Raw genomic sequence first — 72,089 nt, forward strand, 5'->3', positions numbered from 1 at the left:
ACAAACTCATTGACTATTTATACACAGACACTAGTTGCAATTTAAAAAGCGACAGGTATGGGGATTAACATTTAATTGCCATTTCAACCTGTGTGTGTGTCACCTTATCTGTCTGTAACAAGGCCAAGGTTATGTAAAGTTTTGATCAGGGCCATTTGGGTGATTTCTGTTATCACTAGAATTTAAAAAGGAGCCAAACAACTATGTCATGATAAATGGCTTCATATAATCATTATCCTTCAATAAAATAATTTTTTTTGCATGGTCAGTCATATTTTAAAAATCAATGCCAACATTTCGCAATTTCTGCCAGAGTATGCAAACTTTTACAATCAATTATATGATGTTGGCACTCTATACTGGGATTGGTGCAGGTATTGAGGTTATCCTCTCGTGCATAACCCCTAAACGTATAATCAAATAATAAAAAATATACTGCACTCAAGTAAATGCAATAAATGTGTATTTAGATTTTGTTCAAAGGAATATCAAAACTATTTATATAAAGCCCATAAATCACCTGATCCTATGCCTATATAGCAAGGTATACAAGAACCACTGTTCGTAAATAAGCCCATACATACACTCCCTGATATATGTAAGTAAAACTGTATGCACAAACACTCAAGGGATAACAGAAGAAGAAAAAAATAATAATTTTTTTAAAGTATCAATATTCAGTCCACTGATTAGAGTGTATATGTGTAATCCATGTAGAAAATTATGGCAAGAAAAAACTGTATACAGTAAAAAAAAATACAAAATAAATAAAAGACAATAATCAGCCAATAGTATATATAGCTGACAAGGTTGGATCTCACCCCTCTATATGATGAATCAGTCCTGATCTAAGGAGTGAGTTCATAGAAGATGGCCATTGTAGGTAGTAGTTGGTAAGTAGGTGATTGTTGTAATCCAGCAGCTGTACTGGGCTCAGGCCACAACCTACAGCCCGATGGTCACCTGTACCTGCATCCTTGCCTGAGCCCAGTACAGATGCTGGATGTCCACAGCCAATAGCCCGACTGTCATCTGTACCTGCATCCTTGCCTGAGCCCAGTACAGCTGTTGGATTACAACAATCACCTACTTACCAACTGACTTATTTTTGCCTTTTATTTTTTATTTTTCTACTGTATACATTTTTTTTCTTCTACTTTTTTTGCCATCATCTTCTACATGGATTACTCACATACACTCTAACTAGTGGACTGAATATTGGTACTTTTTTATTTATTCATTTTCATATTTTTTCTTCTGTTATCCTATGAGTGTTTGTGCATACATTGCTACTTACATATATCAGGGGGTGGATGCACTGGGATTATCTTTTGTCGGTATTTATATGTTGTATGTGTATAGGTTTATTTCCGCACAGCGGTTCTTGTATATAGGTGAAAGGATGCTCATATAGGGACTGTCTGTGTTTATTGCAAACAATTACAGATTGGAGTTATGAAGACAAACTAAGTACATATAAATAAAGGATGTTGACCAGAACATAACAGTCATATTCAAAATATTGTAACACCATATCAAAAATGTAATAAATAATTAGACAGAGTGAAAGTAAATTACCTCCAGTTATTTAATTGTGCATAGGGAGTTGGAATAGTGCACTAGTAACTTTTTATTTATTTATATATATAAATATTGGGGCTGATGTGTACTATAGTCATTGCTGCCGCCCAAGAGTAGTGGGAGTTTGAGGGCAGTGCTTAATTGTGCAGGTTTATACCAGAAGGCTGCTGAGCATTATGCTCACCTCCAGGCTGGCCGTAGTGGACAGGGTGTTTCATATTCCGAGTGCAAGCAAAGGTTTTCCACAGAGTGGCAAAATTATATCCATAAATCACACATAAGAATCGGACTCTGTGTGTTAGGCATTGGGACAGCCACCATATTCAGAACCGGATGCCCTTGTCCCGGGTCAGGAGGCTTCACACACCTGGGACATGTCAAAAATAATCAATTTTAGCCATCCAAAGCTCCCATAACAGACTTGGGCTACTCTTCAGCACTAGTCATCTCCTGTAGCTAAAAGCGAGTGGATCAAAATGTGTTAGGCACCTGAGGTCTGGGGGAGAACGCATAGAAACATGGCGGCAGAAATGTGTTTGCTTTTCTTTGAATTTCCCTATGATTGCAAGTTTTTGAGTTTTATTTATTTAATGTGGGGCACCCTAAAATACACAATCGCTTTAGGCTTTACTTCTCCTGGCAGTAGAGGGTCTTTAAATAACTAGGTCCTGGCTAAACATCCAAATTGAGGTTCTGTTAGACCCAATTCTAATGTTATCACTCTAAAATTGGCACCAAGCTATTTCTTGTGTAGACATACATGTTATTCACCATATGTCACTTTATGAAGAACGCAGGCTAAAGAGTGCCGCAGGGAGGGAGGTGTTTTAATACTGTGACCACTAGACAGGCCGCCCAATATGAGTCCGTAATACACATTCCTCCTTATAACCACAACCTACCTCCCCCACCCCCAGCTCTTGGTTATAGAGCACTTTAATCAGCATACTTATTAGCAGATGAGTTTAATACTCTCAGAAGTCCTGTATAGCATTTCAGTAAACTGACTTACTATTGCCATATAATTATAAATGTGTTTTATCGTATGTTTTTCTGTTTTTTTTCCCTCACATATAAAAGGGCACTATATCTCTATTACTCATGTAACAAGCATGCTTTGGCTATAGTGTTTGCAACTACATTACCACTGCTGCTTTAATTTTTATGCCCACAAAAAAAAAAAGAAAACATAACTTGTATAATATGCATCACATAACGTGTCAACAAATTCTGCAATACCTAACACTTAGGAGTTTGGAATTGGAAGGGGAAAATTTGATACAAATACACAAACTGATACAATGACTTGTGGTTGAGATAAGCCAGCGTGTTTTAGGCTCGCATCATCGATGCTCTCCTAACTGCCAAAATGGAGGTAATTCCATCTAATGCAAATGTTTTTTTTTTTTTTTTTTTTATCAGTGTCAGAATGTAACATGCATTGTGATTGTATCTGCAGACATAAATAAATATTTAAATGAAATCTATAACGCTGGATGTATCTAAATTAATTTGGCTCTATGTACCAGCTAATCATACTGCTGTACTTTCGTTTTGCAATAAAAGAAAAACAATTATGGAATATTATCTGTGGTTTTATAAATGCATTACTGCCGGAAAAGAAGAAAAGAAGCAAACCTTTAAAGAATATTAGACAGAGGACATGTACCATCTGGATCTGCACTCTTTGCTTTAGCATCAATTAGCCACAGCTATTTACCTGACAACTGCAGAGTCTGAAGGAGAGAGGACATCTTATCTATTGTTGGGCATGGGGGGGGGGGGGGGGGGAGTACATCCTCAGAAGGTCACAGACAGGGCCGGATTAATATAGGGGCTGATGGAGCTGCAGCTCCAGGCCCATGCCCATGGAATAGGCCAGTTGATTGAAAAACAAAACAAAAACAAAAAAAAGTATATATACTCAATTTCACATGCTGTTGTGCAAATGGGATAGACAACAGGTGGAAATTTCAGGCAATTAGCAAGACACCCCCAATAAAGAATTGGTTCTGCAGGTGGTGACCACAAACCACTGCTCAGTTCCTATGCTTCCTGGCTGATGTTTTGGTCATTTTTGAATGCTGGCGGTGCTTTCACTCTAGTGGTAGCATGAGATGGAGTCTACAACCCACACAAGTGGCTCAGGTAGTGCAGCTCATCCAGGATGGCACATTAATGCGAGCTGTGGCAAGAAGGTTTGCTGTGTCTGTCAGCATAGTGTCCAGAGCATGGAGGCGCTACCAGGAGACAGGCCAGTACATCAGCAGACGTGGAGGAGGCCGTAGGAGGGCAACAACCCAGCAGCAGGACCGCTACCTCCGCCTTTGTGCAAGGAGGAACAGGAGGAGCACTGTCAGAGCCCTGCAAAATGACCTCCAGCAGGCCACAAATGTGCATGTGTCTGCTCAAACGGTCAGAAACAGACTCTATGAGGGCCCAACGTCCACATGTGGGGGTTGTGCTTACAGCCCAACACCGTGCAGGACGTTTGGCATTTGAGAACACCAAGATTGGCAATTTCGCCACCGGCGCCCTGTGCTCTTCACAGATGAAAGCAGGTTCACACTGAGCACATGTGACAGACGTGACAGAGTCTGGAGACGCCGTGGAGAATGTTCTGCTGCCTGCAACATCCTCCAGCATGACCGGTTTTGCAGTGGGTCAGTAATGGTGTGGGGTGGCATTTCTTTGGGGGTCCGCACAGCCCTCCATGTGCTCGCCAGAAGTAGCCCGACTGCCATTAGGTACCGAGATGAGATCCTCAGACCCCTTGTGAGACCATATGCTGGTGCGGTTGGCCCTGGGTTCCTCCTAATGCAAGACAATGCTAGACCTCATGTGGCTGGAGTGTGTCAGCAGTTCCTGCAAGACGAAGGCATTGATGCTATGGACTGTCCCGCCCGTTCCCCAGACCTGAATCCAATTGAGCACATCTGGGACATCATGTCTCGCTCCATCCACCAACGTCACGTTGCACCACAGACTGTCCAGGAGTTGGCAGATGCTTTAGTCCAGGTCTGGGAGGAGATCCCTCAGGAGACCATACACCACCTCATCAGGAGCATGCACAGGCGTTGTAGGGAGGTCATACACACTACTGAGCCTCATTTTGATTTGTTTTAAGGACATTACATCAAAGTTATATCAACCTGTAGTGTGTTTTTCACTTTAATTTTGAGTGTGACTCCAAATCCAGACCTCCATGGGTTGAAAAATTTGATTTCAATTTTTACATTTTTGTGTGATTTTGTTGTCAGCACATTCAACTATGTAAAGAACAAAGTATTTCAGAAGAATATTTAATTCATTCAGATTTCGGATGTGTTATTTTTGTGTTCCCTTTATTTTTTTGAGCAGTGTATTTATAATAAATGCTTAACATTAGAATATTTATAATAAATGCTTCTTGCACATAAATACAATTCAGCTGACACAATTATAGCAAACATTATACAGAGAGGATGATAGATGTCATGTCACCGATATAATTTGCAAAAGGATCTCTTTGCCCAATAAATGGTGAGATATACATTAATGCTTCTTAAAAACAAAAAAAAAATTCTCTTGATATGATGTGATATGTCCACACCACACAGGAGAAACAAACAACCCAATTCAGCAGACACCAATGGCAAATATTATATGGAGAAATGTCACCCATAGATTTTTCAAAAGGAACTCTTTGCCCAATAAATAATGACATATATATTAATGCTTCCTAAACACACAGACGCACATTCTAAATGAGAGGCACACAATCTCACTGATTTGAAACACACACACACACACACACACACACTGACAGACACACACAAACTCACACACTCACTGACAGAAACATTCACTGACAGACACACTCTCAATGACAAACACACAATCTCACTGATTTGATACACACACTGACAGAAACACAGACACACACTCTAAATGACAGACACACAATCTCACGCTCACTGACAGACATACTCACACACAAACACACACACTCACACAGTAATTTTATTTCTAGTAATTTTATTTTTTAGGTACATCCAACCTCCCTACCTTGTGGGGATCTTCTCCCTGGGGTTCAGTAGGGATCTTCTCCCTGGGGTCCAGTTGGGTTTTTCTTCCTGGGGTCAGTGGGGGATGGGCCTTCCATTTCCTCTCTGTTTGCTTGCGTGCCCTCTGTAGTGATGCCAGGGCCAAAGTGACGGCATATTCCTGCTCCCGGCATCACCAAAGCCATCGCGCGAGGGAGCAGACAGGAACTGAAAACACGTCAGTACTCCTTGGCTGCCCCCACTGCTTGCTTCCTCTCCCCTGGCCTAGTGTCGGCAGAGTAGGTTCCTGCTATATGGGATAAGCAGGTGCCTACTCTGCCTTGCCAGGTCCTCATAGAAACATAAGAACCATTTGGCCCATCTAGATTGCCTAATTTTCTAAATACTTTCATTAGTCCCTGGCCTTATCTTCTAGCTAGGATAGCCTTATCCCTATCCCACGCATGCTTAAACTCCTTCACTGTCGTAACCTCTACCACTACAGCTGGAAGGCTATTCCATGCATCCCTCTCAGTAGAGTAATACTTCCTGATATTATTTTTAAATCTTTGCCCCTCTAATTTAAGATTATGTCCTCTTGTTGTGGTAGTTTTTCTTCTTTGAAATATAGTCTCCTCCTTTACTGTGTTGATTCCCTGTATATATTTAAATGTTTCTATCATATCCTCCCTGTCTTGTCTGTCCTCCAAGCTATACATGTTAAGTTCCTTTAACCTTTCCTGGTAAGTTTTATCCTGCAATCCATGAACCAGTTTAGTATCCCTTCGCTGAACTCTCTCTAAAGTATCAATATCCTACTGAAGATACGGTCTCCAGTACCGTGTACAATACTCCAACTGAGATCTCACCAGTGTTCTGTACAATGGCATGACCACTTCCCTCTATCTACTGCTAATACCTCTCCCTATACAACCAAGCATTCTGCTAGCATTTCCTGCTGCTCTATTACATTGTCTGCCTGCCTTTAAGTCATCAGAAATAATCACCCCTAAATCCCTTTCCTCAGATGTTGAGGTTAGGACTCTATCAAATATTCTGTACTCTGCCCTTGGGTTTTTACGTCCAAGATGCATTATCTTGCACTTATCCACATTAAATGTCAGTTGCCACAACTCTGACCATTTTTCTAGTTTACCTAAATAATTTGCCATTTTGCTTATTCCTACTGGAACATCAACCCTGTTACATATCTTCATATCATCAGCAAAAAGACACACCTTACCATCAATACCTTCTGCAATATCACTAATAAAAACATTAAAGAGAATGGGTCCAAGTACAGATCCCCGAGGTACCCCACTGGAGACAAGACCATGCCTTAAATATACTCCATTGATTACAACCCTCTGGTTTCTGTCACTCAGCCACTGCCTTACCCATTCAACAATATTGGAATAGCACTTCCCCCTAACTTGTGCTGGCGCTGCGAAGGGCTGTGCGCAAACCAAACCCTTGTGTGCTCTCCTTCCTTGAAAATGGATGTGCATGCACACAAGTGAACACCGTAGAGGGAACAGTGGCTATGACACCACTCCATAATTCACTATTTCAACTATTGCAAGGCTTATCTTTTCTACTTCTATTTGTGGAAAGAGTTTATCCACAAATTAGGTAAATTATAATTTTGCTTACAATAATAATTGCCATCTTAATGGCTATTGGTCAGTTATTAACAGTTGTGAAGTAATCACAGTCTGACTGTTCTGATACTTTTCAAGTTATCAAGTTTGTGTCACTTTACCCCGCTCCCTCTAGCATGTAAACTCATTGAGCAGGGCCTCTACCTCTCTGTTCCTGTGTGTCCAACTCGTCTGGTTACAAATACTTGTCTGTTAGTCTACCCATTGTACAGGTTACAGAACTTGATGGTGCTTGAAGAAATAAAAATAATAATCAATGCTTTACATTTCTAGACATTGCTTTTCTAGCATTATTCATATCTACTTGTTCACTCAGTTTATGTGTGTGGGGGGCAATGTGTGTATGGGGAGGGCAGTGTATGTGTGTGTGTGGCAATGTGTGTATGGGGGCAATCCGAAATTCGAGACTTCGGCAATCCAAAATTTGGGACTTCGACAATTCGGAACTTCGGGACTCCAGCACTTCGGTTCGGTTTGGCACTTCGGAACTTCGGCATTTCGACAGTTTCGAACTTCGGTACTTCGGAACTTTGGCATTTCGGGACTTTGGCACTTCAGGACTTCGGCACTTTGGGACTTTGGATGTTCTCTTGCAGCCGCTTAGTAGATAACTCCCTAATTCCCACGGTATCAGGGAGCTATCTACCAAAAGGCTGAAAGACCTAAATTGGTGTTTCAGCCAAACTTACTAATACTAAGTAAAATGTACTTAGTATTAGTCAATTATGCCCCTACTCGCTATACCGCGAGTAGGGGCATGTCTATTAAACCTCTGGCTGCTCACTGTAAAAAAACAAACAAACATCCCTTCCAAGCCCCCACAGGCTGCTCACTGTTTACTAAACTTGCCCCTACTCGCGGTATATCGAGTAACGGCAGAATTGACTAATACAAAGTAATCTTTAGGGGCGGGGCTTAGCAGCCGAGGCAGACGGTCGCACTATTCCGGAGCTCCGTGATCCAAACGAGAGAAAACGGACAAAAACCCGACAAATCGGCACCCGAACCACGGCAAAAGTCATAGACCTACACCCCAACGATATGGGTCGCAAAACCGGCAAGAAACTCCCGGGGAAAAACAACCCGGGACTGACTATAGGGGACATGTGGCGGCAGGCCCGAGGCGCAAACGAAGCAAACATGGCGGCGCTCCACGGAGGCTGCTCAGACTTCTCCGACGATCTCTCAGGTGAGGAATACCTACCAGCACACACAGCCGGACGGCCCTCACCACCGACCAATGCCTCTCCAGACCCCACTCCAGTGACTGTAGCGATCCTCAAACAAATGCTGGCTGACCACCACGATGACATACACAAGGAAATCAGTGCACTGAGGGGGGATCTAAAAGGGGTGTCTAGCCGCCTGACTACACTAGAGAACCGAACCGAAACGAACACCGAGGACATACGGGGGCTCAAACACGCGGTGCATGAACTGCGCTTGCAACAACGCTCTCACGACGACCGCATGGCCGACATCGAGGATGTCAGGCGCCGAAATAACCTTAAACTCAGGGGGCTCCCAGAGAACATCACAGACGCAGGCCTTCCACAGATAATCAAACGCCTGCTCGCCTTGATCCTGCCACCTGCGCTAGCTGAGCACATCCACCCAGAACACTGCTTCAGAATCCCCAAGTCACCAAAGGCCCCCACTGGGTCCACTAGAGACATCATAATAGTTCTCCGAAAATACTCCGACAAAATGGCGATACTTGATGCCCTGCGGGGCAAGACGCCTCCACAGTTTGAAGGCAGGACCCTAAACTTTTACGCAGACCTCTCCAGCGGCACCTTAGCTTGGAGAGGGTCCCTCCAGCCACTCACCACCCTACTCCGCCAAAAAGGCCTCAACTACCACTGGCGACCAGCTCACACACTCACGGTCCACCAGGGCCCTGACTCACACCAGATAAGGGACTTATGCGATGCAGCTCCACTTCTATTGTCCTTGGGCCTCACCCTGGACTCCATCCAATCAAAGGCCCAGAAGAGCCAAGCATCCCCGCAACACAGCTGGGACCCATCCAAGACCATCCCGTTCATCCCGCAGGGCCTCACGCCGGACCCATACGCCACCGTCACCACCTGAACAGCGATGGGCGACCACAGGGACTTTCGGTCCCGAGGACAAGCACACATAGGACACAGGACTTTTACCCTGGACTTTTCCTGGAAACCAACACCCACACATTAGGACCCTACCCAAGGTTGGCATCAATGGTGCCGGGACCTTTGGACAGAGCATCACCAAACCCGTGTCATGCTGGCTTGGTCACCAACCCTGCTGGACCCTAATCACATGGCCCCGGCACTGCATATCTTCACGCTGTCCCAAACGAACTCGTTTCTTTTCCCTTTTCTTTTGTTAAGCATGCCACACTTCGAAAACTGTGACCACCCATAGTCCTAAGACCCCAAGCCGGATTGTTGAAAGCTATATGTATAACCTATCTGTTAGCATTGCTTAGCCAGGCCTCACATAATGGGTTCCTAATTGTTATATTTTTGGTATTCTTTCGATCTTTCCCACTTATAGGCATACTTCTGAGGACATACCTGCCTATTTAAAAGGCATCCTCTCTACTGCATTAGATGTACCCAGCAATGATGGGCAAAATAGGTCAACCACTAGTTTATGCCCTGTTAGCCCCCCTTGCGCCCACACCTATCCCAAGACCCAGTGACTGCTCTGCCAAAATATTGCTCACAGTTCAGTGTGTTGCTTTGAATTATTATGTACCTCTATAACCGACTAGTAAAGGTCAAAGCATACAGAATGTCCTGGATATACGCATTGGCGAGGATTAATATGTTTTTATACTGTTTATTATGGGGAACCTGAAGCTACGCAAGTTTAAGTTTAAGCCAGTTTAACTCCTAACCTCCTCTCAAACTAATAACCAGTCCTAGTTAGTGGGACAATTTAAACATGACCAAGAATTAGCGATAACGCTGCGGATATATCTTTATAGTTAACAGCACGTACACCACACCTTAAACACAAAAGCGTTCATCTACATCCAGTGGCGTACATACCAGGGTCGCAGGGGTCGCGGCTGCGACCGGGCCCGGCCCACCAGGGGGCCCGGCCGCCCCTGCGACCCTGTATGTACCCACAGGGCCAGCCTCTTCTCCTGGGGGCCCCAGGAGCCGGCCACCTCAGGGCCCCCCGAGGCTGGCCCTGCTGTCACCCCACGGCCGGTCAGGCTGGCGCGCGAGCACTCTCCCCTAAGTGCTCCCTCTTCAGCTCCCTCGCGCACCGCACTGATACCAGAGCCGGAAGATGACGTCATCTTCCGGCGCCGGCATCCCTACGCGGCGCGCGAGGGAGCTGAAGAGGAAGCACTCAGGGGAGAGTGCTCCCTCGCGCGCCAGCCTGACCGGCCCCCCAGGAGCCCAGCAGCACCACTGGACCCCAGGGAATCCCCTCAGCACTCCAAAAGGTAAGGAGGCTGGGGGGATTCATAAAAAAAAACTATTGTGTGTGTAAGTGTGTGTGAGTGTTAGTGTGTGTGTGTGTGAGTGAGTGTTGGTGTGTGTGTGTGAGTGAGTTAGTGTGTGTGTGTGAGTGAGTTAGTGTGTGTGTGTGTGTGTGAGTGAGTGTTAGTGTGTGTGTGAGTGAGTTAGTGTGTGTGTGTGTGTGTGTGTGTGTGAGTGTTAGAGTGTGTGTGTGTGAGTGTTAGAGTGTGTGAGTGAGTGTTAGAGTGTGTGAGTGAGTGTTAGTGTGTGTGTTAGTGTGTGTGTGTGAGTGTTAGTGTATGTGTGTGTGAGTGTTAGTGTGTGTGTGAGTGAGTGTAAGTGTGTGTGTGAGTGAGTGTTAGTGTGTGTGTCTGAGTGTTAGTGTGTGTGTGTGTCTGCTAGTGAGTGTCAGTGAGTGTGTCTGTTGAGTGTGTGTCTGCTAGTGAGTGTCAGTGAGTGTGTTACTGTGTGTGTCTGTTACTGAGTGTGTTTGTGTGTGTGTGTTAGTAAGTCTGTTTGATGTCTGTTAGTGAATGTGTTTGTCAGTGAGAGTGTATGTTTTGTAAGTGAGTGTGTATGTATGTCTGCCGCTGAATGTGTCTCTGTACGTAAGTGTGTGTGTCTGTTAGCTAGTGTCTATGCGTTTGTTCGTGAGAGTGTGTGTGTGTGTGTCTTCAGCACTTACCTTTCTCCAGCGCCGGACTCCCATGGCGCTGGGGATCCCTCTGCCTCTCAGCTCTGAATGCGCGGCAAGAGCCGCGCACGCATTCAAACCGCCCATAGGAAAGCATTACTCAATGCTTTCCTATGGACGTTCAGTGTCTTAGAATCGCAGAAGCGCCTCTAGCGGCTGTCAGTGGGACAGCCACTAGAGGCTGGATTAACCCTCAGTGAAACATAGCAGTTTCTCTGAAACTGCTATGCTTTCAGCTGCAGGGTTAAAACTAGAGGGACCTGACACCCAGACCACTTCATTGAGCTGATGTGATCTGGGTGTCTGTAGTGGTCCTTTAAGTGTGTGTGCATCTGCATGCACTTGCGTACATACCGCGGTCGCAGGGGTCGCAGCCCTGCAACCCCTGCGACCAGGTGCCCGCCGCCATGTGTTGCTGCCCCGGCCCGCGGGAGGGGGGGGGGGGCACAGATAAATTTTTGCACCGGGGCCCCATGGGTCATGTGTACGCCACTGTCTACATCTATAACTACGCAACTCTATTCACCTATAATAGAATTCATGTGGTCAGACGTTATTATATAGCCTTTTGTTTTTATAGCCTGGAGACTATAGAAGCATGCTGCCGGACGCTATTGTATAACCACTTGTTTAGAATGCACCTACCATGTTAAGAATAATGCACAGACCAGCCATGTTTTAATCATGGGTGCCTCAATGGGACGGTGAAATACCACAGGCTGGCGCTGATGATATAAGCAATTATTATAGGCGACTGTTATATGCCTTGTCGTAAGGATAGGCTTCCTGAGTACACACATTACAGCTACTAAAGCGACTACAGCAACGAGCCAACTGGAATGTACCTACATGTTTGGATTTAATTACTTTTCATAACTAGTCTAGCAATAACAAGCGCAGACGGTTTTTCATTTGTTTTACATTTGTTTAATTAATTTAACTCCTGATGATTCAATCGCTTAGTGAAAACTACCTTTATAACTGTTAGTTTATGCGTGCTATTAACCTATTGAAAAGCTTGCTTAATATAAAATATAAAATGAGGCTGTCATTCGAAGGAGATGTACTACTGTGTTAAAGCGATCCTTCTCTGTACAAATATTGTGCATCCCCTCTTCTTTATTCTGTACCCCATTTAACTCCTGCCTCAATAAAAGAAAGATTGACAAAAAAAAAAGTAATCTTTACTTAGCAAATTTGTCCTTTAGGTCAATCTAGGTCTTTCAGACTTTTAGTAGATAACTCCCTAATATTGTGGGAATTAGGGAGTTATCCACCTATTCATTCCTGTCATTCCATTGACTGGCTAAGTAACTTACATCTCATATAAATGTGTTACTTGATTTTTGTAAGTGTTGCAAATAGAGATGAGCGGACACCTGGATGTTCGGGTTCGCCGGGTTCGTCCAAACTTCAGCAAAAAGTTCGAGTTTGGAATCGAACTTGACCCCGAACCCGAACCCCATTGAAGTCAATGGGGACCCGAACTTTTGGGCACTAAAATGGCTATTAAAAAGTCCTGGAAAGGTCTAGAGGGCTGCAAAAGGAAGTAAAATGGGGGTAAGAGTAGGACAAGTGCCCTGCAAACAATTGGGGTAGCCCCCAAAATATTGGGACATATAAAAAAAGAAAACAAAGAATAAGTGCACTTGAGTATAACAATGGCTGGGTGAAACCAGTATAAATGTCTATTCTGCACAAGGTACAGACAAGTCTGGTGGGATCCATGCCTGATTCATTTTAATAAACGTGAGCTTGTCCATGTTGGCTGTGGACAGGCAGCTGCGCTTGCCTGTGATAACGCCCCCTGCCGTGCTAAACACATGTTCAGGCAATACTGGCTGCAGGGCAGGCCAGCACCTCCAAGGCATAAAGGGCAAGCTCAGGCCATGTGCCCAATTTGGAGACCCAGAAGTTGAATGGGGCAGACCCATCAGTCAGTACGTGTAGGCGTGTGCACATGCACTGTTCCACCATGTTGCTGAAATGCTGCCTCCTGCTAAGACGTTCCATATCAGCTGGTCGGTGCCGGTTGTTGTGGCGTGCTGACAAAGCTTTTCCACATTTCGGCAATGCTAACCGTGCCTTCTGAGGTGCTGGCGACCTCTTCCTCCTCCTCTGCCTTCGCTTTGTGCTTCCACTGAGCCCCCGGTGTCAGTTGGGTATGCCCTCAGCAGCGCGTCTACCAGCGTGCGCTTGTAGTCAAGCATCTTCCGATCACGCTCCAGTGAGGAAATTAAGGACGGCACGTTGTCCTTGTAACGGGGATCCAGCAGGCTGTCCACCCAGCACAAGTTAGAATGTGGGCAACTCAGCAGTTGTTGCCCAGGCACTTTGGTGACTCTAGATAACCTCGGGACGATCGCACGTCCCTGTGATGGCGACGACGCATTTGGATGTCTGCCCTATCAACTTTCTATGGTACTTTCTGCGCCTACCATGGTGACCACGGGTAACGGGGAATCAGGGTTTGATTCCGGAGAGGTAGCCTGAGAATATGTTACCACATCCAAGGAAGGCAGCAGGGGCACAAATTACCCACTCCCGAAGCGGGGAGGTAGTGACGATAAATAACAATACAGGACTCTTTCGAGGCCCTGTAATTGGAATGAGTACACTTTAAATTCTTTAACGAGGATCTATTGGAGGGCAAGTCTGGTGCAGAGCGACTGACCAGTGCGTGCTACAGCTGAAACTCCACTATCGCCTGCTGCTGCTCGCACAGTCTCTCCAGCATGTGTAAGGTGGAGTTCCACCTTGTGGGCACGTCGCATATGAGGCGGTGAGCGGGAAGCCCGAAGTTACGCTGCAGCGCAGACAGGTGAGCAGCAGCAGGGTGAGAACGCTGAAAGCGCACACAGACGGCCCGCACTTTCTGCAGCAGCTCTGATATATCTGGGTAGTTTTTCAGGAATTTCTGCACCACCAAATTCAGCACATCCGCCAGGCAAGGGATGTGCGTCAAACCGGCTAAGCCCAGAGCTGCTACGAGATTTCGCCCATTATCGCACACCACCAGGCCGGGCTTGAGGCTCAGTGGCAACAACCACTCATCGATCTGTTGTTCCATGCCCGTCCACAGCTGCTGCGCAGTGTGTTTTTTTCCCCCCAAACATATGAGTTTTAAAACAGCCTGCTGTCGTTTCTCCCTGGCTGTGCTGAAGCTGGTGATGAAGGTGTTACGCTGACCGGATGAGGAGGTGGTAGAGGAGGAGTAAGCTGAGTATGAGGAGGAGGCAACAGGAGGCAAAGAGAAATGCCCTGCAATCCTTGGTGGCGGAAGGACATGCGCCAAACTGTTATTCGCCTCAGGCCCAGCCGCCACTACATTTGCCCAGTGTGCAGTTAGGGAGATATAGCGTCCCTGCCTGTGCTTACTGGTCCACGTATCAGTGGTTATGTGGACCTTACCACAGATGGCGTTGAGCAGTGCACACCTGATTTTGTCCGCCAATTGGTTGTGCAGGGAAGGGATGGCTCGCCTGGAAAAGTAGTGGCGGCTGGGAACTACGTACTGTGGGACAGCCACCGCCATCAGGTTTTTAAAACTGTCCGTCTCCCCCAGATGGAATGACAGCATTTCAAGGCCAGGAATTTTGGAATGCTGGCATTCAGGGCCAGGGATCGCGGGTGGGTAGGGGGGGGGTGCTTCCTCTTTCTCTCCAGTGATTATTTTTATTTTTATTGGACTGCAAGAAATGCACCGCAGACTGCAAATGTTCTATTTAGCACAAAAAAGTGTGATTTTTTTAAACCAACAATGTAACAGTAGTATTTAAGGGTTTTATTGGACTGCAAGAAATGCACCGCAGGCCGCAAATGTTCTATTTAGCACAAAAAAGTGTGATTTTTTTAAACCAACAATGTAACAGTAGTATTTAAGGGTTTTATTGGACTGCAAGAAATGCACCGCAACCTCTAATATTTTAGCATGTTACCAACCGGATCTTATGATCCATAGCCTGTATTTTCTAACTAAAGTTTTAACAACAAAAATTTAAAAAATGAGGCATCGCAATTCAGGAAATGTAATTTAATTTTGCTGTACCGACTCTATACTGTAATTCATTTGAACATTTCCCCCAATTTCTCTTCTGTACCCCATCTTATATGCCTCTAATAAAAGAAAGATTGACAAGAAATGCACCGCAAGCCGCAAATGTAGTATTTAGCACCCAAAAAATTTGAATTTTTCAAAATGCGATGTAACCACAGTATTTGACGGTTCTATTTGACTCTGATATGAAGTGCACCGCAGGCAACAAATGTACTATTTAGCACCAAAAAAAATAGCATTTTTCAAAGTGCGATGTAACCACAGTATTTGATGGTTCCATTTGACTCTCAGATATGAAGTGCACGCCACAAATGTACTTTTTAGCACCAAAAAAAATTGAATTTGTCAAACTGCAATGTCCAAGCAGTATTTAAAAATGCCTAGATGTTGCCCACTGAGCTACCAGAACATGATTAAAGTAATGTGCCTGGCACACATGCAGTTGCAAGTGCCCACCCAAAAAACAGACTGATTGCTTATTTCTCTGTGGCACTGGGCTCAGGGCAGGGTACAAAAATGTAGTATAGCACCAACAAAAATAATTTCTGTAGTTTGCAGATTCCACACCAAAATTCTTTCCTAATCTGTCCTTCACAGCTGCAGCATCCTCTCCCTACACTAATAAGAGCTCATGTGACTCCAGCTTATATAGAGGCTGGGTCACATGCTGCACTGACCAATCACAGCCATGCCATTAGTAGGCATGGCTGTGATGGCTTCAAAGAGCACACGAGTCAAACGCTTGTTGTTTGGCTGCCCTGCAGCTTTTCAAAACGCGCCATTAAATCGCCAAACACCAAACTCAAACCCGAACTGTCACTGAAATGTCCGAAATGTCCGGGCTCGGGGTCCAAAAAATGTAATGTTCGGTACGAACCTGAACTTTACAGTTCAGGTTCGCTCATCTCTAGTTGCAAATGCTTACAGCTGAATCCTGGCTATGTTTGTATACTTTTTTTTAAAACTGGTATACATTGTAACATTCATTCTTCCACTGGGTATATTAGTACTTCGGCAATTCTGTGCTTCGGATTTTCAGCACTTCGGAAATTCTGCAATTTCAGGAACTTCGGCAATTCAGCTATTCGGACAATCGGAATGAAGCTCCGAATTGCCCCGTTGCCCCCCTCCCCGGATCCGCCAGGTGCAGATGGGACATCATCTATTGCACACTCACTGCATTCATCTGCTGAGAAAAGTCAGATTCTTTCCCGAGGCCAGACCCACCAGCAGTGACTCTGAGAAGGTTAAACTATTTATGATTAATTTTCCACAAAAGAAAAGACTGTTTTTATTGCTACTGTTGGTAGTATTTTATTAATGTGACTTATGTATACACTCAGCCTACATACACGACCATGCAATACACGCAGGTACTGTTTTTTGGTGGTTCCATATCTGCTCCACACTCATTGACCTTAACACGTAACCTGCGCTCTCATTCTATTGACACTGTTCTTTAATATTACCTATACTCGTAAATCTAGAGTTACATCCGTAACTTGTCCCCAAACAGTCCTGTCCAAATTTACATGACATGATACATTATGTCTGTTTCTTCATTTTATTGTACCCACCACCCTTTTCCATGGTTACCATGAGGAACTTGATGAGTATGAAGGAAAGGGGAAGTAAAACTTATAAACCATTTGCCAATACCTATGTGTGATGTCCATCTTTCGTTAAGCTGGTCATTTTTTTACCGAGCCCCAGTTGTATTCTCAGGAGTATTCTTATTTTTATTTCTTACAAAACAAAAGATTCCCTGAGAAATAGCAAAACAAAAGAGAATAAAAAACAAAACTCTATAGTGCAGAGCAATTGTTTTATTAGACTGTTTTAGCTGGGGCAGCAAAGGCCACACATTGAAAGCAGGGATAGAAGCATAGCACCTAATAGTTGACAAAACTGTCCTTTACCTATTTCCTCTCCATGATTTATACCTTTGATGTACAGTGCCTCATATTCAGCCTTTTATCTTTTCCAAACATAAATGAATGTGAATTTTAAGTTCCCCACCTGATGTATTTCAACATTGACATTGTCTTCTTCACTAACTTATAGTAAAATATGAAAAGAATGGCTAAAATACAATGGAAATAATTATCTAATAATAAATATATCATTAGTATAACCAAACTTATAGATATTTCAATCAATCTGCCGGAGGGCATCATTTTCCCATGTGTATAATATAGGCCACCAGATTCAATGTTTATTAGATGACCTCAAAAGACAAGCAGAGGTGGTCCGGTGATGGAAAGGTCAAGTTCAATCATAAAGTCACAATTATTTTTGTTTATGTTATAAATAGGTACCTGATAAAAGTACTGTTATGGGCATGTTACATGTCTTATCATGTTAACAGTCCTAGTCCTTTTATGTGTTTTTATCACTAATCCAACAATACCCGTTAATGCTCTGTATTACATACATGTTTGAGATGATATCATTGAAATATTTGTTGTAGCATAAGAAAGCTTTGAATAGGCTATTTGTACAGAATGACAAATATATACATTGATTTTATCATGTATGAAGGAAGCACTAATCAGAGAGTAAACTCGATATACAAAAGGTGAAGAATCAGGTGAGGACCATGTGAAAGTCGAGATTATAGGTTTTCTGAACATTTGGCATCTCCGTAGATACAGCTAGGGTTCTGTTACAAATGCTCTAATTTCTCATTGCCTAATCAATCTCCCAATCTCATATCAGGCTGTAAGAAGCACTCGCCATAGACTGATTGGGCACATTCTATATGTGCATGATAGGAGCCTAGCAAGCTGATTATTCCATTTCCGGTGACAGTCCAGTAACGGATAGCTGTAAAAATAAATCTGGCTTGCACATTTATCTACCTTTGGATAAGTATAGGACATAAACATGGCACACACTGCTACCATGTTCTCAAGGGTTTGAAAAAACAAAAAGAGAGGAAAAAAAACAACATAGGGACAAACAGTAGAAGAAGGTGGAAAGATAATGTAGTGACTAGTGATGATGGTGGAAGGTTGTGTTTCTAAAGACGTATTGGGTTTCCTCATGGGTCCGAGATGCTCCAGAGTTGATCTGCTGTCTATGGCCTTGGAGCTCCATAGCTACAATATATCTTCACAGATAGATCTTAAACAATATCTTACAGTAATTCTCTGCCAGAATAAAACACATAGTACAAGGCTACACTGCAGGGTTAGTGGCAATTTCAATGTTATCCCTGCAATGCCTGGACTGAATAGTTACCCTAGTGGAATGCTGATTAGAACATTTATCAGTGTATGATGTCGCATGTTTCGCTCGATCTCAACATTTGCTTTCAGTTCTGCTCCCACATGGGAAGAACTTTTATTTTTGCCATACATTAGCACTGTAAACATTGTTTAGACATCAATGTGGAATACAAAGTGGATGTATTATTTCCAATAATTAATGCAGAACTGTAACTTCTCTGGCAGTGACAGTATCTCATTCCCTCGCCCCAGTAAACACTATGAAGCATTTCATGAGGTGAGTAATGCAGTGGAGTAAAACCACACTTGCCTACACTGCACTTCCATTTTACCCCTTAATTTTTGCCACCCCTTGATGCCTCAGGTGCTTAACCCCTTAAGGACCAAACTTCTGGAATAAAAGGGAATCATGACGTGTCACACACGTCATGTGTCCTTAAGGGGTTAAGCACACTGAGGCACCTACAGAGAAATGCCACACAAGCCATGTACGTTCAGGCATTTCTTCAATAGTGCTGTATGCAATTAATAGAAATAAAACATCCACATCCTTATCTTTTCTAAACTCTCTGTAATAAAGCCAGTTCACTAGCATGAAGGTTGGGGGAGGGGGCGAACGTTTCGTGTAAATTGTCCCTTTCTTGTAAGAGGTGGGGAATATACATTTGCTAGATCAATTTTTAGATGGGGTCTTTTCATGAGCAGACTCTTCTGACTTTGGCGTTTTGACACTTCCTTTTCCTCCATCTGAGACTTCTTTTTTCTCGTCCTTCCTGATGGTCACTGTACTTGTGGAATAGCTCTTGCCCCCTGAGGAATATGGGTAGCCATAGCTAAACATGCTGCCTCCGCCAACGGTCGTCAAACGTGTCTCCTCCCCTTCTAGCAGTTTCCTGTAAAGACATAAAAGTGTTAAACTATGCTGAATGTAGCTGTAAAAAAAATTATGTTTTTATAAAGAAAAAAAAAGGGTTTGTACAAAACAAGTTTTGTCTTAAATCAGCAAACCATTATTGTAAATACCATACAAACTATTGTAGCCCTGTGTGTGGCATTATTAGATATATTATATTTATAAAGTACTGAAGTTTTCAACAGCACCATACACAGCACATAAACTTTAACAGACATTTAGGGACAGACTGTCCCTAAATGGTGATTATGGAGAGGTTTGCAAAGTTTCATAAATTATATATAATATAATATTATATAATATAATATATGTTAGAGCCACATATATCACTAATATATTATATAGCTGTGTGTATTACTTATATTAAAGGATTCTAGATCTACATATGTTGCTTTTATCCAAGGCTTCTATAGTGATGTGTATTAATTTTAGTTGCCTTTATAATTTACACCCATTCAGGAGCAGTGTGTACAATGATATATGTTTTTTGAAATTTATTCCATTGTCCAATACCATGCTGCTGTCTAGTTGGCCAACTGGTGGATGTAAATTGTGTTTCTTTACCTGTACGCTGCTATTTCAATGTCCAAAGCCATCTTAACGTTAAGCAGATCCTGGTATTCTCTTAAATGACGAGCCATCTCTCCTTTTGTGGTCCGCAGGGCATTATCAAGCTGGTTTATTGTCTCCTGTAGAAACAAAGTCATTTTAGAACGAAGTCCCACAAATTTAACAACAATGCCCTTGCTTATCCATTGAACATATTGAGAGGAAAAGAATGATACACTCATTTTCAAAATATATTCTGAGCTTCTAGAAATCAGACATATTTGGATAGGTTCATTTAAATTATACACTGATCAGCCACAACATTAAAACCACTTACAGCTGAAGTGAATAACAATGATTATATAATTGGCACCTGTCAAGGGGTGGGATATATTTGACAGCAAGTGAATAGTTCGTTCTTGAATTTCATGTGTAGGTAGCAGGAAAAATGGACAAGTGTAAAGATCTGAGTGATTTTGACAAAGGCCAAATAGTGATGGCTAGACAACTGTGTCAGAGCATCTCCAAAGTGGCAAGTCTTGTGGGGTGCATCTATTATGCAGTGGTTAGTACCTACCAAAAAAGTGATGCAATGAAGGACAATCGGTGAATCAGTGATAGGATGATGGGCACCCAAGGAGAGAAGGCTAGCCTGTCAAGTCCGATCACACTGAAGACCTACTGTAGCTCAAATTGCAGAAAAACGTAATGCTGTCCATGATAGAAAGGTGTCAGAACACATAGTGCATTGCAGTTTGCTGCATATGGGGCTGCATAGCCGCAGAAAGGTCAGAGTGCCCACGATGAATCCTATCCACCAACGAAAGCATCTTTAATGGGGATGTAGCTTTAGAACTGGACCATGGAGGAATGGAAGTAGGTTGCCTGGTCTGGTTTTAGATCAGGTGAACGGCTGTGTATGTGTGCCTCATTTACCTGGGGAAGATATGGCAGCAGGATGCGAAGAAGGCAGGCAAAGGCCGTGTTCTGCTCTGAACAATGTTCTACTGGGAAACCTTTGGTCCTGGCATTCATGTGGATGTTACTTTGATATGTACCACCTACCTAGAATTTTTTTGCAGACAATGTACACCACTTCACAGCAATGGTGTTCCCTGATGGCAGTGGCCTCTTTCAGCAGGATAATGCACCCTGCCACACTGTAAAACTTGTTCAAGAATGGTTTGAAGTACATGACAAAGAGTTCAAGGTGTTGCTTTGCCCTCTAAACTCCCCAGATCTTGAACTAATTGAGCATCTGTGGGATGTGCTGGAACAACAAATCTGATCGATGGAGATTTAAAGGATCTGCTGCTATTGTCTTGGTGTCGGATACCACAACATATTCAAAGGTCTTGTGGTGTCTGTGCCTCGACGTATCAGAGCTATTTTAGCAGCATGAGGGAAATCAACACGATATTAGGCAGGTAGTTTTAATATTGTTGCTGATCATTGTAAGTTAGATATATAAATTATTGTTCATCATTACCAAATAAAGGAATTAAAAACAATCTTAACAAAAATACAATATACTAAAGAACTGGATCTTCCATCTTCCTCCTGCAATGTATTTAGAGGTGGCAAGTGGTGATCTTGGGTCAGCTATCACCTTTACACTGCAGCAAATCTGAAGCTAGGAGACACACCAATGCCTGCTTATATTAGTATTTTACAGGTGAATTGTAAAACAAGTTTTTTTTGTTTTAAATCTGCCGGAAATTTGCAGAAGCTTTCTCTCACTGAATTCTGAACTTTTACAAGACAAAACGCACCCCACGACAAGTAAGACATCACTTCTTAAATATATACTACGATGTGTATTTTGTAGAGAAATTCACACAGCATAGAGATTAAAAGAAACCTGACTAGAACACTGTTGCTTTACCTGCAGTTGAGAAATTTCCTCATTATTCCTGTCCTCAGACTCCTGAAGCTGTCTCTCCAGAGACTCGTTAGCACTTCGCAGAGCATCTACCTCCAAAGTCCGGGCTTGGAGCTGTCTCCGGTACTCATTTATCTCCTCCTTGGCCTGGCGCACATTATCATTATTCCGTGCAGCCTCTTGGGACACATTGGCAATCTTGGTTTGGTACCACTCTTCTGCAGACTGCTGATTGCGGGTGGAAAGGACTTCATACTGCATGCGGATTTCCTTCAGAGCAGCTGTAAGATCTGGTTTACTGACCACATCCATCTCCACAGAGATCTGCAAGACACAATATTGGTTAGGGATAGTTCATAGTTTGTGGCATAATGGTCAATTCATTAGTCTGGGAACTCATTTTATCCTTGGGTTTTGTGTGTCTGCTGTTGTGTCTGATAATTGTGAGTGCAACATTTTATATGTTTTAATACATATTTGTATATTATTGAATAATATGGGTTATAGCCTGTTTACTATAGCCCAAAAAGGTAAAAAGTTAGTTCTCAAAGCACAACTCACTGTTTAGTTAATAGATCTCATAAAATATTAATGAGAGTATTTTATATTTAGCAGGAAACAAATGTTTAAGTTGTCAGCTAAAACAAACAAAATGATGTGCATTACATTATCCTGGTGGCACATTCTCTAATTGTAATTTAAAATTTGTAAAAACAAGTTCTGAATAACATCTTAGGTAGACTCTTCTGAGTGTCAACGAGGACTGTATTTCACATTGAATGGGAAATGTAACTTATATTATCAGTATATTAGCAGTAACTTGTGTCAGCCATTTTTATGAGATGTTCTTGTCTTGAAGTTTGGCAAATTCCATCATAATCCAATTCAGAGAAGGCAAAGCCAAGGGAAACATTGCAAATATAGAGAAATATAGTTTAATTTCTCCTCTTCTCTATATGTTTCTTAATGCTGATGGCCAGGAACAAAGGACGGAGCTTATAGCAGTGACTGACAGGGAGCTAAGATGGAGGCAAACTGTTGCAGAGTAAAGAGGTGTGCACTTCGTTTAATCTACTTAAATGTTTAAATATACTATATTAATGTAGTATATATACTTATATGTATAATAAACTATTACATTAGGTGACCTAAAGCCTAATGAAACCATATGTCCGTTCTTACTACTGGGAGTTCATTAAAATTACATTAGTGCCATTTCTGGGTACCAACCAAGGCATTAAGAACTACAACAGATACTATCTGGAGTTGTTCTGCTTAAAAGACATCCTGAATTCAGAAGATACTCCCTTCCTACATTACTATCAGGGCTGTACTGGAGGCCATGGGATTGTAACAGGGTAGTAATATTCGTAGTCTTCCTTCTAATATCCTTGGGTGATGCTATCAGCAGTATACACTTCAGAATGTGGAAAAGGCCATTTAATAACAGTCCTGGCTTTACTGGCAGACATGGCCTACGTGAGTAAACACCTAATTGATATTTCTTGTCCTAATGTGTTTTACACCCCACCTCCTATAGACTGTAAGCTCCTTTGAGCAGGGTCCTCTTCAACCTATTGTTCCTGTAAGTTGTCTTGTAATTGTCCTATTTATAGTTAAATCCCTCCTCTCATAATATTTTAAAGCGCTACGGAATCTATTGGCGCTATATTAATGGCAATAATAATAATAATAATATTATAGTGCAGGGACTCCTTCAGAGTAAGCTCATCTGGAACCATTAGAATCCCAGTCTGCTCAGTGCAGGCCATGTCCTCCAAGGTTCCACGCAAAATGTATATCTTTAGTTTAGCTTCCAAGGAGGAGTACTTAATGTGGGGACCTCTGTCTTCACCTGGCCCTCTACAGTAGACAGATGTATTCTGACTACAGTATTAATATGCCAGCAATAAAATACTATAACATCCATCATTATTAAGGCTGTTATCTCGTCGGCTGTTCTTTCACAATAGTATATGTCACAAAGATAGAAAATAACTATGTATTTTATTGGTTAAACAAGGAATCTACAGAGCCATATATTTGTATGCAAATACAAAGCTTTTAATATGGAAAAAGAAACATATGTATAAAATTAAAAGAGATTAGTATTATTTTTAGGAAAAGTTTAAACAGCAAAAGCCCAGTTCCCACTGTTCTCGAAGATGTCAAATTTTGAGCAAACTATTATTGGAATGAAAGTGTTAAAATCAGATTCAGAGACTGTAAATCCCTGATGCCTAATCCAGACTACTGTAGGTTAGATAAATGCATTAGCAGCTGGACACATGGGGCCAAGGGACTAAAAAGCAGACTGAACAATGCAGTCATTGTAAAATGTAGAACAGGATGATTCACTAAAGTAAAAATTCAAAGTGAATTTCAAGTTTTAGACCAAAGTAGCCAAACTGGTCTTATAGCCGATTTGTCCAATTCGGCTACCTTGGCCTAAAATTTTAAATTCACTTTGAATTCTCACTTCAGTGTTAGTGTCTTGCATCACTGTGTACAACAAATTGAATCAATACTTATTTACTTATTGTCCATACTGCAAGTTATTTATATCTTTAATGTATTGGAAATACTGTCAGTTAAAATTATATAAATGTAAATTATTCGTCCTTTAGGAAGGAGTCTATCTCCTAAAAGGCATATAGCAACAACCTTGACCAACTTTTAACAATGTTGCAGGATACTGGATGAAATTGCATCTTTGAGCCAAGATGGCGTTATCTTAATGCAACTGTGTTGCAAAGTCATCTCTGTTGCGACTGTTATCGATGCACGTCTGCAATATAGCGTAGGATGCCACATGTAATAGACCACTGAACTGAAGATCTTTTATGATCTTAGGAAAAAAAAAAAATTATAAAAAATTGAATGGTAGATCCTTACACTGATTTTTACTATTGTCATTCTGTAAACCCATACTCTGCTGTATTAGAAGTGTAATTTTAAAAGTTGCATAAGTTCTGTCGGCTATCATTCTTAAAGGGGAACCAATCAGGGCTGGATTTACATGTCAGGTGCTTTTTTGTAACAAAATTCTAAGGGGCTACAGAAGACACTGGCCAAGATACTCATCCCTCTCCAACAGCTAATTTAAGCATCAAAAGACGCATTAAGGGTATACAGCTCCATTAAGTAGTTTTGGTGTATAGATCATACCCCTGCAGTCTCACTGCTCAATTCTCTGCCATTTAGGAGGAAAATATTTCTACATTTATATTTTATTTTTCAGACCTCACAAACACATATTTTGCACAGATAGGTGATAAGCGCACATGATATTAAAAATCCTGGGACATGACACTTTTTTCCCATTTCATTTCTATTTTACATTTTGCAGATTGGTTCTCAGTTCATTAGAGCTCTCTATTTGAACAATGTCAGCTGTTGATGCATCTTTTAAAGCCACTTGTTTATCATACCATCAGAATAAAGACATTATAAAGTATAGTATACAGTGTATCCAGTAGTACATTTCTTGAATTTTTCAGTATGTACATGAGAACTTAATGTTCTATATGGTATTGGGAATTAGCGTGATCTAGAAATAATTATGTGTATTTGTGAGTTTTTCTATTTACTACCTTAATACATTACACATTAAAATAAAACAATTTAGACCAACTTGCTTTTTTCACCAACCACCAAAATCCTTATTTATGATTGTGATTATTACCTATATAAATGTGATCATCGTGTCACCCCAAAAGTAGAATATGCAGTCTGACTAATGGCCAGATTACCGCAGAATGAATATAAGCTCATTGAGAGGGCCCTCCACCTCGCTGTTCCTGTACGTCCAATTGTCTGGTTAAAATTACATGTGTGTTAGTCCACCCAATGTACAGCGCTACGGAATGTGATGGCGCTATATAAATAATAAAAACAATATTTATATATTATCGTTAGCCATTTAAATGACTGCAGTAAATAGCTTGCAGTCTATATTTGATGGGAGCTTCGAGGCTAATGGTACTGATACAATGACAAGTTTAACTCCTAGTTGCATAATCATCAAAAAAAATAAAAATCTAATTCCTCAAAAAGCAAGAGGCAGAATTTGTGAGGTTTTTGGAATATTTTGCTCTTCAGTCTCCATAAGGACCAAACTTCATAGCAAAGTATGATGCTTCCTCCTACAATATAAAGGCTGTATACTGTGCTTTCTAATAAACCTCATCGAATGTAACCTGTGATATTAAACCTGATATTTGAATGCAGTCCTGTCAATGCAGGTTTTCTGGGTTGGAATGATTTTTTACATCTTTATCTGCAGTGCTGCTTTAGTTACATAATATTGTGAGGGGGTGTGATTTAATTTTGTACTCTGTTCTACAGACATTTCCCTAGGGGTCGAATAGAGGAGAAGAGGGAGGGGGATACCCTCCCTCCACAACAATGCTCAGCAGCATATTTCTTTTAACACCTTTACTGCAGCTCAAGCAGAGGTCCTACTGCAATGATGGTTATAGATGGTTATATTTGGCACCCCAGGTGTTTGGAAAATTAATTCCGCATTATGCTCAGGAAGCCTGTAGGCTGGCTGAGCGTCATGGGAAATGTGGTTCCACGAATCTGAGCTTCCACTGTTCACTGTAATTGTCCTAAAGAAACACGGAACCCAGAGTTTAAATTGCATGTTTTAACATCACTGATATAATCAACCCAGGCTTTTTCATGACATGAGTACCGTTGTATAACTACCTCAAATGAATATGCTAAACTAACTTTATGTGCTAAGCTCACGTAGCGCATCCTGTAACCTATGTATCAAAGAGCAAAGTGACAGCATCTCATCTCCCTCTCCCCTCCTCCCATTGTCAATAAGCCACCGCCCCACATAAGTCATCCCCATTGGACCCACCTGTGCCTGGGTCACTGAAGCCTGCAGCTCAGCCACCTCCTCCTCGTGGACTTTTCTCAAAAATGCAACCTCATCCATCAGCGACTCCACCTTCTTCTCCAGCTGCAAGCGGTCCAGAGTGGCCTGGTCCACATCTTTCCTGAAGTTCTTCATAGCATCCTCTGCCTCCTCCCTTTTGGCTGCTTCTTGCTCCAACTTGTCCTGCAGCTGTCTGACACATCCCTCCAGATGTTGGCAGTCCAGCAGTGCCTGGTCTTTGTCCTGCAGCTGATCTTCAAGCCTGGACCTCAGATCCCTGATTTCCTGCTCATAGACCTGGCTGAGTCTGGATGGCTCTGACTGCTTCTGCCTCAGCAAGGTCACTTCAGTCTCCAGCAACTTGTTCTGTTGCTCTAGGTTGTGGACCTTCTCAATGTAGGTGACAAAACGGTCATTGAGACCCTGCAGCTGCTCTTTCTCATTGGTCCTCACTATCTTCAGCTCATTGCTAAGGGCTGTGGACTGGGACAAGTCAAAGTGGTCTTGAGCCGAGCTGAGGTGGCTGGCAGGTGACCTACTGACCTTCCTGTAGGATGGCAGGCTGGTGTACGACTCTCTAGGTCTGTAGGCCTGGGTTCTAGAACTGCTAGTGCTATACAGGTGACCAGAAGACCTGGGGGAATCTCCAAAAATCTTCTTGTAGGAAGATGTGTAGAGTTCTCTGGAAGTCATGGCTGAGCACTGATGGTGGGTGTGGTAGCTGCTGGTGCTGAAAAGGGTAGTACACTAGTGCTTCCTTCGGCTCTTCTGCACACAATGCACTCTGCAGACCTGCAGCATCCCTTTATATACCCATCCACCCATCCTGGGACCATGCTCACGCCCATCTGATTCTGTACAGCATGTGTGCTCTGCAACATCTCTTCTCTGCAGAGCTTTAACCCATGCTTGGGATTGCTTAAATTCTTCAAGCTACATTCTCTTTGATGTTGCAAGCACATTACATAAGGGGTGCCACATGCTATGGCATTGCTAATCCAATCTGGAACACAAAGGGTTAAATTCACTACAGCATCAGCAAATAGCACATTTTAGGACATTATGACAAGGATTTTGACTAAATAATTATACATTTAATTGTGGGGTGAATTCATTACTATATGACAAAAGCCATTATTTATTATTATTACTTTTTATAATATTTAGAGTTCATATGTGCGTTTTTTTTCAATATTATTTCCCATAAATGACAGTGGGTATCTATTGTGAAAGGATACTGTATTTCATTAATGTTCCATGCAGCAAATACTAATTTTGAGATGTATATTGTTGTCAGATGAAAGAAGGTGGTTTCAGGAGCAATATGCTGAGTGTAAGACACTGGCACATTGCATTGTCCTGCAAAAATGCTGTATATGCACTTTTACTATATAGATGTCCCCCAATGTTCATTACACATTATTGATTGTCATCAATATTTTCTGCCTAATTCAAATTCATAGATGTCTTCTTTTTCAGCATACAATGCGTTTATTGAATTTGGAGTTAAATTAATTATTTACATGAATAAAATTGACTTATTGCTTTTCAGTAAGAAGAGTAACCCCTTTATTCTGCTGAGAGAAGCCAACCTGATTTTTTTCTTTACTTATCCATCACTATAGCACAAATTAAGTGGATTTATTTTGGAGAAGTAAAAAAGCCAAAGCCATAAACACTGACTTTTATAAATACAAATCCAAAGCCATAGGGTGTCCCTGGTATTTCATTATTTCCATTATCGTGTTTAAATGCTGCAGATCAGTAATATATACACATCTGTCTACTGATAAATTCTGGTTAATTTATATTTCTCTCTGTATTGCTCTGTCTGCAGACAGTACAATACTGAAATATCTTAGTACAGAGTGAATGTATTCAGCACCAGTTATCCAGGGTAATCTGTCATACAGAAAGACATGCTTCATGGTCAGCCTTTCTATTTTTTTTCTTCTAAATAAAGGATCCTACCCACTGCAGGAGGATATTGAGGGTGTGGAAGGCAAATGGGAGGCCACTGAATCCTGCAGTCAAAAGGAGGGACATCTGCAGCCCTGTCTGTACCAAATGTGAGTTCAATGAGCAGATGGGACAATAAGTAGTAGTCAGGGACAATGTATGGGCTAGGAGATGTATGGAGAATAAAAAATGAAGGTGACCTTAGAGTAATTCTGGACAGGAACTGTGCTATAGAGGTCATGGTGTATACTGTAACACTGTAGCTGTGATATTGCATTCAAAGACCAAGACACACACTTCTGCAATGCAATTACTTCATGACGTTTCTGCTGACCTGGATGTACCCAATAAGATAAACCCTGGGTCTGCAGTATCACACTGCACATAGTCCGTTCACTTCATTGATTTTTTTTTTCTTTTCTTTTTTAACCCCTTAAGGACCAAACTTCTGGAATAAAAGGGAATCATGACATGTCACACATGTCATGTGTCCTTAAGGGGTTAAAGCATCTGCAATGTTTATAATCTCCATGCTGACAATGTCAAAACAGATACAAAATTATCACAGATGTAATCTGGGTATTCCACATTACAAATGGTATCTGTGTATCGTATTTATAAGTAGCTGTAGTCAGTGTATGTAGGTGTGGGCATATATTTTATAACCAGTTCCTTGGGATGGTTAAACATTCTGTATGAGGAAGTGGATATACAAAACGTGTTTAAAAGAAGTATAAATTGATTCTGTGAATACGTTGCACAGAATTAAGGAAAATATATTTATTATGTTTAGATTACTTTTATTTATTTATTACTGGTATTTATAAAGCGCCAACATATTCCGCAGCGCTGTACAATTAGAGGAGAAAGTACAGTATGCATAGACAAATACAAAAGGTAAAGAGGGCCCTGCCCGTAAACTGAGATTTTGTAACACGATAAAAGAACTGAAATTGGTTAAATAGCCTGCTGATGGGTATAAAAAAAAGCAACTAGTTCTGTAATTACAGTAAACGTCAGCTTAGGGGATAGAGGGACTCTAGCCTGCACCTCTGCCAGGTGCAGACTTGAGATGCTCTTTTCAAAAGCCTATATAGCATGCTCTTGCAGCATGCAAAACTTAACTAACACTGATTGCATGGGTCTGGCTGTAAAGAGGTTAAATAAATATATATATATATATATATATATATATATATATATATATATATATATATATATCTTAGAATCTTAAATGAGTCCAACATGTTCTTTAATGCTATTAATAAGAAGTGTGCGAATGAAAGTGGCATTTTTGACAATAAAAGGTTCTGTGTGAACTAGTGAGGGTTCACAGCCTGAGACTTGGGGTAATTTGTGTTCTTGATTTTCAAATACCTTCCTTGACATCACAAGTTTTATATTACCCCAGTCATTTGGGAGATTTCAGTAAAGTTATATTCCTCATTAAACTACCCATCAGATTAAAACACATTTACGGGCTATATTTTCAAGTTAAGCAGATTTTAGTGGCTGTAAAGGGGCTATCGTTTCTGCAGGCAAGCCCTTTCATTTACATTACCCATCAATACTTGCACATGCACCAGAGAGGCATCCTTCACAGAGCTGTTCAGTTTTCCCCAGTCACGCCAGCAGTGTGTTTAAATTGCTTTATGCAGAATTTACCTTTTTATTTTTGGTGAGGTAAACAAGCTGTTTTCGTCAGAATCATCAAACACACAGATGACAGAGCTGCTATAACAAAATGTTGCAAGGAATTTAACAGAGCAGGTCATTTGTCATTAATTGCATTTCTTGTGCCATATCCTGCTTTATTTTTAACATCTTTGCTTCTTGCAATGCTAGACATTCTGTGTAGTATAACGTATATTAGCACGGTTTAAAGAAAGCAGGTTTTTGTACATTTTTAAGAGCACACAGTGCGCTGTCTAAATTTGTTGTGTCAGCTATTTCTGCTGCAGACCTCCCCTCACATCTTCAGCATCACAGCAATGAATATTCAGACCTCCTGCATCTGCAGAGGCTTACCCCTCATATAAGTTATTGACACCATGCTGCCGCAGCGAGAAAGAGAATGAAGCTCATCTGCATGCAGCCACACGTACTGCAGGATTCCTGCAATGTGATGTGGTGACTTAGCCCCTAATACAGAGGCATTCTTAAAGGATACTCAAATCGAACCTTATGGTTGTGCCCAACTATAGATGTAAATCAGAGACACATTATATACAGTATACTATATCTAAATAAATATTTGTATATAAATATTTGGGAGTTAGACAGAACTAATCTCAAATAAATAAACAAATATTAATCCCTTTTTGTCAAATGTCTAAATGACTGTAATGGTATCCCTTGAAATGGTTAAATACAAACTACTATAAAAACTCTTTTGTAGTTCTAATGGTGCGAGGAGTGCAATGGTGCTGCCTTCAATGTAATATGTCAGACCATTTTAAAACGGATTGACAACTTAAAGGGACACTCCAGGCACCCAGACCACTTCTACCCATTGGAATGGTCTGGGTGTCAACTCCCACTACTCTTAACCCTTCAAGTGTAATTATTGCAGTTTTTTATAAACTGCAATAATTACCTTGCAGGGTTAACTCCACCTCTAGTGGCTGTCTACTAGACAGCCACTAGAGGGCACCTCCTAGTTTCTAGCACAGGAAACCTGTGCTAGAACGTCGCTGGACGTCCTCACATTGTGTGAGGACCTCCAACGTCGCTCATTTCCCCATAGAAAAGCATTGAAATGCAGTTTCAATGCTTTCCTATGGCAGGGCCGTCTTTAATTTTGATTGGACCCTGGGCAAGCATTTACTTGGGCCCCCCTGACTACATATAGATACACACAAATACACTACCTGACACACACGCAGATACACACTGACCGCATATAGATACACACAAGAACATACAGATACACACAGACACTGACACACACATAGACACACACACACACAGATACAAACACTGACATACATGCAGATACAAAAGGTACACACACTGACTACATATAGATACACCGACACACACACTGACACACAAACAGACACACATGCAGATATACAGATACAAACACTGACACATACAGATACACACACAAACACAAATGGACAACATACAGATACAGAGACAGATTCTGACAGACGTACTGACACAGACAGCCATACTGAAACACACATACACAAAGACATACTGAACCACACAGACATACAGATACACTGACAGACATACTGGCACATATACACACAGACAGATGGACATACTGAAACACATACACTGACAGACATATTGACAAACACAGACATACAGAACCACACGGACACTGACAGACTCACACATAGACATTCTGTCACACACACACACAGACATACTGACACACAGACAGACATTCTGGTACACATACACACAGACAGACATACTGAAACACATACACACAGACACTGAGATACAAACACACATACAGACATACTGACACACTGACAGACATTCTGGCACACAGACAGACAGACTGAAACACATACACACAGACACTGAGAGACAAACACACACACAGACATACTGACACACTGACAGACATTCTGGCACACAGACAGACAGACTGAAACACATACACACAGACACTGAGAGACAAACACACACACAGACATACTTACACACTGACAGACATTCTGGCACACATACACACAGACAGACATACTGAACCACACATACATTGACAGACTCACACACACACACAGACATACTGACACACTGGCACACATACACACAGACAGACATACTGAAACACACATACACACAGATAGACATACATATATACTGACACACACACACACACACACTCAGACATTCATGCAAAATGTGATAACCACCCTCCAGTTTCTTACCTTTTCCTGGAGGGTGGCTTCCCTGGGGTCCAGTGGGCTGGCTGGGGTGGCTGGGAGTTAAGCTCTTGCTCTCTCCCGGCCTGGCCCCCTTCTGAGCAGCTGGTCCTCCTTCCCCGTCACTTCCTCCCAGACGGCTGCCGAAAAGCAAGGGCACGGTCGCGCTGTTAAAGCGCCACTGCGCCCGACCGGGCCCCTGCTGACACAGGCCCACCGGGTGGCCCTAAGTGCATGGGCCACCCGATGGGCCCCCATAGTTTGCGGGCCGGGGCAAACGGAGCAGCTGTCTTGGGCCCCCCAGCAGGGACAGGGCCCGGGGCAGCTGCCCCGTTTGCCCCGGGTTAAAGACGGCCCTGTCCTATGGGATGCGCATTAGTTCTCCCCGGCCGGTGGGTGGGATCAGTCTCGCCCACCGGCCGACGCAATCAGAGGGAGGAGCGGCGCAGAGGAAGAAGCAGCGACGTGGGACATAGTCGCTGCCTCAGGTAAGTCACTGAAGGGGTTTTCACCCCTTCAGCAACCGGGGATTGGGGGGTGGGAGGGAGACATTATTGACACCATAACCATTATAACAAGCTGTAGTGGTTATGGTGATTGGAGTAATCCGTTAAGTTAATTGCAACCAAGCTCCTAAATCATGTAAAAAAGAAACACTCAAGAATACCCAGGGCTACAAATTGTATAGATATCTGTGACTCACATGGTTTGGAGCATTTGATCTGATAATTAGTGATGTGTGTCTCACATATCAGGGATTATATATTATTATTTATATAGCACAAGCAAATTCCGTAGCTCTGTACAATGTGTGGACTAACAGACACGTAATTGTAACCAGACAAATGGACGCACAGGAACAGAGGGGTTGAGGTCCCTGCTCTTATGTTACATTGCAATTAGCTTACATGCAAGAGTGAGACTAAAGGTATAAGTACGGGTAATGAAATAGGTTACTAGAAAAGTAATCACTGAGAACTTAGTAGGTTATTTTTGACAGTTGCAGCAGATGAGTCATGGGGGAGAGGGTGGGGGATGAAAATCCACTAACAGTTTAAATGATATGCTTTCCTGGAGAAGTGTGTTTTCAAAGATTTTTTTAAGGAGTGGAGGCTGGGTGAAAGTCTAATGGAGAAGGGAAGGGAGTTCCACAGAAAAGGTGCAGCCCTGGAGAAGTCTTGGAGGCGAGCATCAATGTCGGAGTACAGACAGAGGATAGGTGTAGGTCTTCGGCAGATACTTGTGTATTAGGGAGGATAGGTAGGTTGGAGCAGCATTATGTAGGGACTTGTAAGCAAGCACCAGAATCTTAAATTGAGCCCCATACTGGAAGCCAATGTAGTGACTGACAGAGGGGGGAGGCGTGGGAGGTGCGCGCGGACAGGAAAAGGAGCCTTGCCGCTGGATTCATTATAGATTGCCAGGGTGCAATCTGGGTACACGTAAGACCACTGACAAGAGGATTGCAGTAGTCAAAGCGAGAAAGAACAATGGCATGGACCAGCACCTTAGCTGCGTCTGGTGTTAAATAAGGGCGTATGCGAGCTATGTTTTTGAGATGGAAGCGGCAGGATTTGGTGATCGACTGGACATGAGGGGTATATAATTTATGCTCCAATGTCCAATACTGACCTTGGTGGAATATAGATTGCCAATTGCAATACAACATTTCTGGTATTATCAGAGTTTAGGATTTTATACCAAATGTAATAAATAAATAAATCCTGCCCCTGAAGAAAAGGTGAAAGCATTATAACTATCTTGAATAATAAGTGGAGGTTTATTGGAACCTAAGCAACAACCAGCTTCTCCTTGTGCATTGCACAATAAAGTGGGCTGAGACTCAGCCAATCAAGAGGCTGAATGAAACAGCAGGGCAGATTTGGATTGGAAAATTACTCTTTTTGAATTATGGAATATCACTCTTAAAGTGAACCTGTCATATTACGTTTAACTGTAATCAGAACTGCTCATAAGGCAGAATATATTAAATTTACCATAATGATCAATTATATATTTATTTGTTTTATCAGCTGTTACTAGTGTTACTTACCTTCAATGGCTCAATTCAGTGAGGGGAGTCTCATGTCCCTCCTGCAAGAAATGACTCATGGGAGATTATTATCATGATAGGAAGCAGGATAACCTCCATCACTCAGACGCTGAGATTTGACAAAAGGGGCTAAATTGTAATACATACATATGTAATATAATTGGGCATAAGCGGAAACAAGAAGGTGTGGGGGAAGATAACATAACAAATAAAAGATACTAACACACCAAATACAGATGGGGGTTCCCCACAAAAATTATCATATCACACGAAGGAAAGACTATACCTATTGACAGAGCAGAGGATCTAAAAAATTGGCTAACTGCAAATAATATTGGAAGTGGCCCCAAGCACCCATCAATGTACAGTGAGGCTCCAGCTATCTGAAGGAAAGAAGAAGAAAAGAAAGAACACAAGAGACACTTAATTTATAAGCACGGGAGAGATTGTGAAAGTACAAGAGGAAAATCGATACCACAAATAAAGAATAAGGAGAAATGTATAAATAGGGTAGGATAACATGAAGCACACAGATAAGTTAAACAACACACAAACAGAAAAAAATACACACAGAAAAAAATATTACTTTTATAAAAAGGCACAAACCAATTTAAGAAGGAAACTGTATAATTGCACATTAAATAAACACTAAGAAAAAATAAGACGATATAAGGATATAGAAAGATACACACCCACATAGGGATATCTAAAAATACCTAAAGGGAAATAGGAAATAGGGGGGGAAATAAGTCTAAACAGAGAGATTAGATTATGAATAACACAGATTTTACACACACAAAAATAAATATATAAATATATATATATAATGATTGAGCCAATAATAGGATATAAGGTAAGGGGTGTGTGGTTTAAATTACGGGGCCCTGTATTGTATCCAAACTTGCCAAATCGCTTTCCTCTATGCTCAAAAGCGCTTGAAGGTGGGCTCTCCTTAGATCCTATACCCTCAGCACGCTCTTCCCACACGACAAGTGGGACTCACATCCGAGTAAGCCTGGTATTACTCGAGATACTGTATGACGGAATTTTTGCCATACAAAACCTACCTCTTAGGTTGATTCCAAATACTTGTAACAACCTGTTTTTCTATGTAAATAAAAATTGTTTTCTTGTTTTTGGTTTCATGATAAATTTTGGAGAGAGAGAACCCAAGAACAGACAGAAAATGTTAAATTAAGTTAGTTTCAATAAATGCCTGTGGGATCAACACACCCAGTAAAAGATCAACCATTTTAGATTTTCTAACAAAAAATAGGGTACAAACTTGCACCCTACAAGAAACACATTGGATAAAATCCAATAAAAATCCAATAGGATCATCAAGATACCCCACTATCATAAGCGCTGCTTTGGACAATAAAAAAAAAAAAAAAAGAGGTGTCGCTTTCTGTTTGAATAAAATGTTTAGTTAGATATTAAATATGAAGAACTAGACCCAGAAGGCCGGTACATTATCTTAGTATGTGAAATTAATAATAAGCTATTCATATAATTTACCAGAAGAAATATACGGTAAGGAAGAGGAGATTGATAAATTCTCCCAAAATATTCATATGCCAAAAATTCTACCTGACCAACTAAAAAAGATAAACCAACCTATAACAGAAATAGAGATTAGCAAATCAATAGATACATTTAAATTGCTGAGAGCAAATTAAAGGCTTTACCAACATGTCTGGACAAATACAATTAAGTATATACGCAGACGATATTTTATTAACACTAGAAGATACAGAAATCTCGGTCCCAGAGTTATTGAAGGAAATCAACAACTACTCTAAAGTCTCAGGATACAAAAGGAACTTAGAGAAATCAATATATTTTGTTAAAAATATGGATAAAAGAATAACCAGCTTTCTGGTACAAAATATAGGGCTCCCTGATAATTAGGATAGACTAAGCTATTTAGGTATAACCATAACTCCAAATTTAAAAGACCTAATTAAAGCTAACTTCTTACCCTAATTAAAACAAACCAATAAAAAAAAACCTAAAGGACTGGAAAGGACTGGGTCTTTCTTGGTCGAGTAGAATTAACATTTTAAAAACATACATTTTACCAAAATGGCTATACTTATGGAGAATGATCCCTCTCAAATTCCCAGAAAACTGGCTAGCGTTACTACATTCATCATTTTGTAAATTTGTATGGGGTGGCAAAAAAGCAAGGGTGAAAATGAAAAACCTGGCTAGGTCAAGGCAAGACGGAGGACTGGGGTGTTACCTGGCTAGCAGACTTTTTCACATATTGCTCTTCCAAAATATTGCGGCAACCAAAGAAACTTGGTACAATATGGAAAAAACGAAAACAGGGGTAGACAACTTATCCTCATTATTTTGGGTTTGAGACTTGAATAACAAGGCGTTTGAAGATGCACGGAGCAAATCACAGATACTTAAAGAACTAAGAACTTGGTGGGATCAAATCGCATTCAATATAGAACTTAGAAATAAAATAATAGAGGTGCTTCCATTCTCCACAATATCAGACATGCTGGGAAATATAAAAATAGACACCTAGAAAACCGGGGGGATTAGGGAATTCAAAAATATAGTAGCGGAGAATAAAATGAAACCCTTCAGGCAAATTATGGAGGAATTTAACATTTCCAGGAATAAAACTTTCACCTATCTGAGAATCAAGGGCGTCATTTCAGAATATCTATCCAAGAATGAGGAGGAGAAAAATATAAAACTCAGACACCTTCTGGAACTAAAGAATTACAAAAACCTATTAGCAAAGTGCGCCAAAGTTATAAACGGATGGAGACATGATAAACCAATAGGTTTGATCAAAAAATGGGAAAAAGAACTACAAGTATCTATAGAAGAAGAAGAAGAGTAGATAAGCTCTCTAAACCAAGTTTATAAACATATACATTGCCTAAACCTCACAGAAACACAATATAAACTTGCTAATAGTATTTGACACCTAAACGCTTAAATAAACTTTTCCCAGAGGCATCAGATAGGTGTTGGAAATGCAATGTTTTTTTTTGAATAATCAGTTTTTATTGAGGTTCATAGAAAATAAAGTTTAGGCTCGCAGGCCTGCATTAATAACAGAAAGCAGGGGGCGGAGCCTGACTGCCGGTCGGATCAGACACGCTTTGTCTGAGCTCCGGCCTCTGAGCTGGAATACCGGAGCCAACTGCGGGCCACAAACAAAAAACCAACCTGAAACCGTGCTCACTGCACCACCAAGACGGCTGTGCCCCAGGGGATACCCAACAGGACCATCCACAGCGCCAAAGTAACCCGGCCAAGGCCTGAGGCCTACGAGCTTGAGCCGAGAGAGACGGCCACTCTCCCGGTTCTCTGGCCGGCGGTCTGCTGCTCCCCCCCCCCCCTGGACCGGGGGGGTCATCCCCGTATCCATGGGCAGCGGCCGCCGCGAACCGTGCCGCCTTCACTCCGGCCACACCAAGCATTGAGGTCCGCACATAGGATCCGAAGATGGCCGACCAGGACCCATCCTGTGCGCGACACGCGGTGGCTGCCGCAAAAAGCTACCCGAGCCTGCGGTCGACAACGCGGCTCCCGCCTCCAGGCCCTGCCACACAGGCCACTCACCAAGTTCAGCAGGGAATCAGACCTTGGACTTACCTTCCACTCAGCCTGTAACCGCACAACCCCTGCAACGACGACCACGTGCGGCTGACACAAGGCACACCATCGCGGCTCACACCAGCCCCCGGAGGACCACATGAGACAAGCACTCCGGACCTCGGCTGCACCTCCTTAGAAGCCAGCATGAAGCTCTCTGGGTGGTATGGCCGGACTGTAACCTGATGCCTGCTCTGGTGGATGCTCACACGCTACAGCACAGAACGGACAGAGCAGGTATCGGTTAGTAACGGGACTCCCCAGATGCATGAGGCTACAGGACCGCTATGATGAAGACTCCCAGCCGAAGCGGCACGGGATGCATCTCGACCTCAAGAATATGTATTGAAATCGCCTCCTAGTGACATATCTAATTCATAAGGCTGTTTTAGCATTAGTCAAATATGTTTTGCTTACTTTTAAGTTAACCATAACTGGGGTGGGAAGGATTAGAGTATAAGCATATAGCCTCCTCTGTTACCTTCTCCTCTTTTACTTATAAATCTATTAAATAAAGAAGGAAATATATTAAATATAGAGATAAGAACTAGGGCTGGAGGAGAGGGAATAAGAGAGGAGATATTCATGATGACAAGAGTACCTAGGCTGGAAACAAGAAGCACCAGATAAAACAAATGCGAGGTATATGTCTGAAATAAAAAATGTTTTTAAAAATGTAATACACACATAGCACAAACTGCATCCTTGTTGTACTCCTGTAGAAACTGAAAGTGTACTGTACATAGGCACAAACTAGAGGACATTATAAAGATCTATCTGAAGAAAAAGCGTAAAATTGGGTCCATTCCCCCTCAGCTGAATATAGTATGATAGCTTTCATCATTTGTGAAGAAATAGTTTAAATCTGAGTGTGCAGCACTATCAATTACAAGTTGATAGTTTGTGGTTCTCCAGCTGATTGTGGAAATGCACAAAATGCTTCCTCCACTATAGAGTTAAAAAAAATCATGTGCTTTCTCAAGTTCTGAGTTTTGCTCAGTGGCTGATTATCAGGATTGCAGATGCATATATGGTTATTAAAAGAACACTATAGCGCTAGAACAGCGATCGGCAACCTTTGTCATGAAGCTTTGCCAGCAAAGAATTAGTGCCAAAGGTAGCCTACCTCTGTACTATGAATAGAAACCTTTATACCTTATTTTATTATGCCCTTGTCCCTAGTTAGATAAAGGCCCCCCAGTTTGCAATGATGAAAATTGAAAAAAAAAAAAAAGGATTTTTAAAAAATTTCCCTGTCAAGACTTCTTTAGCGCTGCTCACCTCTCCGCCCTTCCATTATGTCATTGGGGAGGTATGGCCTCCTCTGCAATGGTCCAAACACATGTACTGTATTCAATGCTTTCCTATAGGCTCCCGCATCATATGATGACTTTCAGTGGTCACTGCAGCGGAAGCATCACTGGTGGCTGTCTAGAAGACAACCACTAGATTCTGGGTGACTTTTGTATTCAGTTTAAGACAAGTTGGTGCTTCCAACTTTGCGTCAACAGTTTGGGGAAAGTATTTCCCTATTCCAGTATCACTGACCCCAAAGAAAGACCATAAAGACATAATTTGACAATTTTGTTTTTTTGGAACTCGAGTAGCCTGCAACTGAACTCCTTTAGAATGAATTGGAGTACCGATTGAGATCCAGACCTTCTCATCCAACAGTGTCTGACCTCACAAATGCTCTTTTGGCTTAAAAAATAGAAATCCCCACAAACACAATCCAAAATGTTGTGGAAAGCTTTTCCAAAGGAGTGACATCTGTTATACAGGGAGGGAAAAAAGTATTTGATCTCCTGCTGATTTTAAGCTTTTGACCACTGACAAAGAAAAGGTCAGTCTATAATTTTAATGGTAGGTGTATTTTAACAGTGAGAGACAGAATAACAAAAAATAAATCCAGAAAAACGCATGTTAAAAAAGTTATAAATTGATTTGCATGTTAATGAGTGAAATAAATTTTTCACCCCTTTCGACTTAGTACTTGGTGGCAAAACCCTTGTTGGTAATCACAGAGGTCAGACATTTCTTGTAGTTGGCCATCAGTTTTGCACACATCTCAGGAGGGATTTTGTCCCACTCCTCTTTACAGATCCTCTCCAAGTCATTAAGGTTTCAAGTTTGACATTTGGCAACTCGAACCTTCAGCTCTCTCCACAGATTTTCTATGGGATTACGGTCTGTGCTTCTTGAACTACTCCTTTGTTGCCTTGGCTGAGTGTTTCGGGTCATTGTCATGCTGGAATGCCCATCCGCGACCCATTTTCAATACCCTGGTTGAGGGAAGGAGGTTCTCACCCAAGGTTTGATGGTACATGGCCCCGTCGATCGTCCATTTGATGCGGTGTAGTTGTCCTGTCCCCTTAGAGGAAAAACACCTCCAAAGCATAATGTTTCCACCTCGATGTTTGATGGTAGGGATGGTGTTTTTGGGGTCATAGGCAGCATTCCTCCGCCTGCAAACACAGCGAGTTGAGTTGATGCCAAAGAGCTCGATTTTGGTCTCATATGACCACAACACTTTCACCCAGTTCTCCTCTGAATCCTTCAGATGTTCATTGGCAAACTTCAGACAGGCATGTACATGTGCTTTCTTAAACAGGGGGACCTTGCGAGTGCTGCAGGATTGCAGTCCTTCAGGGCATAGTGTGTTACCAATTGCTTTCTTGGTGACTATGGTCCCAGCTGCCTTGAGTTCATTAACAAGATCCACCCATGTAGTTCTGGGCTGAATTCTTACCGTTCTCATGATCATTGAAACTCCACAAGGTTATTTTGTGTTTCTTCCATTTGCGAATAAGCGAACCAACTGTTTTCACCTTCTCATCAAGCTGCTTGGTGATGGTTTTGTAGCCCATTTCAGCCTTGTGTAGGTCGACAATCTTGTGCCTGACATCCTTGGACAGCTCTTTGGTCATGGTCATGCTGGAGAGTTTGGAATCTGATTGATTGTTTCTGTGGACAGGTGTCTTTTATACAGATAACGAGCTGAGTGCTCCTAATCTCAGCTTGTTACCTGTAGAAAAGACACCTGGGAGCCATAAATATTACTGATTGATAAGGGATCAAATACTTATTTTACTCATTGACATGCAAATAGATTTATAACTTTTTTGACATGCGTTTTTTCTGGATTTTTTGTTGTTGTTGTTGTTATTCTGTCTCTCACTGTTAAAATACATTAACCATTAAAATTATAGACTGACCTTTTCTTTGTCAGTGGTCAAAAGCTCAAATACTAGCAGGAGATCAAATACTTTTTTCCCTCACTGTATAACAGATGTCACTCCTCTGGAAAAGCTTAGGAACTCAACTACAAGCCCATCATGTACACACCTGCTGGACTTGCACCAAAACTTCACGATACTGGCAACAAGTTTGAAAACTGATCACGGAGAATACAGACACCCCCCATTCCACTTCATCCCCTCTTAATCCTCCTGCACTGCTTGAAACTGCCTCTGCCTGCATACAAGAATCGCTGACTAAACATCTCCGGAATGGGGCCAAGTCCTTTATCCCACTCAGGTGATGCTCCGCAGACCCTCTTACGACTCAACAATGGATGGCAAAAGTTGAGGAACTATATGAGATGGAATCGCTCACTGCCTCGCTCCAGGGCACCACTGGCTCACTTTCATCTCCAAACAAAACACAACCGCGCATTAGAACCCCCACATCAGACACAAGTGTCGCCCAACGCTCTCCGCTCCGCCCGCTACGGACCCACTTACCACTGAACAAGACGCATACAGCGATCAATAGGTGACCGGCATCTATCCGCTTCCCCCCTTTTTCTCCTTTTTTTTTTCTCCTTTCTCTCTCCTCTCTCTCCTTTCTTTTCTTCTTCCTTGCTTCCTGCCCCTTCCCCTTTTCTCCTTCCTCTTTGGCTCTCTTTCCTCCCCACACCTCGCTGTTCTCCTATCCACCCTTTCTGCCATACTTCAACCTGCACTGTGATCAGCAACCAACCTACTATCCCTTGCCTTTCTTTCGCACACATAACCCTGAGCGCGGCGGGGGGACCAACAGGAGACAAGCTGATGGCTACCATCCGAAATGTCCACAAACCCATGCCCAATCAGCACGCCCTACAGTGACTGAACATGCCGCATTAACCACCAAACTGACCTACCTACCTTCCTGACTTATAAGGTCAAGGCTACTATACAGCCAATCCATTATCCTGTTTATCATTTAGCTCACCTACAGCAGATCCCAAAAAGCACATACCTTTGTACAAGAGGCGGAACAAGAAAGCACAGGGCCCAGTGCAAATATTGCCCTGGGTCACCCCCCCATACGTCTCCTCCAATCCCCCCAGTCCCTCAATGTGTCACATTCACGTCCCACAGGGTGAGTGTGGCATGGTTGGGGAAGATGAGTATGACAACCGGCCTTTGACCCCAAAAGCAATTACCAGGTTTCCATGTGCATGATTGCTGCTCGGCACAACTTTTCCTGCCAGGATGGTAATGTTGCTCGGCACAACTTTTCCTGTCAGGACGGTAATGTTGCTCGGCACAACTTTTCCTCTCAATACGGTAAATGCCATTAACCAAATTTTTATGTGCGGATGAATACGTGACACATACACATGCACACATATACATACAAAGACACATACATATAGAGACACATACAGACACACATACACACACACACACACTTACATACATACATACAGACACACACACATATGCAAAATGTTTTAGTCACCCTCCCGTTTCCTACTTTTTAGGTGCAGGATGGTGACTTTCCCTGGGGTCTAGTAGCTGGCTCCAGCTGATGGGAGTCAGAGTTCCCACTCTGACTCCCTCCTCTCCTTCCTCCTCCTGCACAGCTCAGTGGTTTCTGGGAGGAAGTGACTAAGGCTGTCACTTGCACCCAGCACTCTGACATTGCACTGTTAAAGTGCCCCAGCCCTGACCGGGTACCCTTGTAATTCATTGCCATCGGGTGTCCCTAAGTAACTTTAACACATTTAAAATAATTGCTAATGATCAGAGGCGTAACTAGAAACCACTAGGCCCCATTGCAAAAATTGTTCTGGGGCCACCCCCATATGTCTACCCCCGCAACCCTCCTATACGTCTATCCTCACCCTCCCATACGTTCCTCCCCCACACATTCAGACCAATAGATACACATGCAGAGACACACACATAGATACATACATATAGACACAAACATACACACACACACATATACAGACACACAGACAGACATACACGCACGCACATACATACACACATACAGAAAAACATTCATTCACACATTCATACAGACACACATATACAGACACATATACAAAATGTTGTAGTCACCCTCCTGTTTCCTACCTTTTAGATACAGGACGGTGACTTCCCTGGGTTCCAGTGTTGGCACAGGCTGATGGGAGTCAAAGTTCCCACTCTGACTCCCTCCTCTCCTTCCTCCTGCTCGGCTCCTGGTGTAAGCTGGGAGGAGTGACCAGGGCAGTCACTTCCTCCCAACTCTGACATTATCAGAGAGGGCTCGGTTGCGCTGTTAAAGCGCCGCAGCTCTGACCAGGCCCCCTGCAAATTAATTGACATCGGGTGGCCCTAACATCATAGGCCACCTGATGGGCCCCTTCAATGCGGCCCCGGCGGTTATACCTCTAGGCGGAGTTACACCTATAACAACAAAGCGCTAAATCCCTGTATGTGCAGTAGACATGTGCGTTTGAATAATAAAATTCATTTTTTTTCGTATTCGCTTACTGAAACATAAATGAAAGCCCTACATACGAAATATAAACTAAATGAAAGGACAAATGCATTACCTTTTTGTTTTGTTGGAACTCCGTGCTGCAGGGGAATTAACTCCCACAGCACAGAAATAACACTGCGCATGCGCGAAAAAAAAAAAAACAAGGAGGGAGCCGGCAGCGCTATCAGACTTCAAATTACTGAAGTGGTCATTATGTTTGGAGAAAGGTGCAGCAAATTATAAAAATAAATTATGTAATAGAAAATAGAGCATTTAAACTTAAGACATAAAAAGCAACAACATGGGGGGGCGTGGTTGGCGGCCGAGCGAGCTGGACGTGTCCGGGTAAGGCTCTGCTGCGACCGCGGTGCCAACGGCTAACAAAAGCAGAGACAAATCCCTAAAAACATCTGAATTCGGTGGGGGAAGCAGGATGGATAGGAAAGCCTCGAGAAAACAAACAAAAAGAGTGACGGAAACAGGTCTAACGGTGACCGATATGTTCGCGGCCTCTCGAGCAGTGCGTTCAGGCACACAAGATGGCGGACGGGACAGTCGTGGTGCGCCCCGTTCACCCTCGAGCCCAGCGAGCGGCGTGACCATGGGTTCTTCAGACTCCGATACCGGCCAAATCCTGGCCAAATTGGCGGAGGTCCGTGAGTACCTGGCCACTGAGATTACCCGCAACACGGCAGAAGTGAAGGCCGAAATCCAGGCCTTGGGGGTGCGGACAGCGGCGCTCGAGCACCGGGTTGAATCCACAGTCGTGGCCCACAATGCTGCCGCCACCCAAATCAACCGTCTAACCTCCCAACTACTTACCGCAGAATCGGCAATAGATGACCTCGGTAATAGATCGCGACGGAATAACGTCCGCCTCCGGGGCTTACCGGAGCAAGAGGGGGAAGGGTCTCTGGGAGAAGTCGTGCTGGGGATCTTTAAACCGCTGCTCCCCGACGTCCCGGATCATCTGTGGCATATCGAAAGGGCGCATAGGGCTCTCCGGGCTAGGAGGGCGGATGACCGGCGCCCCAGGGACGTGATAATTAAATTTCTTTCCTTCCAAACGAAGGAGGCCCTGATGAAGTATGGCAGGGACCGCCCGATTGTTCACAAGGGGGTAAGCCTCGCTCTCTTCCAGGACCTCACCCCGCTGACACTGCAGAGGCGGCGTAATTGGCGCCCGATTACGGAACTGTTACAGCAACATTCCATAAGGTATGCCTGGGGGCACCCCTTTCGGCTGATGGCCTTCAAAGATGGCCGCACTAAACTTCTCTTCCCGGATGGCGACCCGACAAAATTTCTTGGCGACTTTGGGATCCAAACTCCTGATGACTTCGCGGTGCCGGGGGCGTCGGCGGAGGTCCTCGCCGTTCTCCCCCGTGAGTGGTATGCGGCAGATGAATGAGGAAGGCGGATCTCCTGTTGCAATTCCAGGCTGGCTGGCTGTTGTACCGGCTGGTAAGGCCTCACGGGGGGGATAATATTGTTTGGGAGGGTGGGTCTGGAGCCCCGCTCCCTATATTTTCTTTTTTGGGGCCCAGTATGGCGGGATCCCCGATATAGCTCCTGTGGGTCAACGGGTTCCCGGTCTCGAGGGTGGGCTCGGTTCTACTTGGGTGGGTTAGGGTTGCTTAACGTCCCTGGGCCTCACCTTGGCTCCCGCGCTAGTTTCCTTGGACTGACCCTCAGCTGCGGACTCCATAGACTGTTGGCTTGTTATGCCACATACCCTTTTATTTATGACTTTATTGTTAGGTTCCTCGAGATTGGGGTCTTATATTCGTTTTTGATGGTTTTGGTGTTGGGGTGCGGGAATGGTTTCGGGCGGCGGGCGGCGGGCTGGGCTCTAGGTAGTTACCTGGCGCCCTCGGATTGTATATAGCAAATATATTTGTGCCGGGTACTGATTGTGTTATATGCTCATTGAGTGGCGGTGGGGTATTTCGCCGGGAGGGGTTGGGACCCGGGGCGGCGGGGGATTTTATGTGGGAAACTGTGCATACTATGTTTTTCGGTCCGTCCTGTAATACGGGGCCCAAGTTTAAGCTTGTGGGGAAGAAAGCCGTTTATGCCCCTACCTCCCCTACATAATAGCTTCCCAACTGACGGTATCGTTGCAAAATGGGTTCTATTGGGGGGCAGGCAGGTTCTCAGGGGTTTTAGCCTTGGGCTTCTTCTTAACGCTAGTGTTCCACTCCCCCCCCCCCAGAATGCCCTCAGCGGCCACGAGGCACTATGCAACAGGGGATAAGGGTTTAAACTAGACTGGTTGTATCCGTTTGTGCACTTAACATATGTAGCCAATCTTGTTATACATGCGTAAATTGAGGTTTGACATGTTTAGCTCAGGTCATGTTATCGCGCTATGTGGCCCCTTACATATTACCCGTGTATTTCCTGGCTGTGCCCTCTTGCAACTGGGCCTGCTATGGGAGCCTCCCTCTTTGGCACCCTAAGTTGCTTCCCCCTCTTTGTTGAGGCCCTGCAGTTTTACCATGAAGATACCTTGCCCAACAGCCCGCTGTCGTGAGCCGGGGGAGCGGGATGCGAGTCCCTCGGGATCCCATTCCCTGCGGCCCGTCCGACTTCCCCTGCCTTTATGGGGATTTTTGTGCCCCTTTATTCGATTTTTGTCTCTAATATAGGTTCGCTTGGCACCCCAGGGGTGCTTTGCTTAGTTGGTCTATGTTTAGGCATCTCCGGCGCCCTTTTGGCGCTATGGAGGAGCTTCAACATATACCCCGTCCTGTCCTGGCAATAGGTAAGACCAGGCAATTGTTCTTTCTATTATTCTATTGTTCTCTTCTTCTTTTTCCCCTCTATTCTACCCTCCTCAGTCTTCCCCCTTCCTCTCTCCCCTTCCCTGCCCACGTCCCTTTGGGAGGGGTTGTCGCTGTGCCTCATTTGCTTTATATGGGTCGACCCCTGGTGGGTCTGCCTATTGAGACGAGCTCGCCTTTTAACCCACCGTAATGCCGTTGAAACTACTATCCTTGAATGTTAAGGGCCTTAATGCCCCGAGAAAAAGGCGCCTTATGTTTCGAGAACTTAAACGTATAAACCCAGACATAGCATTCCTGCAGGAGACACATGTGCCAGCACCAGCGAAGTTCACTTTGAGGGATCATACGTTCAGGACTGTATTTGAGGCGAGAGCCCTAAATAAAAAGAATGGAGTAGCTGTTCTCATCCACCATAGATGCCCTTTTCGACTGGGAAATGTGATAATGGATCCGGCTGGATGCTTTTTACTGCTTTCAGGGAGTCTGTATTCCCACACGATCCACTTTCTAAATATTTATGCCCCCAATGACCCTTCCGCTGCATTTTGGGACAATATGGCCCAAACTGTCAATGGTTTACCCCACGGCATGATTGTCGTAGGAGGGGACCTTAATGCTGCCCCGTGTCCAGCGGCTGACCGGAGCCATAGAAGCGGGATACCAAGGTCACACAGTAGGGGGGGCCAGGATAAACTGCTCTGCACGTTTATTCAGCGCACGGGCCTATTGGACGTTTGGAGGGCCCACCATCCTGATGACCGTGACTTTACTTACTATTCTGCACCCCACGGCACTTACTCCAGGATCGACCTGTTCCTGGTGAACTCTCATGCGATGTCCAGGGTTTCGGACTCCGCGATTGGATCCATCACTTGGTCGGACCATGCTGAAGTCACGTTGACAATGGACAACTTGTGTTCGGCGTCTCCATGGTCCTGGAAACTGAATACTTCGTTACTACAAGATCCGGCCGTAGTGGAGACAGTCCGCAGGGAACTATCGGAGTACTTCGTTCGGAATACGGTGTCCGACGTACGCCCGGCTACGGTATGGGCCGCTCATAAAGCGGTCATACGGGGCATACTTATCCGTGAAGCTACGTTAAAAAAGAAACGCAAAATGCAACTATTGTCATCCCTCCTGGAGGCCTTGGGAAAAGCTGAGGAGAAACATAAAGCTGCCCCGTCCGCCAGTATGTTGGCGGACGTGCAGAAACTACGCACGTCAGTACGCGAGACACTTATGGATGATACAGCTAGGGCAGTGGTATGGTCTAAGAGGACGTACTATGAAAAATCCAATAAGATGGACACGTTGCTAGCTAGATCTCTTCGCCCGAGACAGGGTCACTCCCATATCACACGGATTAAAGACGCCACAGGTACGTATCGCACAGATCCCACCGATATCGCGAAGGTTTTCACAGAGTATTACTCTAAATTATATAACCACTCTGACGGCGGCGACAGCACTCAACAACATCGCGAGATTGAGGAAACGAGAGTTTTATTGAATCGCTTGGCTATGCCGAAGCTGGGGGAAGGAGACATTGCTGTCCTGGGAGCGCGGATCACGGCCGACGAAATAGACGCGGCAATTACGTCATTGAAGGGCAATAAAGCCCCAGGCCCGGATGGTTTTGAGGACGGATACTATAAAGTTTTTCGTGAAGAGCTTACACCACATCTTGAGACGTTGTTCAACGATCTCATGGAGGGGGGAGTACCGGACAGGGACATGTCGTTGGCCGACGTGGTTCTCCTACCAAAACCGGGCAGGGACGATTCGCTTCCTGAGAACTTTCGCCCGATATCGCTGATAAACCATGACTCTAAGATTTTGGCCAAAATACTGGCGACCCGCCTAAGCCCCTTCTTAACACACTTAATTCATCCAGACCAAGTGGGATTTATACCCGGCAGACAGTTATATGAGAATACTAGACGCAACATTGACCTTATATGGAGGCAAGCGACTCGGAAGATCCCGACGTTGATCCTATCGCTTGATGCAGAAAAGGCCTTCGACAGAGTTAAGTGGCCTTATCTATTCGAGGTTCTTCGGCACTTTGGCCTCCCTGTCGCTTATGTCACTGCAATTAAGGCAATGTACACAGGTGTTCAGGCACGGGTCCGCATAGCAGGCTCGAACGCGAAACCCTTTACCTTGGGCAATGGAACCAGACAGGGCTGCCCTCTGTCACCTCTGCTTTTTGCCCTATCACTGGAACCTCTGCTGCAAACAGTGCGCTGTACCCAGGAGATTCGGGGGATCTCGATAGGAGATCAGCGGTACGTGGTGTCCGCATTCGCGGACGACGTGTTGTTGACTCTGACGGAACCGACGGAATCAATGCATGCATTAGCAACGGTACTGGAGTCCTATGGAGCTTTGGCCGGCTATAAGGTGAACCTACCCAAATCTAGCGCACTCCCTGTTTGTATGCGCGACTCGGAAATTGCCCACGTGGGATCTGCACACAATATTCGAATCTCAAAGAGTAATATTAAATATCTGGGAGTTTACTTGACAGCGGACCCCGCCCGGCTTTTCCAACAGAATTATACCCCCTTGATTCGCACTCTTATTGCGGATATGGAGCACTGGCAAGACAAACCGATCTCATGGATTGGTAGAATCCACTCGGTAAAAATGAATGTACTCCCCCGGATTTTATTCCTATTTCAGGCACTCCCGGTACGACTCACTAAGTCGGACCTGGGCGTGCTCCAGCAGGCAGCTGGAAAGTTCATCTGGCAGAACAGGAAACACAGGGTCTCTCGAAACATTCTGTACAGGGCGAAGTCGAGGGGGGGACTGGGATTACCAAACTTCTATTTTTATTATCTAGCGGCCCAGCTCACACAAGTAGCACTCTGGCACTCCCCCCCGGAAGAAAGGAGGTGGGTTGACTTGGAGGCATCCCTCATGGGTCCGGATATTCCCCAGTTCTTCATGTGGGTCCCTCGGGAACACAGACCGACGACGCATATAGAATGTCCGGCTATCGCAAACTCGATGAAATTATGGGACACTGTGTCACTTAAATATAGGTTGTCCTCCCAGGCATCTCCACTAACTCCCTTTTTGAGGAATAAGGCTTTTCCCCCAGGAATGGACGCTAGAGAATTTAAGGGGCTGGAGGGTACGGGCGTTCAACGCCTTTGCCACCTGTACGAAGGAGGATCACTCCTTCAATTTAAGGACTTGGAGACCAGGGCTGCTCTGCGCCCCTCTGACTTCTTTCGATTCCTCCAACTCCGGGATTACGCACAGACCCCGGCTAATAAAGCCTGCGCGCTGCGGCCGCCCACCTTCTTCGAAAACATGTGCCTAAAGGAGCAATTTCCAAGAGGCCTCATAACAACTTTATACGCGCATTTAAGCACATCCACGTCAGAGTGGGGGGAACTTACTTACATAGCACAATGGGAGGCTGACCTAGGAGAGGAGCTGGAGGGGGTGGATTGGCAGGAGATCTGGGAGGCTGCAGCTACATCCTCCATATGTGTCTCCATGCAGGAACAAGCTTATAAAACCATGTTCAGGTGGTACACCACCCCGGTGAAGATGTGTAGAATGCATAGGTTGTCTACGGACATGTGCTGGAGAGGTTGCGGTCACAAAGGTACATATTTGCACATGTGGTGGGAGTGCCCTGAGGCCCAGGAATTCTGGAAACGGGTGGCGGACTTGCTGAAGGATATCTTCGGCAGGGAGATTAAGCTGGACCCATGGGTGTTCCTTCTGGCCAGACCTCTAGAGGGATGGACCAGAACTGAGCAGAAACTGGTACACAAAATTAACCTGGCAGCAAGGCGGGCCTTGGCTCAGGTCTGGCTTCAACCTTCCGCCCCCCCGATCCAGGTAGTGCTACTGAAGATTAAAGATACATTCCTTATGGATAATCTCACAGCAAAGGTCAGGGGCACAATTGCCAAATTTAATAAAGTTTGGGCACCTTGGATGGACAGCGGTATGAGTAATTAGGGCGCAAGGGTCCTAGGCGTAGCCCTACAGACCCCTCCCTCTATGATTGGGTGCAAGACGGATGTAAACACGGTTTACCTCCCTTTAGAGGGCATATTGAGGTTCTCATTTAGCGGCCTCCGGGAGGCAGCAAGCTTTTTGGGGGCAGGGAGATTCGGGGCTACGTACGGCGCAATAGGTTTGGGGTTATTGGCGCTACTATGCGAACTACAGGCGGAGGACATGCGACTACTATCCCCTCCCTTCCCCCCCCCCCCCCTTCCCTGGTTTTCCCTTCCTGGCTCTTCATCCTATAATCTTTCCTGTTCCCGCTTTCTATGTCTTTTCTGTCTTTCCTTCCTTTCCGTTTCTCTCTTTATTTCTTCTGAATGGCTGCATATTCTTTTTCTCCGCCACCTTGGCTTAGACCTCGTCCTGTCTAGACAGGGACGCTACTACAGGGAGCTTTTCTTGGAAATGTACGATTGCACTATTAGGTGTTCCAACAGGCGAGGCCGGACAAAGTTTTTTCTATAGCCCGAAGGATATGTTACTACATATGTAAAATATTCAATGTCATGTATATCACATGCTATAGCCGTTCTAGTTCTTTTTGAGTTTTATATATAAGAAAATGGAGGGACACCACGATCTCATGTGCAAGCCTCGTTACCAACCCGCCGATGACATCGACGAAGCTTCAAGAGACTTATAATGTACCTTATATGATGTGCCTTATTTTTCTATTGATTCCTGCATATGTTCAGGTGGCGTTATTTGTATCGATGTGTATTGTACATGTGGTGTTCAACCGTACCAAAAATAAAGAATTTAAAAAAAAAAAAAAGCAACAACATGGATTCTATTCATGTGTTGGTTCCTTGTGTGACCTTGTGTGAGTCATCTTACCTTCCTATTGCAGACATTAAAAATAGGCAGTTAAACATTCATTTTTTTTTTTTACATACAGTTGCATTGCTAGTTAAATAATAACACTGAAGACATTTTGTTACAATGTGTCCCAGAATAGTTTTTATTTTCCAGAAACATATCCTGTGTAAAACTCTGACAAAAAAAAAAAACAACAATGCCTATCTCTGCCCCAGGAGGTGATTGCCTGTGAAGAGGCAGTATGTTGATCCGTGCCACAGCTCTGTATTGCTAAAACCAATACCTTTGTAAGTAGTTTGCTCTTTATTGTAACGATCTGAAATTAATAGAGTTGATAACACACAAGTCTTTATATTTAACCAGCTTGAGCGGGGACCCAACGAAGGGCAGGCTATTTCAGCTGCTGCCTGTTCTCAGTATTCTCTTGCGCCCCGTTTTTTGCTCGTATATACACCACTTTTTGTTTTAAGCTTTATAACCATTTATCTGCAAAATGGTCTCACTGTTTTAGAAATAAATAAATAAACCGTAAATTCCTTTTTTCTTAGTATAGTGGCATTACTGTAACAAGTGGGTTGCATCTTCTCCAGTAGACAAGAATCTCCCCTTTAAATTTAAATATTCAATTGAGATCCCGCCTGCTGCTTCCCTTATAACCCCTGTACTTCCAATGCTCCCCAGGTCTTCTTGTCCCGGCACACGGGACGGACAAGCTCCTCCAGGCATAGGTGAAAAGAACTCGGTGAGGTCAGCACAGGCTGCTGGGCGGCGAGGTGAGTGGTGAAAGCTCTCCAGGTGGGAGCTGAGTGGCAGAGGCTTCCATCTGTTCCGCTATGGAACGCAACTAGTAGCCAGCTTATGTGGTCAGATCCTGGGAGGCCCGGGCAGGCCTCCCACATTGCAGGATGGACGCATTCACACAGTAGTGGAACGCACGCCAAGGAGACGTTTGCGTTCCACTGAACTTCTGATCATGCCACTGCGCATGCACAGATGGAAAGTTTGAAAATTTGGCGCTAAGTTCAAAATTAAAAACTGTGCAGGACCTGTCTGACCCCAGAGGTGGTTGCCAGAACAGGTACTCCTTGTCACCAGCCCTCCTACCTGGTGGCACTGGCGTACATACTGTGGTGGCATCATCATTTGCGGCCCCGGCCCACGCAGCAAACCGCCGGGGCCGCATTTTAAGGTGCCCATCGGGTGGCCCATGCTGTCAGGGCCACCCGATGGAGATGGATTGTCAGGGGGCCCGTTTAGCGCTGGGCGCTTTAACAGCGCGTCCGGACCCCCTGTGATGAGATCATCACTGCTGGGAGGAAGTGACTGCACATCACTCCTGTTGTCTGCTTGAAAGCCAAGGGGGTGTAACCAGGTTAATTTATAAAAGCGTTGATTTATATTTAAATCTGCACTTTTTGCAAAATAAAATAAAGAGGAAATACTCTTCTCACTTAAAGCATTTCAGCGAAAAATCTGAATCTGTTAGCTCCTTCCAGCTAACACAAAGAGCCCGCGCGGGAGGAAGAAGAGGGATTCAGAGTGGGAATTCTGACTATCAATCGAGAATTCCCACTCAATCGAGGTGCTAGTGATATAGTCAAATGTCTAGTTCTGTTTCTAGCAATTTCCCTTGTCCTTAGTCTATTATCGATCTGCATCACATAAGTAATAAAGTCATTTAACCCCTTAGGTAGGTCTTTGGCAGCAATTTTGTCATGAATATTCTCGGATAATCCCTTTTTAAAAGCAGCGATTAATCCGTTATTAGTCCAATCTACCTCAGATGCCAAAGTACGAAATTCTATAGCATAATCTATTTTAAGATCCCCATTCTCTATGAAGTTGCTTTAAATTGTAAGACCCTAGCGTGAAATCGCCATACAGTCTATTTTGAAAACCAGCTTCGGTTTGGACACAAGGGAATAATGGCTAAAACTCTTGCTTTTTCCCCATCTGATCTTTTGAATTATCCTTGGCATCAAGGCTACAAGAGGGAAAACATATCCCATGTTGAAGTGCCAGGTGAGGAACAAGCCATCTCACCGTATTAGGAGCCTATAACTGGGCTCCAAGTATGCAGATATACTGTCAATTATAGGGTGGCAGTTCCCTTCTTTATAGTAGTTTAGGTGTATCACACATTAGGTATTCGTAGAATGTGAAAAGACCTTGAAAAGGAGACAAAAAACGTAATTGCACGGACAATACCAAATTTCAGGAACAATCTGCAAGAATCCTTCGGGATTTTAAAGAAAAGGGCTATAATGATGTGCTGCTATCATGGGCCTATGAGGAGGTAGAGATGAAGGATAGGGATGATTTACTCATATACAAGGACAAGAAGGTTGATACACAGCATCAGAATTTTAATTTCATTTGTGATTATAATTGTAAAAATGTACAACTTAAGAAAATAATCAACAAATATTGGCCGATATTGAGGAATGATCCTGTTCTTCACTCTCTGCTGCCTGATAGGCCTGTGATCACCTATAGGGGTGCAAATAACCTAAGTAGCAGTCTAATACGTAATCATTTATCAACAAAAAAAAAACAGCTGTAAAATCATCCTTTTTTAATGAAACCAATGGATTTTATGGATGCGGCTCCTGTGGAGCTTGCAAAAAGACTCAGAGTTCTAAACGAATAATTAAAGAGTTTGTCCACCCTATGAAAGATGACAAGAGATTTAAAATCAGAGAATTATTCACCTGTCATTCCACAAGAGTAATATACAAAATTACATGCCCGTGCAAACTAACATATATAGGAAGAACTATTAGGACACTTAATACAAGTATCCAGGAACACATAAGAAATATAAAAAACGTTTTTTTATAAACATAGTGTCTCCATGCATTTTAAAGATAAACACAACTGTGACCCCTGTTTAATGGAATTTATGGGAATCCAAAGAATTTCTGTCAACTGGAGGGGGGGGAGATTTAATGAAAAATATAGGTCAATCTGAGATGAAATTGATTTTTAATTTGAACACAATGCAACCACATGGATTAAACGAAGACTTTGACATTTGACATTTTTTATAATTTTTAAATATTTATAATATATATATATATATATATTATATGTATATATACATTTTAGATATTTTTTATAAATTTTTGTATTATGTTCTATTATATATCTCATGTTTTTATCCTCTAGTCATTCTGCTAACCATGTTGCTTGCATTTTCCATTTGCATTTTTTATTTTTATTTTTACTGTATAATAGCAGTTATTCAGTATATATTTACATTTCTAGTATTCTCCTTGATACTGTATTTTTGATTTGTTTCCTTTCACTACCGATATGTTCTTTTGGATAAATGAATACTCCGCGATACTGGACAATTACTGGATTTATTCTGGACATTGATCGTATTTGGCCGAAACAAAGAGTCTACGTCACTACTGGGTGTTGGAAGGGACATTCCAAACGAACAGAACACTCCTTCATTTGATTCAACGTCGGACGCATACACGCCCCCAATTCACTTCCGCATATGACGTCACACGCACGGGACGTCGTGCGTGATGACGTCACGCTAGCGGAAGAAATAACCAGCAGCTGAGGCTGAAAACTCCGATCAGTGTGAGCGTCGTGATTGGACGTATCATGGGCGCTATCCTCCAATGAACTCCCAGTTAGGGATATTTAAACTTGTATTTAGTAGCATTATGTATACCAATTGAGAAAGCCGGAATATATCGTCGAAACGCGTCTTGGACACAGCACTGGCACTTGAGTATACTGAATTTATTTTATTGTTTTTATGTATAAGTTACAATAAATGTTAATTTATTTTACCAAGTGGACTAGTGATATTCCTATGCTGCTATAAAGAAGGGAACTGTCACCCTATAATTGACACTATACCTGCATACTTGGAGCCCAGTTATAGGCTCCTAATAAGGTGAGAAGTAAATTGTTATCTATACCTTATTTTCCAACACATAAAGGATTTCTACACCAGGGCCAGCACTGCTTCCCTGTTTCTCCCATTTTTTTGTCTCCATTTCGAGGTCTTTTCACATGCTACGAATACCTTATGTGTGTGTGATACACCTACACTACTATAAAGAAGGGAATTGCCACCCTATAATTGACACTATACCTGCATACTTGGAGCCCAGTTATAGGCTCCTAATAAGGTGAGCAGTAAATTGTTATTCATACCTTATTTTCCAACATATTAAGGATTTCTACACCAGGGTCAGCATTGCTTCCCTGTCTCTCCAATTTTTTGTCTCCATTTCGAGGTCTCTTCACATTCTATGAATACCTAAAAGGACTCCAACATCATTTATATTATCTCCTAAAATCTACAGGAGTAAGTGTTTTATTTTATTTTTAAGCGCTCCACCTTTGCACTATTTTTGCATGTAATTGCACAATAGTGTTTCTTTTGTATACCATTTATTGTTAGTAGGTGGAAGAGTTCCTACTTTTGGTGTGTTAGCTGCTGTCACTCTATTGTATATTATAACATATTTTCTAAGCGCCTTTGACCACAGAACTCACACCTTTTTCAGTAACAACCTTTGATCTGTTCAGGGGCCAAAGGCTCTATTGTGCCTGGGCCCCAGCCAAGCAATTTTGTAACATATTGGGCCCTGCTGAACAGGGCAACCAATTTGGCTGCAATGGGGCATGCTTAGCATGCAATGCTTTTTATATACAGAGAAGACTCAGAGGAGCTGAAGATGATTGATAAGTAAGACAGAGATAGACGTTCAGGAAAAAGCCTTGCATGGTATTTTAGCTAGTTTGACTCAGTCAAGGGGCTTTTAGTTGAAGCAGTTTTTACAAATATATAAACCACAATCGGAAATGAGAGTGGATGCAGGGTCTTTTTTTCTCTTTAAACTTTACAGTGATGGAGTTTAGACTGATCATTTACTATACCATAACTTTACCAGTCAGATCCTGCTGTACCGAATTGTTCCACATGATGGCACTATTTGAAGTATGTTTTATACCTGTATGCAGCATTTTTTTTTTCTGTATTTCAGTAACTTTTCTTTATGTTTGTTGAAACACAATCTGGATCTAGTTATCTCACTAATTATCTCGTTGATTTAATACTACTATCAGGAGAAAAAAAAATAAAACGCCAAAAATAAACAGACAACAGCTTTGGATGAACTATAACAGGTATGACACCAGCTAAGACATAAGGAATAACATATTACAACCTACTCTCTAAATGGTAAAAACACACAATTGTTTTAGCTTTGCAAAAGAGAGCAATAAACCACTTAAATAAACTCTTATAAATAACAAAATAATGTGTTAAATGTGATAGGCCTCTCTTAAAAAAAACAAAAAAAAAAACAGTTTGCACTGACTGGTTATCTGCAGCAAATCTTAACCTTTACAGGACAAGGTGTCTGGTTAAATACCATCATCATACTATGACAACTTTGACACATATGTCATGAAGGGGTTAAAATACACCCTAGGGCCCAAGAATTAACCTCCTCTTTTTATTGAATTACATAAAAAATTCATTTGTAAAAAAGTTCTTACCTTCACCGTTTCTGCTTTGTTTGCAAATATTCTCCAATGCATAAGCAGCAGACCGTCCCTGCAAGACCGAAAAGAGCCTCCAACAATCTGGAGCCTCTCATTCTGCTCTTTGGGGTTTTTGGAGGTTTTTCTAGCAGTGTTTTATGTGAAATGTAGTTCAGCCTTATTAACAGTTACAAATTATTGAAGTTCATCTGACGAGTTAAAATGTTCATTAATCTGTATTGTGGCTGCTATCAACCTATTGATAGTCTGTTATGAAATACATAAAAGGGGCAGTCATCACATGTGCAAAAATGACCTTAATATACACCCAATTTTTATAGAAGTTATAGGTTTAAATAAAATAGAGACATCACCTTGGATTCCAGACATTTTTAAACAACGTAAATGGTGTGCTGAGATCGCGTGAGCTACCAACTGCATACACGTATAGATGCAACATGTGAGGATGCAGGGACTGGCATGCACAAGTTGGATGGCAAGAATGAATCCCTGAAGTTATAAGCTGAATTGTGCCTGGAAACATGTGCCAGAGAATGTTATTCATAAGAAACTATTCAATTAAGAGTTTTTTTTATTCTAGGAACTTGTTCCCATGAGCATAGGATGAATAGTTCAACCTCCTTGCTTTTCATGGTTACGAATGGAACCCCACCACCACCTTCCAACAATAATAATTACAGGTGGGAGGAGTTAGTGTCTATATGTTATAGATAAGTGATCAGGGCATTGCTGACCTCTATCCACATGCAAACAGGGGTAGACATTGAGGGCAAGAGGATGGACCTTCCATGGTCCTTTTGTGTGAGGGAAAGTGATAGAGTATGTGCACTGGCCCATTTGAGCATATAAAATCTTCTTCCTGGTGTACAAAGTTTGAGAGGAAGGGGTCGAATATGGAGTAACTCTCATCCAGTTTTTAAACTCTCATTCCACCAAACATTGGGTGAAAGAAAACTACATGCTGGGCCTTACTGACTAGTAGGTGGTCCTAGGGATCTCCACATATATGTATTAAGGAAATGTAGCTACTAAGAATTCCTGGGGTCACCCATTTGACTTTTATTGCTTTGAAAGGATCCATCACGTGACGTCTGCTAATTTATGTTGTTGGGGAGCACAGAAATGCCACTGTGAGCTAGAGTCACTGAATTACCACTGGGCTGAATTATCACTTAGGTCTCTATTGTATCTTCAGTCTAAGATTTTAAGATCTGCATAGGAATCTGATATCCACATTGGGACAATATGTGCCTCTCCTCCTTCTATTAGGGGGTCATAGAAACTGTGTTTTCAACTGGTGAGTGTTAGCATTAGTATGGCCTTGTTATGCCAAGCTCCATGGTCCAGTGTGTCCTAGAAGTCTGTTAAGGCAGAAGCGAGTTATATTTAGTAACTCATGGGTGTTCCAACAGTCCGCCACCCAGACACTGTAACGAAAATATACCCCAACTCGCAGGATTCAACTCGACAAAAGACAACACAGAGGAGAGATACGTCTACCGGACCTTAGAATGGCCGGACTCGACGTATATGAGAGGAGACAGCGTAAACTAGGACTAGCCGGGGTCTGGTACACAGTAAACAGCAAGCCGGCAAACAGAACAGATAAGGATAAAGAGAAAACTTAGTCAGAAACAAAGCCAAGGTCAATACGAAGGAACACAACTGAACACAACAAGCGCTAAAGGGAACTGCAACAGAAACCACGATAGGGCAAGGACTAAGGGAAAAAGGTGAGTATAAGTACCTTCTAAATTAATTTGATTGGCTCCTGTCATATCCACACCCCCAAAAGGTAAGTGTATGGGGAGTGTGGCATGACAGGGGCCAATGGGAGCCTTTTTCCAATTTAGGCTCCCACTGTTTCTCCCGCGGCGCGCTCTTAGATTCAGGCGGGACACGTGACCGCTTCTCGCGGTCACTGCCCGCCTTCTTGTTGCAGCCGTCGGATGAGCCACGCGCGGCTCGTGCAGCAGCAGGACCGCGCGCGGCTCGAAGAGAGGACCGCGTCCGGCCCCTGGATAAGGTAAGTAACGCTACAGTTCCCCCCCAAAGACACGCCCTCCGGTGGGTAGGACCAGGTCTGGCAGGAAAACTAGAATGGAAAGAACGCACAAGGCGGGGAGCGTGAACAGCTTCAGCAGAAATCCAACTGCACTCCTCAGGCCCATAGCCCTTCGAATGTACCAAGTACATGTCCTCTTGTTGTGGTAGTTTTTCTTCTTTTAAATATAGTCTCCTCCTTTACTGTGTTGATTCCCTTTATGTATTTAAATGTTTCTATCATATCCCCCCTGTCTCGTCTTTCCACCAAGCTATACATGTTAAGATCCTTTAACCTTTCCTGGTAAGTTTTATCCTTTAATCCATGAACCAGTTTAGTAGCCCTTCTGTAATGATATTGATGTTACAAAGTTTTGGAGTCCAGTAGCCAGATCAGCAATGTTTTCTGCCAGAGGTAGCCACTCGTTACCCAGGTGGTTGAGCCCCTGAGCCTTGAGCGGCCTTCTGGTCTTAAGCAGAGATGGGAGACTGGAACAGAGAGATGATAATCGTAGTGAGGCAAGCCGAGGTCAGTGGGAAGGAGAAGCAGCAAAGTCAAAACGGTCCAAAATCAGCAACAGGTAGGAGAAACAGGAACAAGCTTGATTAGAGAGTGCAGGAACCACAATAATCTTGCAAAGGTACAGAGACAGGAAGTGGCTTTTATAGGCCAAGAACCAGACACATGACCAGACACAGCTGAAGAGACTTGTCTGATACCAATGCTGTAGAGTCAAGGTTACCAGATCTCAGGTACATTTGCAAAAGGCAGGCTGGTGTATTGGTAAGGAAGAGGTTTAGCAGCATGTAAACCACGGTTCGAAACCCAGCAGAGTCAGTTCCTCACACCTTCTTTGAACTCTCTCTAAGGTATCAATATCCTTCTGAAGATATGGTCTCCAGTACTGTGTACAGTATTCCAAGTGAGGTCTCACCAGTGTTCTGTACAATGGCATGAGCACTTCCCTCTTTCTACTGCTAATACCTCTCCCTATACAACCAAGCATTCTGCTAGCATTTCCTGCTGCTCTATTACATTGTCTGCCTACCTTTAAGTCCTCAGAAATAATCACCCCTAAATCCCTTTCCTCAGATGTTGAGGTTAGGACTCTATCAAATATTCTGTACTCTGCCCTTGGGTTTTTACGTCCAAGATGCATTATCTTGCACTTAAATCCACATTAAATGTCAGTTGCCACAACTCTGACGATTTTTCTAGTTTACCTAAATCATTTGCCATTTGGCTTATCCCTCCTGGAACATCAACCCTGTTACATATCTTAGTATCATCCGCAAAAAGACACACCTTACCATCAAGACCTTCTGCAATATCACTAATAAAAATATTAAAGAGAATGGGTCCAAGTACAGATCCCTGAGGTACCCCACTGGTGACAAGCCCAAGCTTCGAATATACTCCATTGACTACAACCCTCTGTTGCCTGTCACTCAGCCACTGCCTTACCCATTCAACAATATTGGAATCCAAACTCAAAGATTGCAGTTTATTGATAAGCCTTCTACGTGCAACAGTGTCAAAAGCCTTACTGAAATCTAGATAAGCAATGTCTACTGCACCACCCTGATCTATAATTTTAGTTACCCAATCAAAAAAATCAATAAGATTAGTTTGGCATGATCTCCCTGAAGTAAACCCATGTTGTCTCTGATCTTGAAATCCATGTGTTTTTAGATGTTCAACAATCCTATCCTTTAACATGGTTTCCATCACTTTCCCCACTACTGAAGTAAGGCTTACTGGCCTATAGTTGCCCGACTCCTCCCTATTACCTTTCTTGTGAATGGGCACAACATTCGCTAACTTCCAATCTTCTGGGACTACTCCTGTTAACAATGATTGGTTAAATAAATCTGTTAATGGTTTTGCTAGTACACCACTAAGCTCTTTTAATAGCTTTGGGTGTATTCCATCAGGTCCCATTGACTTATTTGTCTTTACTTTTGACAGTTGAAATAGAACCTCTTCCTCTGTAAACTCACGTGTAATAAATGACTCATTTATCCTTCATTTTCAGCTGTAAATACCTAACAAAAATATTAATTGAGGCAGTCAGCTAGACCTTTATCCTCATCTACATACCTTCCTACTTTTGTTTTTAATCTAACTAATCCTTGTTTTACTTTTCTTTTCTCATTTATGTATCTAAAAAAAGTTCTGTCCCCCTTTTTTACTGACTGTGCTATTTTCTCTTCTGTGTGTGATTTGGAAGCTCTTATAACTTGCTTAGCCTCTTTCTGCCTAATCTTATAGGTCATTCTGTCTTCCTCACTCTGGGTTTTTTTATAATTACTAAATGCTAACTTTTTGTTTTTTACTATTTTGGCCACATCTGTGGAGTACCACAGTGGTTTCTTGAATTTTTTGCTTTTACTGGCAAGCCTAATGCAATTTTCTGTTGCCTTCAGTAGTGCAGCTTTTAAATAATCCCATTTCTTTTGGACTCCATTTAAGTTGCTCCAGTCTGATAATGACTCCTTTACACATATTCTAATTTTAGAAAAGTCTGTTTTTCTAAAGTCTAAAACTTTTGTTTTTGTGTGGTGTGACTCAGTCACTGTTCTTATATTAAACCACACTGACTGATGATCACTGGATCCTAAACTTTCACCTACAGTAATATCTGATACCAAATCTCCATTTGTTAACACTAAATCTAGTATGGCCTCTTTACGAGTTGGCTCCTCATGTCCAGCAGTCTTAGTATCATGATATAACAACAGAATATCCCGTCTCTCGGGAACTTCAACGAACAATTTATCAATAGGCGTCTCGCTAGGTGCCATGCTTTGTTTCGCCTGTATGGCCTGCAAGAGGGACAAAGAAATAGACAAAATAGTAGTAGCTATTATCCTGTCTGGGGGAATGACAGGAGTAACATCAATCTCCTGTTTGTCAGCAGTTTCGAACTGTCTGGACAGAGCGTCTGCTTTAATGTTACGATCACCTGGTCTATAGGTGATAATATAATTGAAATGGGACAAAAACAATGACCACCTAGCCTGCCTAGAATATAATCTTTTAGCTTCACCAAGGTAGGATAGGTTCTTGTGATCCGTAAAAATGAGGATAGGATCCTTAGTTCCTTCTAACAAGTGTCTCCATTCTTTAAGAGCTAAGATAATAGCAAGGAGTTCGCGATTACCCACATCATAATTCTTTTCAGCTTTGGACATTTGTCTAGAAAAGAAGCCACAAGGATGCAATGGCTTTTCAGGCGACTCTCTTTGGGACAAAAAAAACAGCACCTACCCCGATATCAGAAGCATCAACTTCAAGAATATAAGGCAGTGAGGGGATAGGATGCTGTAAAAAAGGTGCAGAGGCGAATGTAGTTTTAAGAAATTAGAAAGCCTGAAGTGCCTCAGGAGACCAGACACGAGTATTACCACCCTTTTTTGTCATACGGGTGATAGGCGCTACAATAGAAGAAAAACCCTTAATAAAGCGTCTATAATAGTTAGAGAAACCAAGAAAACGCTGAATGGCTTTCAAACCTTGTGGTAGAGGCCACTCTATGACAGCAGAAAGCTTCTGGGGATCCATACGAAAACCTTTGGCGGAAATCAAATACCCCAAAAACTGGACTTCGGATTGGTCAAATAAAATTTTTTCTAGTTTACAATAAAGACCATTAGCAAGAAGGGTCTTCAGGACCGTTCTAACATGTCTGTGATGAGTGTGTAAATCTGTAGAATATATTAGTATGTCGTCCAAGTACACAATTACAAATGTGTGAATAAAGTCTCTTAAGACGTCATTAATGAATTCTTGAAATATTGCTGGGGCATTGCAAAGACCAAATGGCATAACAGTATACTCGTAATGACCGGATCTAGTGTTGAATGCAGTCTTCCATTCGTGGCTTTTCTTAATACGTATTAAATTGTATGCACCTCTAAGGTCCAATTTAGTGAATACAGTAGCATATTTCAGCCTGTCAAACAATTCTGTGATTAAAGGTATAGGGTATGCATTTTTGATAGTGATTTTATTTAGACCTCTATAATCGATACACGGTCTTAAATCACCTTCTTTCTTAGATACGAAGAAGAACCCCGCTCCAGCTGGAGAAGAGGATCTCCTAATGAACCCCTTTTCTAGTGATTCCTTAACATATTCCTCCATGATACGGTTTTCTTGAATGGATAAAGGGTACACCCTGCCCTTTGGAGGTATAGTGCCAGGCAATAAATCGATAGCACAATCATAGGGTCTGTGAGGCGGCAATTTATCAGCCTCCCTTTTATCGAATACAGTCTTGAGAAACAAGTACTGAGGAGGTATAACAGTAGACAAAGGAGGAGAAGTAGGGACATTAATAGAATGTAAAGGGGTGACTTTAATCATACAAGATTCGTGGCAGGCTTTGCTCCATGATTTTAATTGCCCCGACTCCCAGTCGAAAATGGGATTGTGAGAACGTAGCCATGGGTACCCTAACACGATATGAGAAGAGGGAGAGGTGATAAAATGGAACTGAACAGTCTCAAAGTGTAAAACCCCTGTATACATGAATAATGGTACAGTTTCATGGGTAACAACTGGAGTACTTAAAGGTCTACCATCTATGGCCTCAATGGCCAAGGGTATCTCCCTCTCTCTGATGGGAATGTTGTTTTTCGTAACAAAACCAGAGTCTATGAAGTTCTCAGCAGCCCCGGAATCAACCAAGGCTAGTATGCTTTCAGCTATACAACTCTCTCCCATATGAAGAGAAACAGGGAGAAGCAAACGGTTAGGAGGCAATTTAGGAGACTTAGATATCACACCCAAAGTCCCCTATAAGGTCTTAGGTGCAAGAGTTTTCCGGAAGCAAAGGACATTCCTTTACCATATGGTCTCTCCTACCACAGTATAGGCAGAGTCCGTCCCTTCTCCTATGTAATTTTTCAGTATCAGAGAGTTTGGCAACCCCTAATTGCATGGGTTCCTCCTCAGATACTTTAACACTCTCAGGTTTATCAATTCTGGGGTTAATAGGTGTAACAAAACATCTATTCCTGTTCTTAGTATAGAGCCTGTCACGAATCTTATTATCATTCTATATCAATGAGGTAATCAATAAGGTTCTCTAATGCAATAGGAAGCTCCCTAGCTGCTACCTCATCCAATATAGTGTCAGATAAACCTTCCATGAACGCAGTAGTTAACCCATTATTGGTCCAATCTACCTGTGAAGCAAGGGTACGAAACTGAATAGCATAGTCAGCCACAGACCTAAAACCCTGTTTAATTCTCATTAATGCTCTTGCGGCATTCTTTGACCTTTTCGTTGTGTCAAAAGTTCCACGAAAAGCCGTATGAAAACTATTGAAATTGTGCACCATAGGTCCATTGGCCTCCCAAATAGGATTTGACCAATCAAGTGCTTTGTCAGTAAGTTGATGCATCAAAAACCCCACTTTAGACCTATCAGTGGGAAAGGAACGTGGATACATCTCAAAGTGGAATTCTATTTGATTAATGAAACCTCTGCATGTCTTAGCTTCCCCTCCATACCTGGGAGGGGGTGTAAAATGGGGCGAAGTATTAGGCAAATTGGATACTTCGGGAAGAAGAGGTGTAGGAGGGTTAGGTGCGGTTGCAGGAATAGTTCTAGACAAGAGCGTCTGGAGAGCCTGAGCTATCTGATCCATACGGTGATCCTGCTCTACAAACCTTGCCTCATGAGAAGCCATTTGCTGAGCCAAATCTGCGGGCTCCATGGCCCTATCATAATGTAACGAAAATATACCCCAACTCGCAGGATTCAACTCGACAAAAGACATCACAGAGGAGAGATACGTCTACCGGACCTTAGAATGGCCGGACTCGACGTATATGAGAGGAGACACAGTCAGGAACGATCCGAGGTCAAGGGCACAAAGAGACAGCGTAAACTAGGACTAGCCGGGGTCTGGTACACAGCAAACAGCAAGCCGGCAAACAGAACAGATAAGGATAAAGAGATAACGTAGTCAGAAACAAAGCCATGGTCAATACGAAGGAACACAACTGAACACAACAAGCGCTAAAGGGAACTGCAACAGAAATCACGATAGGGCAAGGACTAAGGGAAAAAGGTGAGTATAAGTACCTTCTAAATTAATTTGATTGGCTCCTGTCATATCCACACTCCCAAAAGGTAAGTGTATGGGGAGTGTGGCATGACAGGGGCCAATGGGAGCCTTTTTCCAATTTAGGCTCCCACTGTTTCTTTAAGAGTGCGCCCGAGACCCGCGGTGCGCTCTTAGATTCAGGTGGGACACTGCCCACCTTCTTGTTGCAGCCGTCGGATGAGCCGCGCGCAGCTTGTGCAGCAGCAGAACCGTGCGCGGCTCAAAGAGAGGACTGCGGCCGGCCCCTGGATAAGGTAAGTAACGCTACAGACACACACTATAAACAAGCTCCCAGGGGCTTTGGTTGTTCTTTGTAGCATTACAATAATGCATCCTCCATGTCATCCCTCTGCATCAGCTAGCTGTGGACCATGGGAGCCCATTCAGGTGTTGGCAAATCTGATAGATATTGTCCTCAATCCCCAGGACAATAGTAGTGCTCCCCTGTCCTTACTATGAGCACCAGGCAGTGTAGTTAATAAGGAAGGGCAGCATGATGGAGCAGAAGGGTAGATGTCACCATCCAAACAAAGGAAGGGAGAAGTAGCTATGACCCTTAATGGCAGGCAGTGTTACGAGAACGGGAGAGTGTGTTTCTCCTAGTACCTGTGTTCTCTGTTAGTACACATTGTGTGAGCTAGTGTCCAACACCATGGTTCCATTGTACAGACACATTTAGCACCATTTATTGAAATTCCCCCCCATATTTAGCTTATGACAGTGATAAACCACAATCTATGTAAGGTTCTGAAGAAATACAGGGCAGGTTTGCAGCCTAGGGTTCAGTTTGGAAACAAGAAGGCGGCAGGCTGCAGGCTTGCAACTTAGGTCTAGACAAAGAATTGAGCTGAAGCAGACTGCCAACTTTGAAACTGCAGCAGGCACAATGGTGATGACTAAATTCTATTAGTCACATCCAATACAAACAGTTACTCAACAGATAAACCTCAGACAGAAATGTTGTTAATAGAAATGGGTCTACAGGCTAACTGCTTCTGTTTCTAAAGGTCCCCATTTAGGAACACATGCGCTTTAGAACAGACTGTTCAATCCGAGGTTTATTGTAAGTACAAGAACAATCAGGATGTGGAATTCTCTGCCTGAAGAAGTGGTTTTATCAGAGTCCATACAGATGTTCAAACAGCTACTAGATGCATACTTGCAAAGACAGAATATTCAAGGATATAATCTTTCAATGTAGGGTAATAACTGTTTGATCCAAGGATAAATCTGACTGCCATTTTGGGGTCAAGAAGGAACTTTTTGTCCTAGCTTGTTGCAAAATTGTGCTTCAAACTGGGTTTTTTTTTTGCCTTCTTTTGGATCAACAGCAAAAAACAAATGAGAGGAAGGCTGAACTTGATGGACGCAAGTCTCTTTTCAGCTATCTAACTATGTAACTATTTAACTATGTAAAATACTCTTCAGAGATATTCATATCTGTCCTTAACAGGATCCATCACATTTCTAATTGTAATTATTATTTTTTATAACAGACACAGTGTACAAACAATAAGGCAAATATAAATCAATGACAAGTGTGAAGAATCGCTATGTCTGACATATTTAACATTTTTAATCATGAACATAAATTATAGCATGAACTTTTTAAGAAACAAATGTAAAAATGGAGGTAGGGAAGGAGATGTGCCTTGACTCCCATCAATGGAAGGAGGCATCATTCGATTATTAATCAAAAGTTTCCAAGGTTCCCAAAGTTTCTCAAAGTCTTCTACTGTGTGTTGGACAAAGTGATAAGAAGTCCTTGAAAAAAAATGGACAGTTTTAGGTCCTTAAAACACAGAGTATTTGGTGTTGTCAGTGGGTATCAATACACTGAAATGCTTGCAACTCAGTCCTCAATATGTGTGGTGCGCAGATTGTGAACCCATTGGGCTTGGTGCTGATAATTCTGATGGGCCTAATTACAGAATCTTAGTGACAGAAAACACTAAAACAGTCATACCTCCCAAGTATCATGTATCTGGTTGAGCTGATGCTTTAGAAACTCACAGGATGCAGCTATAAAAAAACAACCATACCCTATGCTAATCACTCACTCTCATCTCTCAACCGAATCCATAGCCCCAAAATCGTCATCCTCTGAAGCGGGATTTGGTTGGGTGAGGTAAGAGGGGGTGGACCAGTGACACGAATCATGTCACTGGCACCACTCCAAGGGGCAGATCCACTATGAATTGGAAGGTCAGCCTGGTGTAATTGCATGCCAGGCTGCAGCCAATCTCGCAGGCCGACTGGCTAAATGCAGACTAGGCAGACAGCAGTATTTCAGCACCCTAATTTTGGCGCAAACGCGGTTTATGACGCGCTCACTCTACGCACAGAGTACAGTTCCCTGGTGTTCCTCAGCACTCACTTGTACACCTCACTCCTTCCCTTATTGTCAGCAGGCAGAAGCTCCAGGTAATCAGTTTGGCATAGAGATACCGGTGGATATAGTGAGTGAAGAATTAAGGGGACATGGCACACTGTTAGTAAAACCGAAGCAACACGAGCATTATCACAGTGGGCAAAGTCAGCGCTACCTTAACTAATTTCATTGTCAGCCAGTCCACACAAGTTTTGTTCACCTACATTCCTACTAAGCTCCTATACTTGATTCCCGTTGCACAAAGCAAATGCATGTGAAAAGTAGTTAAAAAAAGCACAATTTTATTTTATTATATTTGTTTTAAATCAACAGGCCTTTTCCATGGGCCTGGAGCTTCAATTCCATTAGCCTCTATGTTAATCCGGCCCTGGTGGTGGTGTCTGTATTTCCCAACCCTAAAGTTACTTAAGCCATTACATAGTAACTACTAGGTTTATTGTAGGCTAACTCCATTGATAATGGAGAGGGTTTTCTAATGTTCACAGAGGAGCAATTTGCTCTGCAGTGGCAAACACGTTTCTAACTTTCTGTTCTTGATCTGCAGACTTAATCAAAGCTATCATCAACCAAATAATAATGAATGCAACAACAATTTTGTGATCTTTTGATTTTTGAAATTCATTATTGGAGAGGGACAATATGCACATCTTTATTAATGCTATTACCACCCAGCTTACAGCTTTGCATAAACACATTGGGGAATATTTATATAAGTGTCGTAGACACATCTCTGTCAAATGTTTGATGAGATTTATCAAATCTGTCTTTTTTTTCATCTGTTGCTTTTTTTTTGCGCCCTTACCATAATTTTTTGCATATGCACCATTTTTGTTTTGTAGATAAATTTATTAATTTTAGCAAAAACTAGCAGAACTTACTGTGAAGAATCCTGTCACTTTTTAGATCACGTAAAATAAGTAAATTTAACTGACACTTTTCAGAACACTTTCATGAATATCCCTCGTACAATGCATTTATTAGGTTCATACTGTGAAAGTGAAGTTGCCCCTTCCTTAATCTTTCTCTTGTCCATCTCTTGTCTGTCCCCACCTCTCACACCAAACTTAAGCACTTGAACAGATTACGCCTTGGTACTGGCCATTTGATCAGCATGCTTGGACATGGGTTAACAATCTTCAGCATTTAAGATGTTGCGGACTACATCTTACCTGATGCTTCTCCAGCATTATAGCAGACAGTCCACAACTGCTGGAATGCCAAATATTGCCTAACCCTGGGGTAGGACTTTGTGACTGGGTAGGTAAATAGTCACTAGCACTCATGTCAATTGTAGGCCTTGGGAACGCACGTCATATGAAGTGTAAGCCGAAGAAAGTGCAGTAAATGGACTTCCAGTAAAACACCATCTTAAAGGGACATTATAGACACCTAGACCACTTCAGCTCATTGAAGTGGTCTGAGTGCAGTGACCATGTTGCACTTAGTGCTGCAATGTAATATACTGCAGTTCCAGAGAAGCTGCCATGTTTATATTGCAGCACTAAGGAGGCCTCCAGTGACTGTCTCCCAGACAGCCAATGGGGACGCTTCCTGGATCCCAAAAGAACTTTGGTCTGGTAACTGACATTGGATGTCCTTACACTCTGCATGAGGACATCCAGCATCAGATTTTTACCCATAGGAAAGCATTGATTTACTGCTTTCCTATGGAGAGGTCTAATGCATTAGTGCCTGCTTGTCGCGGGACATCGAAGGATGCAGAGACACGATCCAACGCTGAGGGACCTCGGTGCTGGAGCTGTTAAGCAAATAAAGAGTTTTCAACTCTTTATTCACTGACTGGTGGGGGCGGGGGGGATTCAGAGTGGGGGGAGCAGAAGGAACTATAGTGCTGGGAATACAGCTTTGTATTCCTGGCACTTATATTATCACATTAAGAATACAAAGATGGCACAATCCGGTGGGATTGGCACAGCATTGGAAAAGATAAGTTGCACCGTTTCCGTAACCTAAAATGGTTGTGGGTGAACAGGTGTACGGGGACTATAGAGAGGTATTTGTGAAGTGTGGTGGTGACAGAGCCTTTTTAAGATGCAAATATCAAAAGAGTAGATAATTAAATTGCTTTTATTCCCAGTTATTTCCAGAGAGAGAAAACAGTTTTCTCACAAGTAATTCATTTTCCTGACCTTCATTTGGCTATAACTCAAAAGGTCATAAATAATTTAGAATTCAAAGAAGGGTTACTTAGAGAATTCATTGTTTTACTTACCAGAAAAGGCTTCAATGCCATAATTGGTTCACCTTAGAGGAGACTTGATAAAGGATGTTAAATGTATTCAACAGATCAAGTGGGGATTGTTTTACATTTACATTTTATCAAGGTTTCTGGATGACAAACACAAAAAACAAAATACACATTATATAAGTAATAGAACAAAACAGTAATAAATGTAAGATACAGGTATTAATGAACAGGTGTAAAACAATTATAACATTAAAAGAGAGCATTTTTTTTAAGTTGTACTCAAGCAGCACTACAAAAAGGATGAAGGTGGAGGGCTTTAGTCTCCTGATTTCCCAATTATGATTGCTGGTGGTCTTTTCTAGTTGAATATACTATTTCCATTTTTCTAACATCTTCTAATTGCCCATTTTTTTTCTTTGTGTCTTTTCTTTGTATTTTATTCCTGTTTATTTAATATCCTTTTTCAGCGTCAATATGTGGGTTTTTTTTTGGGTTTTTTTTTTATACTTTTACGGTTAATGTTGTGCCTGGAATTATATACTTTCAATATAAAGTGATCATAAAAAATTATGCTAATAAGATTAATACAAATTCATCATAATATCAGTGATGAAAATAAATCTCTGAATACATTTGTAAACATTTATAAGCACATGAATAATATGTTTATTTTAATGCATTTATTTGTGCCAAGAATTCTAAATTCTAATAATCTATTTCTCTATATGAAATATATGTATCTTTTCTCACTTTTTCTGTGTGTTAAAACACCACACCACACAAAAACAAAAGTTTTATATTTTAGAAAAACAGACTTTTCTAAAATTAGAATATGCGTAAAGGAGTCAGACTGGAGCAGTTTAACCCCTTCAGGACGGAGTCAATAGTGCACGTTCTGATAAAAACAAAACGTAAACAAAAAACTGGAATTTGCGCTATATGTCTGTTCAACCGTAATTCACCTCTTTCATATTAAATGCACCCACACTTATTATATATCATTTTGTTCAGGAGAAACAGGGCTCTCATTTCATATAAAATATTTATATATGAAACATAATTTATTATGAATAAAATTTAAAAAAACTGTGAGAAATTCCGCTGGGTTAGGCAGTTGAAAGGCAACTTCTATCCTTAACCTTAAGTCATTAACCATTTATTGACTCTCTCTATCCCTTCAGCAGTGGCTAAATGACAGGCGACAGAGGGTTGTAGTCAACGGAGTATATTCAAAGCAAGGTCTAGTTACCAGTGGGGGACTTCAGGGATCTGTACTTGTACCTATTCTCCTTAATATTTGTATTAGTGATATTGCAGAAGGTCTTGATGGTAAGGTATGTTTTTTTTGCTGATTACCTAAAATTTGCAACAGGGTTGATGTTCCAGGAGGGATAAACCAACTGGCAAATGAGTTAGGTAAACTCGAAAAATGGTCAGAGCTGTGGCAACTGACATTTAATGTGGAAAAGTGCAAGATAATGCATCTTGGACGTAAAAACCCAAGGGCAGAGTACAGAATATTTGAAAGAGTCCTAACCTCAACATCTGAGGTAAGGGATTTAGGGGTAATTTTTTCAGATTACTTAAAGGTAGGCAGACAATGTAATAGAGCAGCAGGAAATGCTAGCAGAATGCTTAGTTGTATAGGGAGAGGCATTAGCAGTAGAAAGAGAGAAGTGCTCATGCCATTGTACAGAACACTGGTGAGACCTCACTTGGAGTATTGTATGCAGTACTGGAGACCTTATCTTCAGAAGGATATTGATACTTTAGAGAGAGTTCAGAGAAGGGCTACTAAGAGGGTAGTGGATGCATGTAATAGCCTTCCAGCTGAGGTGGTAGAGGTTAACACAGTGAAGGAGTTTAAGCATGCGTGGGATAGGCATAAGGCTATCCTAGCTATAAGATAAGGCCACT

The 72,089-nt window shown here is 42.6% G+C and overlaps 1 protein-coding gene across 1 annotated transcript; it reads right to left on the minus strand.

The window, feature by feature from the left end:
* Positions 1-19,152: 19,152 nt before the first annotated feature.
* On the minus strand, positions 19,153-27,823 carry LOC134603050 (low molecular weight neuronal intermediate filament-like). Its single transcript, XM_063448660.1, has 4 exons — positions 26,930-27,823; positions 22,060-22,380; positions 20,190-20,314; positions 19,153-19,605 (listed from the first exon to the last, which is right to left on the minus strand). Exons 1-4 carry the CDS (start codon positions 27,638-27,640, stop codon positions 19,386-19,388), a joined length of 1,377 nt encoding a protein of 458 aa, XP_063304730.1. The 5' UTR covers positions 27,641-27,823; the 3' UTR covers positions 19,153-19,385.
* Positions 27,824-72,089: the final 44,266 nt, after the last annotated feature.

This window comes from Pelobates fuscus, chromosome 3 (assembly GCF_036172605.1).
Source record: "Pelobates fuscus isolate aPelFus1 chromosome 3, aPelFus1.pri, whole genome shotgun sequence".
NCBI classification, from domain to species: Eukaryota; Metazoa; Chordata; class Amphibia; order Anura; family Pelobatidae; genus Pelobates; species Pelobates fuscus.

What these genes read in the sequence shown, in the direction of transcription:
- LOC134603050 (XM_063448660.1), bottom strand. Translation starts at nt 27,640, where the DNA reads ATGACTTCCAGAGAACTCTACACATCTTCCTACAAGAAGATTTTTGGA. An exon ending in AGGAAATTTCTCAACTGCAG is followed by an intron (nt 20,315 to 22,059) that starts GTAAAGCAACAG and finishes TTGTTTCTACAG; the next exon opens with GAGACAATAAACCAGCTTGA. An exon ending in ATTGAAATAGCAGCGTACAG is followed by an intron (nt 19,606 to 20,189) that starts GTAAAGAAACAC and finishes ATGTCTTTACAG; the next exon opens with GAAACTGCTAGAAGGGGAGG.